Source organism: Silene latifolia, chromosome 2 (genome assembly GCF_048544455.1).
Source record: "Silene latifolia isolate original U9 population chromosome 2, ASM4854445v1, whole genome shotgun sequence".
Lineage (NCBI taxonomy): Eukaryota > Viridiplantae > Streptophyta > Magnoliopsida > Caryophyllales > Caryophyllaceae > Silene > Silene latifolia.
The window spans coordinates 148,716,959-148,788,680 of NC_133527.1; the positions used below are offsets into that span (position 1 = coordinate 148,716,959).

Sequence of the window (71,722 nt, forward strand, 5' to 3'; positions counted from 1 at the left end):
CCAGTTTCGCAGTACTTATCATTCTAGAAATATTTTTAATCCTCATAACAAGGGTTTGGGATTTATTCACGAATGACGAATGCACATTGATTGGCAATTTTTTTTTTTTTTTACAACTTATTGGTCGAGTCAAACAAGCGAGTAAACAGCGATATTGGAAAGTTAACATACAAGACTATCGTACATAAAATTTCGTTCTTGGTATTAAATATATTTAAACTGCACCCAACACCATGACATAAAAGATTAAATGTATTTAACTACACCAATTTTACAAATATCCCTTACATATCATGCTAATATCAACATACCGTGTTAACACATAACTCACTTAAATCACCACATTACATTTCCCGTTTTGTCATTCGTAACTAACCACAACCCACCAATTCGCTACATGAACGAACAACATGACTAAATTAACCCACTACTTGTGACTCCGTTCTAGTTTCATTCCTCCAGACTAGCAAATATCATGGGACCATACTACCAGACATTGGATGGAAATCTCATTCCGAATTTATACTCACACGACAAAATTTAACTTCATTTTCAAAACTTTTACTTTCATACCGGACGGTGATTAACCTTCCTAACATAAATCTTATAACAGAGCCGTCCATAGAATCCATTTACAGCTTACTACGAAACTCCAAATCAGATAAACTTAATTCAATTCCTTCAAACAAAACGAGCTTAGGTGTCGACTCATATATTATAATTTACAGGTTCATCTTATTCATTTCAGTCCTATCTTTACTAATGAACGACTATCATTGGAACCAATGCATATCATGTGAATCATCAAAGGGTTATCCCATTATAATTGTCAACATAGTTATCATAAACAATCTTTATTATAATATAATTGATAGTAACGACTCGCGGATATAGATATGCCAAATGTCGTGTTATATCAAACAGTTTCCTTTATATCACGCCCATACAATTGCAAGAATCCCTTTAGCATTTAATGATAATATAATAACGAACATATCCAATAAGAAACAACAACACTGTTTATTATCATGTTATAGGTTTAGGTCCAACTGAAATAATTTAATGAAATGAAAGTTATAAGTATAACTATAGGCACACCGACTCGCATAAAAGACATTAGAACTCAGATGACATTCTACATGTGTGAACATTTAGACATAATTATTATAATTATTCATGCGAGTATATTAGAACAATTAAATTAACATTTAACGCCATCAACTTTACCAAGATATGACAATATAGTTTTATATTTATATATATCCGACCACTATGCAAATATGATGAACACATCAGAGATATTACAACATGCCAAACATACATAAAATATGCAACAACTGGACTCGTATAAAATATTTCACCCTTGATCAAGAATCAATTTAAGCTATTCAATTTTACTCATACTATCATGCCAACAATGTTATCAACTAAACTTTAATTTTATCACCGGTTAAAATACATAACTACTGAACATGCCTGCTACTATCATCATATAAGGACATTATAAATTCACATTACTAAAGCTCATGAATTAATCAACAACTGTATGAAAACTCAACCTAGAACACACATTTTACAAGTCATGATTCACGTTGTAACTTTCAAAGATCACGAATAAATAACCGTTCGATTAAAACTTGATTCATATTATTTTTATAAAACACGGAGAGTTAAAAACACAGGGGAAAAAGAATTAGGTCTAAAGCATAAGAATTCCATTTTTAAAGAATTTTACAACTCAGTTGGTCCAAACAAACATGTGACAGCAATTGGTCCAAAACTTGGGTCAGTTTGCAAAACCTACCGTTTAATATAGAGACATCAAGAATTTTCGTGGCTTATCAATTTGAAAACATATGCAAATCTTATGATCGATGGAGTTACAATTATGCAAAAATTATTAATACAATTTAAATGAGGATTTTCACAAAATCGTTGGTCAAAAAATCACTGTATAGGAACTTCCTAACCACAGCTCACTAAAATATTTATTACTCCTAATCCGTATATCATATAATCATGAAACCAACGCCAAATGAACACTAACTCACGAGGCTATCTCTCATAAAATTTTTATTCATAGGCAATAAACAGAACGAAATGGCAGTAAGATCAATTAAAGAGTAAAATCAAACAAAACGAGTTTCAGCACTAAGTCGTTCATTTTCTATGTCCAAACTCTTACATCCATACTATCGATACTAACTCATCCTAACTTAAATCTCACACTGTGTATTTCGCAACATCTACCCCATAGAATCCTTTCGCATCTCGATCTATTCCTTATATCTAAATCACGATTGCTATGACTAAAAACATGCAATTCAATAGTGTTTCTTATTACTATCACAAGACTATACTAGCATGGCTTCGGGATCACATAACCGCATATTACTAGACATAGTAGTACTATCAACACATCATTCAACATCCACCCAGATGTATATCGTCAATTCGCAATTATTTTCACGCTCACGACTACCACAACACTTCATTGATTATTAACCTGAACTCGAAAATTTATTTCCCATCTCCACAACATCATATGATCACGTCATCATTCATACAAAATACTTACCGTATCGTTGTCCTGCAGAATGGTTAGAATATATGGGTCTCAAGGTATACATCAACTTGATTATGCAATAATCAATGTATCAATCAGTTAACACTTAGGCAACGATATATGAATTTCATGTTCAACCTCAAGCAACTTTTCTACCCTTTCTCTCATATACACTCAGGGTTTCCGGGTCTAACTGAGAGGGCCACTGGTTCGGTGTGAGGGGGCCCCTAACTCATCCCTTACCTTAGTGGGCTCCTAACAGTTCTATCCCAGGGTTCATTTTATTTAGACTCTTCCTATGTTCATTGGATTCATTGGTTTAGGCCTGAGGATCGTTCGCTCTGATACCACTTTGTAACGCCCCGGCTTATGAAGGAGCCTTTAGCAAGACATTCCCTAATAAACCGGACTGTTACCATCTCGGTTTCCCGAGGTAGTGAATAACAAATTAAACTCCAAGGCAAAATTATATAATTACTTTAACTTAATTATTACAAAACCTCTTTTACGTCAAATTACAAAGAACTAACATAAATAAAAGTGAAAGTCTTCTAGATGATGATCTAGCTACTAAGTCTTCTGATCCAATGTCTCACGCCCACCAAGCTCCCGTTCTATCTCTTAAACCTGTCAAGTCTGCTCGCCAATATTTGGGTCATCACAGGTGTTCACGAATACACAGGGTCAACCACGAGGTTGAGTAGGGAAAACAATGAAACAACAAAAATATGATATGCATGCTCCTCCGTCACCTCCATCTCCATCTCAACTAATATCTCATATCTCATTTCTCATAACTCATAACCCGGAACGCCCAGCCATACCGATCCCCGGTAGACTATAGATATCGACCGTAGCCGATCCGCCACTCGCTTGTTGAGGACACCAGGGCAAGTCCTGCAGAACCCGCCTGGGCCTTATCACAACATCGTCATCACCACACCACACCACCACAACATCCTCCATCCAATGCATATGAATGCTCAAAAGAAATTAATGCAACACAATCAATATATATAAATCACTGAACTGATAAATCATAAAATCATGCCGGTTACCCGATGTTGTGATATCATACTCAATACGATCAATTCAGTCAAACACCTTCTCGTATATGAATCATAACGTAAATCAACAACCATGAATCAAGTCAACACAATTCAACAACAACGATAATAGGTCAAGTGTATTTCCCTACCTCGATCCTATGATCGAATAGTCGGGTGTCCGTAATATTTCATGACAATTCGCCCCTACGAAAGATAATTAAATGATAAACAATTACTTAACTATTCCCGTTCCCAAAATAGAAGTTACTAAAAATAGAACTTCCTAAAACGGACTTTCCCGATATAGTAGCTTTTCCATTTTTAACAAACCCGACTCAAAACCCGACATGAGTTATTTAACTGACTCGGGAATTAAATTGAATAACTAATATGATAAATAAAAGATTAAACGAATTATACGATTAAGAAAACCCGAATCAAACATTTGAACAACTCAACAACCCGACTTAAACCCGTCTTTAATTATTTAAATAACTCGGAAATAAATTAATTAATTAAGAATACGATAACTTAAATAATAAAGAAACGAATCAACCTACTAAATACACGCCCCAACCACGGTTTCCAACCCGTTTCCCGACTCCATGCGCCACCTAACCACCGTGACAACGACCGAACTTGCTCCCCACTTCGACCCCACCACCAACAACCAACACCAGCCTGGTCGACTGCCGCCGGCGAGTCGAACCAGGGCTGCCAATTGGCCTGGTTCACCACCACGCCTCACCAAGCGCCCCATTTTCTCAACCTACAACCACCGCAACTCTCACCTATCCCCTGCCAAACCACCACCGTCATGCTCGCCGCCAAACCACGCACCCAGACACAGTGGCACCACCGTTTCGACCTCCCCCAAGTCCACGGTGGCGCCACCCCAAACCTACCCGTCTAAACCCGTCTGAAAACCCGCATTATAACCCGTTTGCCACCCCCATGTTGCTGCCGCCTTTTACCGTCACTATCACCACCCAAAACCACCATAACCACCACCACTACACTCGTCACTAACCACCCTACCCATATACCCCGTCAACAACCACCAGAAACGCCTCAACAAGACACGCACAACCCCCAAAACCCGACAGAAATGAAGAAAACAGAGGAGAAGGGTTGCTCTTACCTTTTTCTGCCGCCACCAGGGCCACCCACGGTTGTCAACAAAAGTCCCTAGCTCATCCCTGCTGCGCCGTCAACAACCACACACTCTCTCTCTCTCTCTCTCTCGAATTGCGTGAAAGGTTGTCATTTGGTGTTGATGAAGAAGGGAGGCGGGTTGAGGGAGTAAGAAATGAGGGAGGCGGGTTGGGTAGGGTACTATTAGGGTTAGGGTATACTATTAGGGTTAGAGTTTATTTGGGCTGAACAGTTATTGGGCCAACTCAATTGGGTTAGCTCACAATTCGAATTCCATATAAACCCGTCTCATTTAACTTAGATCGATACAACGCGAGTCAAGTAAAATAATTTAACGTACTTATCGACTCAACAATTAACCCGGCTTAATTAGTAATATAAAATGTATAATAATTAATATATAATAATATCCGTTTAATTGATTATATAAAATACGGGGTATTACAGTCTTCCCCCCTTAAAATGAACTTCGTCCCGAAGTTCGCTCCCGTACTCAAACCTCAGAAGGGTATTGTATATCGTACATATGGACGTCACGCATTTCTAACACTGTTAACACACACTTTTGACACATCAGTTAAACATAACAGACACGAAGTGTTACAGGTATAAAGAACGATGGAATCCGACCTCTCGAGCCCCGGGATTTGTCAACAACACGGATGAATGCGAAGAACGTAACTTGAATCTCCCTTTTAATGTTATTAGGTTTGTAAAGGTGTATTATGAAAGTGACGGAAAGATTTATATATTAATCCGTGTTATTAACAAAACCCGTCGAATTATCACCCGCTAACCGAGCAACTCGATCGGGTAGCTGAGGTACTCGATCGAGTGCCCCCTTACTCGATAGAGTATCAAGGTTACTCGATCGAGTACCCAACAGGTCAGAAACTAATTTAAAACGCAACACACCCTTACTCGACAGAGTAAGGCCTACTCGATAGAGTACCCAGAGACTCATAAAACCGTAGTATTACAGATGGGCTCCGTGTTATTTGGGTCTTGATATAAATACTCCATTTTCAGCTTTCTTCTTCATTTTACAACCCTAAACACCTACCAACTCCTTCTCCACCACAAAACCTCTCTAAAATATCCTTCAAATCTTATCCATTTGAGATTTCGCCTTATCTTGAAGATTTGTGCTCAAGATCCACCCTTTCTCATTTCCTTGTAATTGTAAGTTGTTATTTATCATTTTTCCTCATTTTTAAGTCTTAGTAGTAACCGTAAAAATTGAGGGTTGTGTCTTATGGGGATTTAATTAGGATTTTGGGTAATTATATGGTTTAGTTAAGGGATTACTAATATTATTATTGTTGTAGGACATGTTTGTGATAAGTATCATTTGATTAATTCTAGGGTGAAAGGAGGTTCTTGTGCTTGCTTGTGATATTTAGAGGATTGCTAAAAAAGTAGGATTTTCCTACTCATATGTTGGCATATGTCATCCTTGTTGTTGTTAGTCTTACATGATTGTTGTTGGCTTCATATTTTTATTGTGATTTTATCTTAGCATGATAATGGGTAATTAGTATAGTCTCATATTATCATTGGATTTGAATTATAACATGAAAGAGGGAAATTGTTGTTAGTCGTCTCATATTGTTGGTGAGATTGTATTATAACACGAGGATGGGTAATTAATTTTTTTTTTATGACGAGGGGGTTGAATCCCCCCCAAACCCATGCATTTCCACACCACATGGACCATGTAAGCCACCCCCTTCGGGGGCTGCAGTGGCCAAGTGATCATCGTCCCAACTGGTAGTCGAACCCAGGACCTCTCAACTCTTTTATTTCTACAAGTTTCAAGGTTTAACCCGGCTACCACTAGACTAACACCACTTGGTTGATGGATAATTGTTGGTACATGTGTCCTTGGCATGTTTGAGATATGTGATGGTTGCATTTTTGGTGTATTGTATTGCATATTGTGATATATGTGCTGATTGGTGGATGTGGAGGATGTTGGTGGTGATTGGTGGAGTTGGTGTGGTGTATATCGTTGTTGAGGAGACATAAGACGGCTCGGAAGACCATTTTATGCTTGGGCCGCCTTTTGGGATTTCCCATCCCAAGAGGGACGTTAGTATGAAGGGACTCGTGTGGTGTCACGACGTCTTTCAAGGTTTCGGTTAGCGCCTAGGCTCGGTACCACGACGTGTTCCGAGTACCTGTTTTACGGGCTGCGGTTCGGCTGTTTTGTGGCAGTGTTGTGATGCCGTCACCGGGTTGTTTGGTACCATGGACATGTCCCTGGTACCGGTGAGGAGGATTTGGAGGCCGTGTGATTCACTGTTGCGTTGTATTCATTTACATGTTATCTCGTGAGTATTTGTATTATTGAAACTAACATGTGTTGGTTGTGTACTTGTGTGTAATTGTCGCCTGCTTTAATTGGGGTGGCATGTGATGAACCATGTGATATTTCCAGTCATATGGGGAGCAGTTTGAATACAAGTTTGGTTTTGGTATCGAGCGTGTCACGGGCCGAGCTACGGAATTTGGAGTGAAGGGTTGCCTCTTTTTCTTGATAAATAGATTCATTGCCCAATGAAATGGAGTCTATGGAGATGAAGGGTTCGTCCCAAATGCAAGGGCTTAGCAAATTGAATGTTGATAAGGAACTTTTCACATTTTCTTCATTGAAAATATTGTTGACCGCATCATTTTTCACCTTCTTGGCATTGATTTATTTCCTCCTCCAAATTGTTGTCACCTACACACGAATCAAGCACATCCTTCATGTGTTTCATAGGGCAAGAGTGAGGTACAAGGTCCTCCTCACCATAGCTAGGCACGTTCAAGTTAATGGATGAATATTAGATAACATGGATGCATTAACTGATTTATAATCTTTCATCTACTTATCATCGTCATCACTATCATCATTTATAACACCATCCTCCCAAGGGAGGCAAATTTCGTCACATAATAGGTAGACTCAATGGTATAGTACGGTGTCTCATCCTCACAAATCTCATTTTCATCATAGATAGATTTCATCAATGAACTTTTGAAATGTGGTTTTTATCCTTTCCAACATATCTTCCTTAGCACTTTCAATTATGTCATGTATGCCTTTTATCAAACACTCGGCGGCCATGAATTCAACAAACACCCAAAACTCCTCACAACTCACTTCACATAACCTTCTACTACTTATATAGAATGCTAAGTTGCGGGTTTCAAGGTTCATGCCATTGTACACAACACAATGTGCCTCCCAAGTAGAAAGATCCACTACTACAGATACAGGCTATAACAACGGTTAAAAACCGTTGTTATATAAAAAAGCGGACGTTGTTAAAGCGTCCTTTGTAAAAGGTTTTAACAACGGTTGGTTTTATTAAGGAACCTGTTGTTAAAACTATTAACAACGGTTTTAAGTATAAAAACCCGTTGTGGAAAGTGTGACTCAATTTTGGGGGGAAAGTTATAACAACGGGTTGTAATATACAAAACCGTTGTTATAACTAAAGACAACGGGTTGTTTCTCAATAACCGTTGTTGTTTGTTTTTTAAAAAAAAAAAAATTAAATATTACTAGATGCATGCATAATTACAGCCCGTTATAATTCCGATGCATGCATTATTACTGCCATCCCTGTGCATATGAATGGACAATATGGAATGAGAAGGGTTATAATAAGATTTGAAGCAACAGAAAGGGATATGATGATGATTATGGCACAACTTCCTAACATATATTAATTAAAAAACAACTCAAACCACACATTACTTAGTATAAATACATGCATTATCTCAACTACCATTTCATTATCTCACTATCTCCAAACCCTAACTGTTAAAACAAACTCCAAACCCTAATTAATCTTTCAAACAAACTCCAAACTTCATCATGCATTCCTCTCTATCATCTTGCTTCTTCTTTGTTTTATTTTATTTAATTTGTTTTACTAGCTAATTAAGCGAATAATACTTAGAGAAATAACATAATGATCGATAAAAACACATACATGCAAATGAAATAATTAGAAAAAGAAAATAATGACGATGAAACCAACAGTGACGGCGAGATTTACCTGATAATTAGAGAAAGTAAGAGACGATGAAATCAACAGTGACGGCGAGATGATAAAGCGACGATGAGAAAGAGACGATGAGAAAGTGTGTGTTTTGTGTTTGTGTTTGTGTTTGTCTGTGTTTGTGTTAAGGTTTGTGTTTTGTGGCTGTAGCTGATCTGTGTTTGTGTGGTTTATAGTATGGAAAGTATTGAAAACGGTTGTTAAACAAAAACCATTGTTAAAACGTTTTAACAACGGTTGTAAAACAACAACCGTTGTTAAATAAGTTTTAACAACGGGTTTCAAAAATAACCGTTGTGATTACTTTTCACTAACTTTGCGCCAATTTTGCGCCAAATTATTAACAACGGTTGTGCAAGTTTGACCCGTTGTTAAAACTTATAACAACGGTTATATAGCCATACCCGTTGTAATTAATTTTAGTAAAATTCGCGCCATACATTCTACAACGTCTATTGTGATTTTCGTGAATAAGCGTTGTTAAAGGGGCGTTGTAGTTGCATGGATTTGTAGTAGTGAGAGTATAACCATGATGTCAAGCATAAGTCATGTAATCGTTAAAACTTGCAAGATACTTATCAAATGACCCATCTTCATTGGCAAAAAGCGATTGTATACATTTTGAGCATAAGAAACAAAGCAAGTTCAAAAACTGAAATTCTCAAGGAACCAAAGTCCCTCAAGAAGAAGCACAACTAAAAATAGACATAAGAACATTTCAAATATACAACACCGTCCCCGACAACGACGCCATTTTGATAACCCCCGTTTTTTGGGTTCGACTCCGACTTACTTGCTATACTAAGTTGGATATAAATGTGTTCGAGAGTTAACAACGACTCGCTTATCACCAAAGTCCTTCACTCTTGGGATTAAACCAACTTAGTCGATGACCTTTATGGAATGTCCCAAAACCTAAGTAATGGCTTAATTTGGCATTTAACAAGCCACACTAACAACTATGCATTATCAAAACCGTTAAACACCATGCATTCATCACTTAACAAAATCAAAGTCCCTGTGTTAATCGATGTCATACTTTTCTTCTCTTTTTTTCTTTTTCTATCCTAGCATGTAAGCGGGGGGAATATCTAGCCTTTGGGATATATTGGCTATAGCCCTATAAGAATTTGGGGATAAATAAAATTTGCTTTCAGTTTGTGCATGACATTAAGGTAGCATAGGTGGTTGGAGACTTCCTATAAGAACATCTCAATAGGTAAATAGAGGGGGTTATAACTTCTAACCTCCTTCACATCGACTTTTTTTTTTCAAGAGTTCCATAGTAAAGTTAATGATACTCCTTTAGTTTTTGGTTTTTCAACTTATTAGTAGGTAAATTATAAAATTAAACTACTCTCTCCCCGTTGTTTCATAATATGAAGTTTTCATTTTACATAGGTAAATCTTTGACTTTTATTTATATAAAAATATACTCTGTAATATATTAGTCGATAATTTATAAAACTAAATTACTAAATTCGTTAAAAAAAATCTATATGTGTGTGTTTCTTCTTAAAAATTACCCCATCTTATTCTTGTGTTCTCTGGGAGAACCGTTCTCCTTACACCCAAGTCTTTATAATATTCCATTGGTGGATTGCCTAAACGCGGAAATCTTTCTTCAGCAGGAGGAAACCTCCTGGGAACAGACGCAGCAGGCGCTGCGCCTCTTCCAAGAGACGCAGTGGCTGCTGCGCCTCTTCCCAGGCCCTTTTCTGCATGTTTTACGTATCTTTTTCATATCTTTCCGAGATTCACTTCCAAAGAGTCTCCGAAACCCTAGTTCCTTCACGTGATTAGTATAAATAGGAGCCTTCGTTCCTCATATTTCTCACGCGAGTGTCCGCCCTTCTCTTCTCCCTTTGCATTCTAGACTTTGTTCTTACTTATTGGCGCCTACGTGCTTGAAATTTCGACCACGTAAGCTCGGATCTTTCCGGGTACCAGCCTCTCCGTTGCATGACCGACCAATTTGACCAACGACACTCAATCAACTTAATTAATCAATCGTTTTCCTCTTATGAGGGCACTTTCTTTGCATTCGCGTCGAGCATTCACTAATCGATATCTTAGTCCTTCTCATTTCGTCAACATGTAAGTCTGAGGGTGTATAATCCTTATTTATTTATTGTATTTTACCTTTTCGTATCACCAATTGTAAGGTTTACGTCGAAAATACCGTTAAAATCGATTTCTAAAACCCTTAGTTAAAATCTGTTTTTGCGGATTTCCGTAAATAACAAGTCGAGAAAGGACGCAAAGAATCGCCGCGCCTCTTCGAAGGAGAGCGAGCCTCGCTGCGCCTCTTCGTGAGGGCCGCAGATTCTCGCTTCCTTTCTTCTTCGTTTGTCCTCTGTAATTCGTGTTCAAATTCTTTCTTTTGCTTGTTTTTCTCATTAATTCTTCGTCGTAATAGTATATAATCCACATGTATTGTAATCATTCATCATTAGTATGTTTTAATTCATCATAAATCCGACTTAAATCCTAAATAATCCGATATTTACGGGTTTTCGTCATTAAATTCAAACCCGGATTTTAGAGATTCAATTTGTTCATATTGAGTTTCTGGAATTCGTCATTGATATAGTTTAATCTGTTTATTCGCATGTTCGTCGCATATTCGTTGTATATCCGTCGTATTTAGTCTAATTGACTTATTTCAATAGAGGACTCATTAATGTTCTTCGCTTTCATCATAATTTCATGTAAATAATCCGTTTCCGGTTCGTCCTATCCATGTTAATCGCTTTTATGACCATCATTCACATGTAATTAACCTGTTAATCACTTTCATCCGAGTAAATATTTTAATCCATCATTAAATTCATCAATTCAAATTAGCGATTTGCGATTCGCCTTACGGCCGAGAACTCACCCTTGGAACAGAGCGACGCAAGAATCGCCTGCGCCTCTTCCAGAGGGCGATCTGCTGCGCGCTGTTCGAGATGATTTCGTCCCCGAACTCCGTTTCGCTTGACGTAGTTTAATTAGTTTACGTATTAATCTACTACTAATCATATTATCACTTCTGTTCTGTTTGTAATTCCTTCTTTTATTCTTTTTTTCTCAAATCATCCGTTTTAAAGGTATTTTCGACATAAATCACCTATCCAATGTAATTATTGTAATTTTCATTATTGTAATTTATAATCACTGTATTTCTTTCTTTGTTTGTATGTTTTCACATGTAAATCAACATTAAATCCTACTTTGACCCAATTGTATGCTAAATTAATTGTCCACCGACTTAGTCTAATCTTCACATGCTAGGATCAAAACAATGGATGTTGCATTGCATGCATATAGCCGACGATATATCAAGTACGAATAACTTCCCTAATCATTAGTAGAGGCCGCTATCGAGGCGGGCGGGATTAGGTGTTCGATCAAAAGAGCTTCCTAATACGTACCCTCACCCCTTACTCCAGATCTCCGTGAGCACCCGTGTTCATTGGCATCCAGAGAGTCATTCTAGACATAGAATGCTAAGGGTAACGATTGCTTAGTGTTCATGTCACTACTTTGTGTCCTGACATGACACGAGGTATTCGAACGGTTCCAATTTCCCATAAAAATTGGTGGCGACTCCATACAAAATGCAAACGCTTGTTTTCGACCTTCACCAAGCGCCCCCGTGGGCGGCCCGCTGTCCACACTAACAACTAAACACGTGACAAAAATTGGCAGCTCTTGGCAGCAAAGTACACGCCCCTTTTCAGCAGTTTGGAGTGTTCTTGGGAAGCTTGTATAGTTGTCATTGCTTAATAATTGTTTTGCCATCTTTGCTTGTACAAAAGGGGGACCATTTGTAGGCATTTTCTCTTAAAAATCATGCAATTATACTCACCGAAATGCCTTGCAATTTCCTGTCCAGATTCGAACAAAAACGGACAGCCCTTGGACCATTTTGGTTCACGTCCCTGCATGTAAGTCACTAATTTTACTTTGGCCTTCAAGTTTTTGAGGGCCAGTCAATTCATGTGAAATCAAACAAGGTACTTTAATACTTATGCATCTCCATTTATAACAGTTGAGCCACTCCACGAACAATTAGGTTGCGACGGGTCGGATGGTACCGTTTAAATGGTAAATGGATAGATAAATGGTACTGTGCAAGCAGAGTACTTACTGACTGAGGAGACTTGGGAGTAAAAAAATATTAGGGTGAGTAGACATTTGGCTAATAAAAAAACATTTTCTTACTTTTCCAATGCATCGTCTTTACCATACAATTGAAAAGTCAAAAATAAACCTAATCTAAACTATTTCTAAGTCGATTGGTGAAAATGGTTACATTAGTTTTGCAATATCAATAAGCTATTTTATAATGGTTACATCTTTATGACTTAAGTAGCGACGCAATATATCAAATGTTACATTTTTTAAAATGGTTACATCTTTTCAAATCCATGGTAACATAGTGAGAGTCTATACAAGTGTGTGATTGACCTACACAATTCAAATGGTAACATTTAGTCTCATACAATGGCAACATATCTACGCAATAAAGGTGACATATTTTTTGTTACCCTTTTAACCCAATTTGGCACCATTTGTAACTATTTCTAAGTCGATTGGTGAAAATGGTTACATTAGTTTTGCAATATCAATAAGCTATTTTATAATGGTTACATCTTTATAACTTAAGTAGCGACGCAATATATCAAATGTTACATTTTTTAAAATGGTTACATCTTTTCAAATCCATGGTAACATATTGAGAGTCTATACAAGTGTGTGATTGACCTACACAATTCAAATGGTAACATTTAGTCCATACAATGGCAACATATCTACGCAATAAAGGTGGCATATTTTTTGTTACCCTTTTAACCCAATTTGGCACCATTTGTAACAACCCGGATTATAAGATAAAGAAAACAACGGATAAATAAAAAATCATCAGAGTATAACGATGATAAAAGGGTCAAGATGGTATATAACAAACGGAAACTACATTGTTCAATACAAACAACTACCATCCCATTTCCCCACCCAGACTTCTTAAGCGCTTCTTGGCATTCAGCCATTCACCATCTCCCTTTGTGCCCAGCACCATCGCATGCGACACCCTTTCTCACTGTAGCTCGAGTATAACGTTAGATGAACTTGTTTTTTCTTTTAAAGTTGTTGCCTCTTCTTCAACGTCCGTCGACTGCAAACAAGCACCCAGATCAATATGTCAACTTATTTGTTTAAGATGAACCATTTCAGAATATATGTCACCACGTTAGTTACATATTTTACACAACAACACATTGAATAACATGCAAATATGTAAACAACTCGGATTAATATGTCACCACATCAGTTTAATATTTTACTTTACCATTATCCTTTAATTCAGTAGTTTCTATATAAATGGTAACAAACACCTTATCTTTAGTAACATCATACATGACACAAGAACTTCACTATTCTCATCACTAGGTTCATAATTTGACTCAATAACAAATGGTAACAAAGAACACAAGTTTATATAAACATAATAAAATGTACTAATTGTAACTTAGTATGTAACCATTAACATATGTTATCATGGATTATTAGTAATTTGGCATTCCGAAAAAAATGTGTACAAATAACTTTAAAATAGTGACAAACAAAACATCAACTTAATTTATGCTCTATTAACACTTAAGTAGACTAAGTAACCAAATCATGTTTGGCAAAAACAGTAACAACTCACAAAAAACTTATATTTGGTTACATTTTATACTATTATTCAATTCAATAAACTCATCAACATGTCAACACTTTAATTAAATATGATACCATCCTCAATAATATGTTAACTGAGTTAGTAACATTTTATACACAGACATCCACGTTATCATTTTTATCTGACATGTTACCATCTTAATCAAATCAAATAAAAACATATCGTAAAATGGTTACATATTCTGATTAATATGGTTACATTTTAACTATATGGAGATGAAGATCAATAAACAAACAATAGAATAAAAAAAAACATATAGAACAAACTCCAAATCCAAGAGGATGAACAAAAAATTGAAATCATGAAAAAAATCCAAAAATAACCATAAAATCCAAACAATATAAGTGCTTCGTAAATAGGAAACTTAAAATTAAACCCAAACAATATAAGTTTTTCGTAAAATTTAGAGAAAATTGTTGATTACAGCCTTTTAAAAATCACTTTTTGAAAATTACAGCCTTATAATTTTTTTTTTGAAAATTACATCCAAAATATTACTTTTCTTCTAAAATTGCACCAACTTGAGGTTTTTGGTGAATTTTGATGATGTTTTTATGATGTACCCTTTATTATTTGAGAGCCTACTTACCCATATCTCTTACCTCTCCTTAACACAAACCAATTAATCACCCCAAACATCATAAAAACATCATCAAAATTCACCGGAAACCTCAAGTTGGTGCAATTTTAGAAGAAAAGTAATATTTTGGATGTAATTTTCAAAAAAAAAATTATAAGGCTGTAATTTTCAAAAAGTGATTTTTAAAAGGCTGTAATCAACAATTTTCTCTAAAATTTAAAGAAGATGAAGAAACCAAAATTAAACACAACAACCAAAAGATAACAAAAAAAACCCCCTAAAATAGACTTTAAACATTTTCAAACTAAAATTTAAACAATCAAAATCAAAAATCATCAACAAAGCCTAAAATGGTCACAAAGTAAATACACAAAATCTAATCAAAAATAGAATATCAAATTTAAAAGATATTTGCTGCCGACTTCAATATTTACATGTGGTTGTTCTAGCATTCTTCTTAGGTGGTGTCCTCTTTGCTTCAACATTACCATGTTACCATTTTTTATGTTAATGTTTGGATTTGTGGTTAATTTGTATGAAGTTGAAAAAGATGATAAAGAGTTCTGGGATCTGGAAATTTGAAAATAGGGAGAGAACAAAAATTAAAAAGAGTGAAAATGAATTTTAGACGTGAAATGAGGTTTAGATTAGGTTTATTTTTGACTTTTCAATTGTATGGTAAAGACGATGCATTGGAAAAGTAAGAAAATGTTTTTTTATTAGCCAAATGTCTACTCACCCTAATATCGACTTAGAAATAGTTTGCAAATGGTAGTGTACTGTGTTTTACAACATGTTTACAAAATTGTCCAATATGTTATCAATTCAAATATGGTAACATATTGATAAAAAATATGAACATTATTATTTACGTGACCAAGTTATTAGTCTATGCCGGTAAAATAAGGCACCATATCATTATATTAACATAAAATGTCACACCATTTGTGGTTACAAGTTTCAACCCATTTGGTAACATGATGATATTAGGTGTAGAATGTCTCTCCTAACATGAAACTACACTCCAACAATTCTTCATCTTTGAGTATCGTCCTTGGTGGATAAATCTGAAAACAATAGAAGATGTCACCATGTAATTAAGATTTAATATATTAATATAGAATGTAACTTGACAAAAATAAAAGTCTTTATATTTGCAACAAATGTAACCACATAAATATCATATTAATGTTTATAACAACTACAAATGTTAACATATTGCATAAATAAGTTAACATATTGTACTCATATCTTAGTGTTGTTTTTGTGGATAATTTATAATGATTTTACCATAATTTTGTTATCAATTTTATCCTTCAAGAAAATATCTTAACAAGATGGATAGAAATCTTGTTTTCCACATGCATCATCAAAGTTAAGTAAATTAACTAATCTAGGTGTATATAAAAACAAAATGTATTTAACATTATTTCAACTCAAAAGAAAAAAGAATATTTGCAAAACAAATAAAAAAAACATATTTGATGAAACAAATAAAAAACCCAATGTTTACCTTAATCTCGTCCTTTTTCTCAGATCTTGCTTTCTTCTTCTATAATGATGATATGTTTATAGTTTTTTGTTAGGTTTGAATGTAGTAATTTTTTTTTTTTTAAATGAAGATTATCATGGAAACTACTGAACGTTTATTTCAACCCAAAAGAAAAAAGAATACTTGCAAAACAAATAACAAAAACAGATTTTGATGAAACAAATAAAAAACCCAATGTTTACCTTAATCTCGTCCCTTTTCTCAGATCTTGCTTCCTTCTTTTATAATGGTGATATGTTTATAGTTTTTTGTTAGGTTTGAATGTAGTATTTTTTTTTCTGTTTTTTTTAAATGAAGATTATCCTGGAAAGTTTTTTTTGGGATGAAGATGAAAGAGTGTGTGAATGTGTGAATTTTTTGAGAAATTTTGGGATGAAGAAAAGACGGATGAGAAATAGATTAATGGATGCAAAATAATGGAGGAAAGTTTTGCAGAAGCATTTAAATGCTTGGGTGTAAATCCCAATAATTGAGTATTAAAATATCAAATATTGTCACCCACTCGCATTAGGTATCCGACCCATTTCCAAGTTATATGATATGTATTCGACCCGTCGCAAGCTTGCGACGGGTAAGGCCGTCACAAATAAGAATTTGTGCTCCACGAATTAGATGTAGATACTCACGAGTAGTGGACTCACATACCAACACGAGTCATTTCAAGTGCATTTTAGCCTTAAGTCCTTCTCTATAGATCACCTATCCCAAGACTACTTTAAATTACAACGCTTTCTCGAGAGTGAATCAACTACCTTAGTCGAAACAAGAAATGATCATAATTTGATTAAATTCATCACAAACTCCAGTTATGATTCCTACATTACCCTGACAAAATCATCAAATCAACGATCGCAAACAAAACTCAACAACAAAAAACTTACTTGTACTGGGTGGGGATGAAGGGTGATCGGAAGGTGGAGGGTGGTGGATTGGTGGTAAAGGGTGTTTAGGAACAACCAGTGTATAGTAGTGAGAAAAATATATTATGCGAAGCGTCTTTAAAAAAATAACCGGTGCACACGGGCCTAAAAGTAGTGGTTTAAAAAGTACAAATTGCCTAGACGTCCCACATTCCCACGAATACATCCATACCCGAATGAGCATGCCGGAGTCACCCGTCTGGCTGGTCTTTTCCGAAGCATTGCGATCTTCCCTCTCTCAACTTCTCCCTTTTTCTTCTTCCCAGATCACTCCCTCAACTATCTCAATCTCCGCCTGGAAAATTCCCAAATATTCACAACCCTAATTTAACAAAATCCTCCCACACAATCGAGAGAAAATGTTCACGCAATTCGGCGCAACGGCGGATTCGCTGAGCAAAGCGTCAACAATGGTGTTCAGAATCGGCACAGACGCCCACCTTTATGACGATCCTGACGACGTCAGTATCGTACCGCTACTCGATAGCAAATTCGACACCGAGAAATGCGAAGCTCTCAAGCGTTTGCTCGCTCTCATTGCTCAAGGCATTGATGTGTCCAATTACTTCCCTCAGGTATCAATTTACAACACTAATTACTCAATTTTAGGTTATAACAATGTTTCTGTTGTTTTTGAAGCTGATTTTGTGTATTTAAGTTTAGTTTGTAGCTAAATTTGAGATTATTAATATTATGATGCTAGTCTGAGCTACAGAATTATGGTCCTGTAGGATCGAGGTTAGTTTTTTAAGTACTGATGGGTTTTGTTGGTTATTGGGGGTAAGCAACAATGTGGAAACCAGTAGTGAAACAACAAATAGAAATCGGAAATATACAACTCTTGGATATGTTGTAGAATCATGCACAAAACACTTTCCTTCAAGAATTAATCAACCCTACTACATGCCCCGGGTTTTACAATTACTCTTGTGGGATAAGACTACAACAACCCGCACTTTTGGCTCTAAAGGAAGAGACTACTAATGGAGTATTAGTAAACAATGACACACAAAGATGATGAAATTCATTCATGGACGTTTCAATAGAATTTCTAGTAAAATGATCAACTTCGTTTTTTTGTATATAAAAATAAACATAAACTTTTTCCTCTTTTCCTACCCTACTGTTGTTGGTGAGCACCTCCCCACCCCGACGCACCATTGGCGTGTTACTGGTGAGGGGATTGGAGGGGATGCGCCAGGATGGTGGCGTTATAACGTGGTGGTGGTTATGTCGTGGGGGTGGTGGTTATGGTGTCGGATACTCGGAATGACGGTGATTGCTTAGATCAAGGTTTTGTTGGAGTGATGGTTGAGGTAAATTAGGTAAATCAAAGTTTCATCTGAGTCATATGTGTAGCGTTGTTGTTAGTTTGTTAGTTTGCTATAACGTTGTTACCACATTTAGGCGGTAGCAGTGTTCAGCTATGTAATTGAACTCTGATTGTCTATGTTGTCTTTGTTTCCTTTGGTTCCTGAACTTGTTTATCAATAGATTTGAGCTTACTGGTAAGAGTTGATTGCGTGATTTGGCTAATTGGACCGTGGGTGTTGTTATAGTGATGGATGAAGTGAACAGTAGAAGAATATTTCTTACTAGCCAATTGCTGTTAAATTACTCCTCTATTTAGTGAACAATAAAGCCTTTGGAGACTTGCTAATTATTTAGTATGAGCTACTGATTACTTATTTTAGCGACGGAACTCAGTTAGGTGTTGTTTTATTTTCTTTGGTTTTATTGCAAAATTGTGTGACTCTGTTGGGTTATACCTATTAAGACGTGTTTGTATTTGTTTACGAGTGTAGGTTGTGAAAAATGTGGCATCACAGTCTTTGGAAGTGAAGAAGCTAGTATATGTGTACTTGCTCCATTACGCTGAAAAGTATGCTTCCTTACACAACAGTCGGTTTATCTTTCTATGAGTTACCACATAGCTAATCATTTCATTCAGTGTATTTCTTCATGAAGAGTTCCGTGGAATATGATTATGTCATTGTCTAGTGGAAGTTTAGACTCATTGTGGTTCTAGACTTCTAGTTCCAGAGAAGATATACTAATACTGTGTGTCTCTTCGCATTGGGGGTGGCACTTAATGGCATATATTAGGTGGATTTTTATTTTTCAATGCGTGAACAAGCATTTTGTGTTGGGAATATTTTTCTTTGGCTAGCAGATGTATCATGTTGGCAGTTACCTTACTAGCAAGTGCTGAACTGCTGATGTAGCTTCTTTTCTAAACTACTATTCTAGTGATGAAAGTATTATCCATCTGGCACAACCTTGCAGGCGTCCAAATGAAGCATTGTTATCCATTAATTACTTCCAGAAGGATTTGGGAGACACTAATCCTTTGGTGCGTGCATGGGCTCTTCGAACTATGGCTGGTATCCGTCTACATGTCATTGCACCTCTTGTTATTGCTGCTGTAAACAAATGTGCCAGAGATCCTTCTGTCTACGTCAGAAAGTGTGCAGCCAATGCTCTTCCAAAGTTAAATGACTTGCGGCAAGAAGAAAATGCTTCTGCAGTTGAAGAGGTAATTTATATGAAAGATTTTACATGGCATGTTTTTAACAATACTTCCTTATCATTTGGATTCCCCTGGGCCTTTGTCTGATCTGCCACATTTCTTGTTTCTACTCTTTTCTTCGCAATTATCTCCGGATATTGAAAAAATGATCCTTTGTGGATTGCTTGATTTTAAATGTCATGATCCTTTGTGGTTTCTTTGATGAATGGTTTATTTCATTTGTATTTTTCAGTTCTGACTAAATTACTTATTACTTTTTTACATTCTAGCTTTCGTTGTACTCCCATGCAGTTCTTGTATTTACATATCTTTATTCATTGGAAAAAAATGTGAAGAGAGTTTCTTCTGCAGATTATCGGAATACTACTTAATGACCATTCACCTGGCGTAATTGGAGCTGCTGCAGCTGCATTTAGTTCAATATGTCCAAATAACTTGCGGTTGATTGCAAAAAGCTATCGAAAGCTTTGTGAAACTCTCCCTGATGTTGAAGAATGGGGTCAGATTATCTTGATTGGGATTCTGTTGCGCTTTGTGATCGCAAGTCATGGTCTTGCCAAAGAATCTGTGCTATTTGCACCCTCTAATAGGTTTGAAATGGGTGATTCAAATGGAGATTTGGTTGAGGCTAGTGAGTTGATCCATGGGCACTCCAAGTCTGAATTAGCAGATTTGGTTGCCAGGTCATATACTGAAGGTCCAGATGAATATTTAACAAGATCAAGCACCGGGAAAGGGATGATCCGGGACTTTGATGATGCGTCTTTCACACAAGGTGAGGCGAATGATGATGTGAAGATCCTTTTAAAGAGTACATCACCTCTGCTATGGAGCCAGAACAGCGCTGTGGTACTTGCAGCTGCTGGAGTGCACTGGATAATGGCGCCCAAGGATGCATTGAACAAAATTGTGAAACCTTTGTTGTTCTTGTTAAGATCATCAAATGCCTCAAAGTATGTGGTAGGTTTTCCCGTCCCCCATTTTGGTTTATATCTTAAACCATCTCCTTAGGGTGTGTTTGGTTACAAAAAGAGGAGGGAGGGGAAAGGAAGATAAATGGAGCGGGAATAGATGGAGTGAGTTTGATGTCCAAATCTTCCCTTTTGTTGGAACGATTTTAATTTGCTCTGTAGGAAGGAGATAGAAGTATCCAATTCCCTCCCCTTCAGTTCTCTCCACGTTAGTTTTGCTAACCAAACAAAGGAAATTAAATCTCTCCCTTTCCGTTCCCTCCTTTTCCCTCTAAATCCACATATCCGAACATAACCTTAAATTTCACTCAACAATTTATTTCCTATGCTACAGCACAATTATCAATGATTCATGTTTCCCGATTGGACATGAGCACTCTTGTAGGTCTATATTCACATTTCAGCCTTTTCTATGTTTTGAAGTTTAATACCTTTTCTACTTTTTATTTAGCATTTTTTTGTTTTGTTTTATCCTTGGTACAATGGGTAAGAACGGAAACCTCAGCCCACCCATCTCTGACCCAGGACTTGCCTCCCAACCCCTAAAAGGACAAAAAGAAAAGAACCAGTGGGTTTACCCCGCTCCCATCTTACAATTTTTAATTGGGGCAGTCATGATTAGGATCCGATCCCCTGCATATTAGGAAGGAGTTGGGTGTAAACAGAATGATATTAATTGACAATATGCTGTCTTTGATACTGATTAGTAAATTATTCTTCTAGACGTTGTCACTGATTTTGTCCTTTGCTTATTCAGGTTCTTTGCAATATTCAAATTTTTGCTAAAGTCATGCCCTCTCTCTTTTCCGACTACTACGAAGATTTTTTTATATCGACTTCCGAGACTTACCCAATAAAAGCTTTGAAGCTTGAAGTTCTCTCTTTGATTGCAACAGAATTGTCAATTCCTTGCATTTTCCAGGAATTTCAGGTATCCTATCTTTTCCTTACCTTCAATACCTACGGGGACACTTCATCGTATTTTCTCATTTGCCTTTAGTAATTTTGCTTTGTCACTGTGGTATACCCATATTCTAAGTACTAGTTTCCTGTTGGCAGGATTATATAAAAGATCCAGACAGAAGATTTGCGTCTGATACTGTTGCTGCGATTGGGTTATGTGCGCAGCGTCTTGCTAAATTTGCTGACCTATGCTTGGAAAGTCTTTTGTCACTTGTGAAAATGGGTCTGTCACGACCTGCTCTTTCTACTTGGAAACTTTAGTGGCTCCTTTCTTTTGTATCTATCTGGTATTACATTAAAGTACTTACTATAAAAACACCAACTGCAGAATCTATAACTGGTGAAACAAATGTTGTGGATGAAGAAGCTGGAGTTCTGATCCAGGCAGTGATGTCCATTAAAGCCATCATAAATCAAGATCCATTAACTCATGAGAAGGTGGGCTAGCCATGTATCATGTTACATATGACGTACAGCTGTAATTCATTTCTCTCTATTAGAGTGAGACTCCCTCCGTCCAAGTCAATTCTGTATGTTTGCTTTTGGCACAAAGGCCAAGGAATTAAGAGAAATGCTTTCAGAAAAATACAAAAAGTGAAAAAGTAACATGCACATGAGATGAAAAAGCAACTTTTGCATACTTAAAATGGAAACGTAAAGAAATAATTGAAACAACCCAAATAAGAAAATGTAAAGAAATGATCGGATAGAGGGAGTAAACAAAAAATAGAAGATTTATTGTGACTTGAACTAGCAAATGGGCATTTTTCATCTTTGTATGTGTTATACTGGCTGAGAGGTTGTTTAAACTAGCTGTTGCCATATGACTCGTGAAAGCAAAATGGAAAGGTTTGGCCTTTGGGTAATATGCTGCTGATAATTGTTTTAAAATCTCAAGCACTTGATTCTAAGAGCATTTATTTTATGGAGTCAGTTGACTGACATTCTGACTTGTGTTGTTTTGATGTTCTTGACCACTCAAATTTGAAGGTAATTATTCAACTCGCTCGAAGTTTAGATGCAGTCAAGGTACCTGCCGCACGAGCAATAATTATATGGATGGTTGGAGAATACAATTCTATAGGAGAAAGAATTCCATTGATGCTAACCGTGATACTGAAGTATCTTGCTTATTGCTTCAGTTCAGAGTCACCTGAAACAAAGCTCCAGATTCTTAATACCTCTGTCAAGGTTAGTCAAAATCAACTGTCCCTTGTACACACTACTGTACCATACTGCTATCTTTTCTTTCTTTTGAATTTCTTTTACTGTTTATAGAAAGCTTTTTATATAAGGTTGCATTTCTTGGGCTGTCTCGGGAACTAGTGGGTATAAGTGTACAAGTGTATAGCAATCCAAAGTTTCTGAGTAGAAGGGATTTTGAACCTGAAGGATAAGGCTGAATTGAAATGTGCTCCAGCACTTGAACTCTGGATTGATATACACTTATACACTTATACCCAGTTTAATGTCTTATGGTCTCTCAATTATTTCTGTGTAACCTATGCGGTGATTGTTGGGTTTTTAATATGTTAATGCCTTCTGTTCTTTACATTTCCTCTTGCTCAAGCACTTCTGATATCAGAATGTAATTCTTGTGAAATGTAGTATTATCGACTTTATCGTATGCTCACTTTTGCTGTTCCACCGAACACTGGGGGAACTCATGTCCAATTTTCCTGTTGTTTACATAAGTATTATCTTTTCATGCCTGAAACCTCACTTGATTTAATCCAGATATCCTTTTCTGCTAAAGGAGATGATCGAACGACAGTAAAAAGAATTGTAAGTTTCATTTTTGAGCTAGCAAAATGTGACATGAACTATGATGTACGTGATCGAGCCCGAGCTTTATCAAAGATTTTGCCAGGCTTTCTGGATACTGATATTCATGGGGTAATCTCTGATTCCGTAAAGGAGGAAGCAACTAAGCTTATTGCAAGAAAATTATTTGTCCCCCCAAAGGGCTCACCATCTTCCCCTCCCTTAAGTTCAAGATTCTATCTTCCTGGATCTCTTTCACAAGTAGTTCTACATGCCGCACCAGGTTATGAACCTCTCCCAAAACCTTGCAGTTTGCCTTTAGCTGATGGGGGTCAAGACTCGTTCCTAGGAACTGAAAATTCAAGTGGCTCTGAGATAACTGATGATTCTGAGACATTATCGGGTTCCGAGGAAGGTGAATCTGATTATAGTTCTGATCGTGACTCAAATGCTAGCTATGACAGCAAACAGAATGAATCTGTAAGTGAAGCTGATGATAGTGCTGGTCCATTGATCCAGATTGGAGATGCTGAAAATGCATTAGAAAGGCAGGATGGTGCTGCTGATAATAGTAATATCCATTATGGATCTGGTGGAATGGAGGATGTGATGTCTAAGAGTGCTCTGGAGTCATGGTTGGTTGAGCAGCCCATTGGCTTAAACCGAGACCTCAAAACATCTACAGGCGATAACGTTCAGAGATCTGCCAGAATCTCTGTTGGTGATCTTGGTAGCCAAGCTAAGCCTAAAACGTATGTTCTTCTTGATTCTGCCAGTGGCCAGGGCCTGAAGGTGGAATATACATTTTCTTCTCAGATATCAAACATCTCACCACTCCTAATTTGTGTGGAGGTTTCTTTCCATAATTCCTCTAATCAACCTTTATCAAAGGTATCTTTGGTGGACGAGGGATCCAGTAGAGGTGCAAATTTGTCGGACCAAGCATCGGCGACAACAGAGAGGTATGATTATCACGATTCACGACATTGTTTTTGTTGATGGCATCATAAGACATTTTTTTATTACAGCTTTTAGAAGTATGAGCTATGATTAGCAACTGAGAGACCTTAAATCGTAGAAGTGGTAAATCCCGCAAGGTCGATCCTCTAGGCAGGTATGATACCAATGAACCTGTGGTAAGAACTGAAAGAGTAGTTTTACAGTAAGACACAGCTAACTGTGGATGTATTGGTGAAGCAATATCAAGATTTCGAAATCGGGTCAGAGGCGGAAGGAAGTTATAGCTCTACATGGAAACATGAAGTGCATCAATGGCTTTTTAATCTTCACTTTCATCCGTTTGCAAACATTTTAGATGGATCTGATTTGGAGAAGAGAGTGCACTCATACCCTTGGCTCACTGACCTTTAGGAACTATAGTCTGGAGCATGTTCTTCGAGTCTTTTCTTTTTAAAAGCATTATGGTAAAATGTTTCCATTCTGATGGATCAGATTTGAAGAGTGTTGACTGAGACTGGTTATGTAATAGTCCCTCCAATTCTCTCTGGTCATCTGGTGTTTTTCCTTTTTCCCATTATGGCCATTTCAGTGGAACTGCTACTTCTTAAATTTGATGAAGTTTTAACCTGAAATGTCTGTTTCACCATTATAATTTGAAACATATATTGATGATTTTATATATACTTGTTAGCCGCCATCGTTCCTCTTTGACCCCGACAATCTGCGCTTCTTGCTCTCTTAAATCTTTTTTGCCGAGATCAAATGGAGTGATCCCAAAGAATAAGAGGGTGTATTTGTATGTACTTATGTATGACTATCCATGTTTGATTTCTCTAAGCATCCTTCTAACTACTTGGTTTTTTCACAAAGATTTACTGGGTAACTGATGTATTAGGTCACCTCCGTCTGAGGATGATGTTCCAACACTGGTTCCGATGGAAGAAATTGATACTCTTGGACCTGGCTACATGGAGAGAAGAATCCTTCATGTCCGATTTCATCATCATCTACTGCCCTTGAAATTGTCATTATGGTGCAATGGCAAGAAGTATTCTGTCAAGTTGCGGCCCGACATTGGATATTTCATTAAGCCCCTTGAGATGGATGTCTTAGCTTTCAGGAATAAGGAATCTCAACTTCCAGGGATGTTTGAATATGTGAGAAGGTATTGCACTTGAGAGGACTGTTTGTTTCTTCTTTGTTTATTTATCTAGTTGGCTGTTTTGACTGAGTGCCTAACTTGTTTTGCTCCGCTTGTCCCCTTACAACTGTAAATTATACCAATAAAAAAAAAAGAGTAAAATGTACTATAGATGTTTCCAGGTTACATGATTTGTATTTTTCATTATGGCATTGTCGGATATTTTTTCTTAAACTAAAAGTTTATGAGGAATTCCAAGACAACATTGAAATTTGAAAGATCCACAGAAGTCTGTTTTGTGGAAGTAGTCTATATATCTTTTGATAACTGAAGAATTGCTAGTTTTGTTTTGTGGAAGTAGCCTAAATACCTTTGGAAAACTGAAGAATTGCTAGTTGTTACAGGCATTATCTGCGTCTAATTTAGTGGTCAGCTACTCTGTATATTGTATGGGTCCACTTTTCACTCCTTTGCATGTAAGTGAAGTCCTTTGTAATCGGTATGCAGTTTGTCAACTTTGTAACTCGCAGTAATCCCGGTGATGCCTGAGAATCTGTTAAAATGACTTTTATCTGCAACATGTTTTGTGCCTTTTTAGTCAAATGTGAATTTCGAATGGGCAAGCACTGGTTATACGATTCATTATGTTCCTGTTGTACTTCTGCTCTATTGTATGTGTTGTATCACAACGCACTTGACAAGCATCTTTCTTAGCAGTGGTGGCCAAGTTATGAGTTAAGTGTTAATTTATCTTGCCTTTAATGCCAGGTGCACCTATGCTGACCACATTGCGGAGCTCAATAAGGATGCAAGTGACCATACCCAGACAAAAGATTCAATTCTTCTAATCTGTGAGAGCATAGCCCTAAAGATGCTTAGCAATGCAAAACTTTTTCTTGTATCTGCAGATTTTCCACTGTCGTCAAAGCTTGACGATGCATCAGGTCTGTGTTTACGGTTCAGTTCTGAGATACTGAGCACTTCTACCCCTTGCTTGATTAGCATTACCGTTGAAGGTAATTGCTCAGAACCACTGAGTGTGTGTGTGAAAGTCAACTGCGAAGAGACTGTATTTGGCCTGAACTTGTTAAACAGGATTGTAAATTTTCTAGTTGAATAGACCGTCGGATGCTTCGCATAGAGTTTGATTTGTTGACAAGACAAGAACGTTTTCCTGATCTATTTTTCCCCGATTTGCTTCTTTTCTGTCCTGCTCTTTTTGTAATTGAGCCTTGCACATACATTTACATGAGTTGAAATATTTTAAACTCTTCATTAGTACCATCACATTAAGTTTTTGCTTCTCCAACTTTAGGGCCTTTTCTACTTTTATGATTAATTATCATTGCAAGAAGTTTTGTGCACATTGATCGCTCTAGATGTCAGTAACCTCAAGGTCTGGTCTTATTTTGCCGGCTTCTGCTAGCTGTTTTTCTATCAAGGTGAAAAGGGCAGCACTTGTTGGAGTTTCTTGCCAGAGCAAAGTCTAGGAATCAGAAGGGCTACCAATTGTTTCCAACCTTAAACCTTCTTTTCAACTGGGTGTCTCACATTTTATGCACATGAAGTCATGACTTCATGGCAAGTTGATGAAACCTTTCTATTGTTTGTAGCTCTAGCAGTTTAGCCATCTATACGGGTGCTTAAGAAGTTAACTGCAGGGGTTTACATTAACTCTAACCTGCTATTTTAGTATTGTAGACTTGTAGTTACTTCCTGTATATGTAGCACAGTCCTTGCAGATAATAAATTTCGTAATTTTACTCATTGATGGGACTTCAGCTAATTATTTTAACTACAAATTATTTTTCGGTTAAGGCATTGTTGCTGTCTTTGGCATCACTTGTAAATTCGTGAGCTGCTTGGTTTTCTCTTTTCTTATGCTTGGTAGTAGTAAACTATGGAAATAACAGAAGAAACTGTATAATGCATTGTGCATGGCGATTCTTTTAGGAGGAACAATAGAGTGCATGAATCATCATCTTACAGAAAGTCATTCCCAAGAAAAGAGGGAACAAATGTCAATTATGATGTTGGTTAGCTGTACTTTGCATTTACAACAGCTTCTGTAATGGTCTAATATAAGATAGCCATAGTAAGGTCTTCTATGTAGTTTCAGACATAGATTGGCTCTCTTGTGATCTATAAATACCCAACAACGTGAAATCAGTATAATGTCATTGTTGCTCCTGTTGCAGTTGAATCGTTTGGGTGCCTGTTACGTGTTGACCGTTCTGTCAATTACTTCTTTTTAGTTCCTTTTTCGTCTAGTGTGGTAGCAAGTACCGAAACTCATATTCATATGGTATAATTTCAATCATTTTTCCTGCTGAATGTTTTGTTTCCTCTTCGAGGCAATTCAATATTTCTTTCTTTAGTAACCCTTTTGGTGGCAGTTGACTGTAAAGCCATTCTATTAGTGATTCCATGTCATCTGCAAAATCTTGCATGTGCCACTGAAGGAGTTTGGGTACCATGATCTTCTTCTTACTCGTCACTTTCACAAAGGCTTCCAAGTATTCAACTTTTGCCTGACTCAATTGGTTAACCACTTCATCTGGAGTGTACACCGACAGCTGGAAATGGGAATTGCAATTACTTGTTACTTGCCTGAATCATGTTTAGTGATAAAGTCAGGTGAATTATTAGACAAGTGTATGATTTAGCTCACCGCTGGGGAAGACCAGTTGCCGCGACATAATGCAAAGGTTATGTTAGGTTCTGGATACTGTAGTCCATAGACACGCCGCAATAGCATTTCCTTCTCATCTGTCAGATCCTGAAGCATTAAATTGGATGTCAGGTAATTGTTTGTAAATTCTCGGCCAGAAACTCTTCTTTGTTTGCTGGAAACTTTGTTAGTAATTTAATACAGTATCTGATTTCGGAGATGGTGGTTGTTTTCTCATCTGAGGTAGTACCTCATACCTGGTAGTTTTCGAGCATATACACATTTTTTCTGAGCATATTACCATTTATTAATATAGTTTTTGAGCACTATTATATTTTTTTGGTGTAATGTTTTAGTAAATGTGCTCAAAAACTTTATACTAAAGTAGAACTCAAAAACTTTACAATAAAACTCAGAAAATAAACAATAAGAGGTACTACCTCAGATGTATAGTCTATGAACTGATGCTATGAGTCCTATAATGAACGATTCCTCCGAGTTATTGCCATCTATTGTTTATCTATTTTTGGGCGAGATTAATTCATTGTATATATTTATGAGAAAGGTCAGAAGGTATGTTCATCAACTTTAAAATTAATTATTTCCAAGGGTTACTTTTGGTCAAAGTATTTGTATCAGAAGCTTGACGACTGACCACTTACATGTCTTGAGTCAACAGGATGACGGAGAAGGTAATGCTCAATAGCCAGAGCATTCAGCACTATGCCACCAACATTTAGCGCAGCCTGATTCAAAAATATACATTTAGTCATTGCTTTCTGTTATCATTCTTGAATTGTGCTCATACTATAGTGTTCGCCATACATTTACGTAACTGTTAGGCTTAGTAAAAAGATGGACGGACTAGTGGGCAACCAACCTTGTTCAAGAGTGTCAACATTCTTTCCTGTGTGGATGGTAGACCATGTTGTAAGTAAGCCTGTATTTCACCGAATAAGAAAAAAAAGTTTCAGTGCCTTAGTTTTGTTCATTATTTTGACTTGTTATGGGAGAAGATATCTTACAGTACATGCATTACACAGGCATTATAGATGTTAATCCAGAAAGCTAACTTTTGCTTGTGGCTCAAGAATGTCAAATCCACATAGCATAGTTTTTGTAGCAAAGCCCTGTTAAAAATCCCAATATTATCATCTCATTATTGTAATCATTCAATTGATTAAGGGATTGGAAGATACCTCAGTTTTCTGGTGGCCGGGTAAGAATCTGAAATCTTCGATGTTGTCAACGAACTTCGAGTGATCTGGAGAAGGTTCTTGTATGCCCTAACAGTCATCGCTTTGCTAGCAGAATCTGGTAATTCATATGAGTCGAAAGTTGGGTTACCTATGGTGGAATGTGATCTTGCTTTGCAGCTAAATGTTGTTTTCGATGAAATTCCTCTGGAGTTTATACAGTTTGGAGTATGCTTGGAATCAGAAGTTGTTCTCTCGCCTTCTGATGGCATTTGTTTCATCTTCAGAAAAATCTTTATCAAACACTGGAGCAGCTCTTCAGAGATTTTGTTTGGCTCCTCCCTTCCGGCTTCAGCAGGTATGACATTCTGCTTTGTTCCAATAATTCTCAGGGATCCATTCTCAGTTTTTTCTGGTTTCAAAACCAAGGTGCAAATGAGAACGTAGATTGAGAACCCCCTGCTATCTCTTTAATGTGTCCTTTTTTATAGTCAATTGTTACTCTCTCAATTACCTGGATTCACTAAATTTACTATTTAACCAAAGTTTTTGTTTGGAGATGGAAAGTATGTTAGGAAAGAGTGCAGCCACTTTCACATGGGATATTTTGTATTACTTTTGACCCGAAAGGAAATGTACTGTATTGAATTGACTGTCCTAAAAAGGACAACGGAGGAAATCCAATGACTGGAAGGGGCAGTATAGAATGGCATTTTACATCCGATAAAAATGACTAGAGATATGCTAGGGTGTGGTTCTCGCTGACCTTTGAACCTTGCAGAAGAGCAGGTTGGCATGTCGGAGATAGAGTTTAGTGATAGCCTGCCTTCCTCTAGAGTTTTTCGTCTGTGGTGATGACTTAGTCTAGGCTGCATTACCTCCGCCTCTAAGTTGAGCTTCTTCTCTCTGTATAAGCTTATTTTCAATTTTCCAAGCCTAGTTTCGAGGCAACCAATTTCCTTCTCTACAATTTCGAGTTCTGTCAGAAGCATCCGTACCTACACCAAGTTCAGGTAACCCTAACATCAACACTATATATAGTAGCTGGTGTAGTTACTTTTTTTTTTCAGCAAGTGGTTCAAGCTAGTTTTGCGAAAATGTCACCAATTCCCGAGCAAGGGAAACAGTATCAATAGGACGTAAATGCCAAATTGGCAGTGGGTATGAAGATAGCTTGCACAAGCGAATTGGCTTAGTTGAGCTGATCTTTCAGTCGAAAAATTAACGGGGAAGTTACTTGGGTTAAACCTACTTACTCCCAAGCTAATAAATATGTCAGCCACTGAAGTAGCTTTTAGGGATGCTAGTATTTTGAGTTTGACTGTAAAATCAGCACTGTGGTGTGCAGTTGTGGCACGGGTTATTATCTTTTTCAAAAGATTGCAGTGAATTTATCTTGAAGTGCTTAGCACTAGTAGATGATTACCTTCATGGGAAGAAAAGCTGAAAAGGAAGGGCAAGAAAGGAGAGGCCCTTTTAATGCATATCTTAGTACACTGTTTAACTTCAGCTCCCCATCTAGCCTCCCTTGCAGCTCTTCAACCTGCCGAAGACATAATCAGATAATTGAAGTATCCAAAATATAGCTGTAAGCAACCCGATGCAAAGATAATTCATGAAACCACTCAATAATTGAGTCAGGTTTTGGATTCGTGTTTTGGCTACCATTCAAAGACTTTACTGACATGTAAGCTGTAAATTGCAAGTTGTAAGCTATGTGGGCTAAGATGTTACCTCTTCCTGGAGCGCAATTCTTCGGCTCTGCTGTTCAGTCGACTGCATCAGAAAATCTTCGAATTTCATCATGAAATGTGAGGCAAATGAGCGAAGGGCTGCTGGTGACCCTTTTCGTTTAAGTTTCGCCACGTTATAAAGAGTAGAAGGTTTTGTTGACAAGTCACAAGTGGGAGGAACAAACTGGGAGGAGAAAGTGAAGTTGGCGGTGATGAGAGGTTATCAAATTGAAAGTGAAAAAAAGTGTAAATGTTCAAATTGGGCAATGGGAACATAGGATAAGAGTTCATCACATGAACTCATCAGTCTTTGATTCATTTATGTTTGTGGAGGTGATGGACGTGAAGCGCATGACTATTGTTTCTCATGTCCACCTCCATTCCCCTTTACAGTCATTCAAATAAATAAATAATATTTTTTTTTTTTTTTTTTTTTTTGAGTTCTGTGTAAACCTAGTTAATTTATAATTCTCGGTTATTGAATAAATAACTTCTCCCATTGATAAAAGTATGAAAGAAAAAGATTATATTGGAGTATGCAATCTTCTTTCAGCACATAATAAGTTGTCGCAATAATTTACAGTCGTGTAGTACCTTGCTCTTAGCCAGAATAAAATTAATTATAAAAATGAATTTGACTTTTTCTCAAGTCTACTTACTAATTTTAATTTTATTTCTTCCTATTGTCAGTCAACTAAAGAGCAGAGAAAACAAACCAAAAAATAAAAAACTCGCCGTCTGTGGGGATCGAACCCACGACCACGTGGTTAAAAGCCACGCGCTCTACCACTGAGCTAAGACGGCTTATTGATTATAGTGGTGCACAATACTATAAAATCGGTTCAAGGTATTCCGTATAGTTATTGTGTAATTGGATCATCGGTTTGTTTAAAGCGTGCTTTTATAAGCTACTTAAGTTGTATAGTAGCCCACATTAACTTATTAACGTACTCCCTCTATTATAGAATATATGTCGTTTAAGAACTTATTTTTTACTTTTATTTGACATTTTGCCATTTTTAAGATTGTAGCTTTTCAATTTAGAGTTTCCAAGTCTTGTCAGTTTCAAAGCAATTAATATGATAGTTGTATTTGTACCTTGTATTCGCTTATATCTTCTTTCTCCAATAGAGGAGTAAAACGTACTCTAATTTATATTTCCAAAGCTCTGAATTATTGCCTATTTAATACTATAAACATGAGTAAAGATTTTTCTTAATAACTGAGTTTTTGTATAAAACGATATATATTCTAATGGAGGGAGTATGTCCTTAAGTACACGTTAGAAAAACCGTGATATTATTATGATATCAAACAAATATCCATATTTATATCTAAACTCGAGACTTTAAAATTTGTCTTTACCTCTTATTACCCCATATATATAACGATTAATATTAATAGCGATTGTTATTCAATCTATTAATGGCTCAAAAGTTGGTAAATAAGACGAGGATCTACGGAGTGGTATTGAGTTTGAGGTACCATTCCCAAATTCCCTCACACTATTATGATAGTTCCACCATTTAGTCGTTCTTACATACTGCGTCTGAGAGGGTAATACCGAGTCTTGGTATCGTTTATAATGACTTGTATATTATTGTCCAAGAATAGATATCATCATAGCATCTTGAATAACATTTTTTAGCGTTTTGCATAAAAATGCTCGAACAAACACGGTTAGATTAGAAATTTAGAATGCTAAAGATGCAATAGTCATAATAGTGATTGATGGTTGCAAACATATACAAGTTTTCATCAATCTAAATCACAATTCTTGAGTTCATGTCACTGATAATAAGGATTAACAAAATAGAAAAAAAAAAATGAGCAAAGCCTTGAAAACAAATACTAGTTAGGTACAATCATGATACAAATGAACAATTGGGCAGTAACAAAACCCCATGAATGTCATCAACATACATTCCCACGAACACAATAGTTGGTCTTTACTCGTAATCGCTATTTTTCCATCCTCCTATTTCCTCATCATCATCATCATTCCCTTCAATCTTCTGTCAATTCCATTAAACAAACTTAAATTATTCTCCTAAACTAAATAATAAAAGTAATTAAGTACTCCCTCCTATTCACTATGATATTTCACATTGTTTTTGGGTAGTTTTTAAGAAGAATGAAATTTGTGGTAGTAAAATCATCATATTGATCTAAAAAAATGAATTTCCTATATCTCGTGATTACACAGCATTATTAAAACTTAAAAAGGAGTACTTTACCGCATTTATAATAATTACTCCCTCCATAGCACACCAATGGTACCCACTTTTCTCCTCATAAAAAGTGGGTTCATGTTACCATTAATGTGGTATGGAGGGAGTAATTTATAAGGGCCTTATTTTCAGAAAAAAAAGATAGGGAAAAATAGAAACCTTGGAAGAGAATTTGACACCAATTTTGATATCACCACAGTAAGTACCATTGGTATCTTCCAATCTGTACTTAGTAGGACGCATTTCATATGAACCCTTCTCTACTCCAATTGCCAGTAAATCATCAACGTGTATTCTACGAGTATAATAATTACATTATCATATAAAAGGGTTATTCTACATGGTAACCTTGTGTTTTTTCAAATTCTACATGGTAACCCTACTTTTCAGAGAGCACACATGGTAACCCTCAACTCTGCTAATACGCATTGCCGTGACCCTTAACTTTTTTTCCGTCAATTTTGTCCGTTAAGTATGTGACGTGGCCAATTGAATTTTGAGATTTTCTACATGGTAACCTTCTATTTTTTTAAATCCTACAAAATAACCATATTCATTTTTTTTACAAGAGAAACACTCTTAAAAATACTCCCTTAGTTTTACTTCAAAAAAAAAAAAAAAAAAAAATACTCCCTTAGTTCATGAATTTATCATCCTTAGTACATTTTTCACTCGATTACTCCAAAAAACGTCAAACTCTTAATATCATCATCTCTTTAAGGTATCATTACCATAAATTTCCAAAAATCGGGTTCAATAATTAACAAAAAAATCCACTATTAAGTCCAATGTTTCCAAATGAGTCTCCACTCCCTAATTTTACCCAACTTTATTGTGTCAATTTGTCAATTGAAGTAAGTTATTATTGTGTTTACAACATTTTCAATTTTGTCGTTTTTGATGAGGTTTTGAAAGCAAAAGTTTATTAATTAGATTACCCCATGAATTAAATTTGGAATTGATTATTATAATGTTCGGAATAGAGTACTTTTACTTGTATTTAGAATATCTTATTAGGAATTTTTTGATATCGAACAAAGTTCTTATAGAATTTTCTTTAAAAACTCGGTTAATTAAAGGGTAGTGAGGGTGGATATGACAATTTGGGAGTAATCGAGTAAAATTGTGAAAAAAAGATTGATTTGTAAAAAAAAAGTAAGGTTAACTTGTAGAATTTTTAAAAATATAGGGTTACCTTGTAGAAAATCACAAAATTCAATTGGCCACGTCAGATACTTAACGGACAAAACTGACGGAAAAAAAGTTAAGGGTCACGGCAATGCGTATTAACAAAGTTGAGGGTTACCATGTGTGTTCTCTGAAAAGTAGGATTACCATGTAGAATTTGAAAAAACACAGGGTTACCATGTAGAAAAACCCATAATAATAATAATAATAATAATAATAATGTTAAGATTAAAACTTACAAGGTTTGGCCAAGAAAATCATCAGCAGAGAAGGTGTCATGATCCATGACTTTGAACAGTAACTTATAATCATTTCCTGACCCTGGATATTCTGCACTTAATCTTAATTGTGCGTTCCATTTTGGATTTTTACCTTCCCCTGCCATATTTTCAACATTTTTTAAATTATTTAAATCTTGTATCCTCACATAATAAAAGGAAAATTTGAATAACATATGTGAGAGGACGGTATCGAAACACTATACCAGACCCTATATCTTGGCTTTTAAGAAAGGATAACTAACTAACCTCTTGCAATTTTGGTTTTTCGCTCTTGCCCTTTGTAATAAACCAAAACATAGGGATCTATTTTATCTGCCAAGACAACAAATAGATTTGTAAAATTGGAAGTCCCAAGACATTAATCATTCCAAAAAAAAAAAAACACAAAGAGTCTAAGACATTAGTTGTATTAATTAGATAAACAAAAATTCAAGAACAATACATTTCCTCTGATGTAATAGGTTTAAGACATTACTTGTTTAAATTTGTAAAACAAAGAGCAAGACATATAAGTGGAGTTAAATTCCATATTTCTCATTTCTTAGAAACTTTGAGACGGATATATCTGTCTTAATATTAAAACAGGTCACACAGAATGTCCGGAATTCTAATGATGGAATGAAATACTACTTGCCACTCGATACAAATCATAATATACGGACCTACGCGTAATCAAAATAAAATAGAGCAGGTTTCGATCTACTTCAAAATCCGGAAACTATGCTCATGATTGATTTTTTATATTTCCTAATTTCTTTTTGTGAGGATCATTATTATAACGAGGAGTCAATAATCATTATGAAAGTATGAAACTTAAGTTCCCTCAACTATTTTGGACTAGATTTGGTTTCTCTATGTTCATGGTACTTTAGACAGCCGTTGACTTTGCTTGAACTAATGAAGTTCTAAATACTATAGACGATAATTCAATTTGATTATCAAATGAGATATGAAATGGAAGCAGTACGTGATAATTTGCAACCCAAAAAAAAAACAAATTAAGAAACATTAAAGAACGGTTTTTCTAACGTATGCACATGTTAGGAAAACCGAAATACAATATGTGGTAAAAAGAATGAGAAAAGAAAAGAAAAAGATACCAATAAAATCACCGTCAGGAAGGCCATGAGCTTCAATGACCAATACCTCGAGCAAACCCAGAGTCATGTCTCTAATGATTTTGCTAATCTGCTTCTGACTAATTTTCTTCTTTATTATGTTAGTTGCCCTAAATATAAATATATATGTTAATAATAATTCAGGTCTTTATTTTTTATTGGTACGAGCAAGTCTTTATTTATAAATATCTATAATGAATCTGAATAGTTTATTTAAGTTGAATTGTATGAATATGAATAGCTTATACAAAGAAGTGGTCAATGATAGCCAATAAACTCAATTTGAGAAGATTACAACAACCAACTGCTCCAATTTGATGTGACATTCTAAATACTTTTAAGCCCAAATTATCATTTGTGACGGATATATCCGTCGTAAGCTTGCGACGGGTCAAATATTATCCATGTGGGGTAGATAAGACAAAAACAGAATGCCTAGAGAGTAGCAATATGTTTTGTCTTATCTACCAAAATGGGTAGTATTTAACCCGTGCAAGCTTATGACGGATATCCCGTCACAAAGGAGACTTGCTGTTCTTTAAGAGACCTTCTTCGTCTTTGTAATTTTCTATCCTGCCTTGTTGCCCAGTGCTTTAGGAAATGAGGAAATAGATTGTCCAAAATTGACCCGGATTTTGGTAGTAATGTGGGAAATGGATCCTCTCCATTTCTTTTATCTCCATTTTCTCTCACAATCTCTTTAAATAATAATTTCCTCTTTTATCCCCATTTTCCTTTATTTTTATGCGTAAATTTAGAACCGTTAGATATTGTTAATATGCGATCCGGGCCATTAATAAGTACTTGCGTCTCCATTTCTTTTGAGGAAATGGAGAGAAAATAGACTCGTAACTAATGACCACAAATTTGACATAAAGTTAGCGTATATGGGTCAACCTTTAACCTCAATAATAATAGGGTTATTACTTATTTCATATGATTAATTAAAACTATTAACCATCTTCTCCTAATAATTCGCACTTCATTTTAATTGTTGTAGCATCTACAAAAAAGGGAGGAATCTGGGGAATGAAGAAGTAAAAATGTACCTAGGATTGGAGGATTGGAACTCATTGGGAATTTAAATTAGATGTAAACCATAATTTAGGATTCAATTTGGGGAAGAAATTTAAAAGATTGAGATGACAAAATCCCCAATTTAATTGGAAGTAGTTTTAGGTTGAGGTTGGATGATGAGTGAAGTGAATTAATTAGGTTAAAAGGGAATATGTTTGGGTAAGTGGATGATATGACTGAGGGGAGTGTAAAATAGGAGTATTCTTGTTTACTAATGCGCAAATAGGAGGTTCGTGGACCCGTGGTCATGTGGTAGTTAGTTTTAATCCGAACCAACAATATTTGGTAGCAATTTCTAAAGCAGTATTGTTTTGATAACAGTTGGTAAAATCTGAATTATGAGCGGTGAAATAATAAGGAGCCGAAGTAGAATAGCCATCAACAAAAATTCAGTGAAAAAAGGGTACCATCAGATTTGAAATGTCGAAAAAAGCTTTTGATCCGTTCTCGCCTTTTATTCCTAGTCCAAGCGCTTCGATAGAGGAGCGATATATTCGCTGGCACACACCTCCAAATGGTTGGGTCATGATACGAATGGAGCTTCAAAAGGAAACTCGGGTTTGGCCGGCTCTAGCAGTCCATTACGAGATGATACGTGTAATTTCATCACTGGCTTTCTATTTTCTTGCGGTATTTGCACATCTAAAATGAGGGTCGTTGTATCGGGGTTGGAGCGTGCTACAGCTATAGGTTTTACAAAGGTTTTAGTGCATATGGACAATAAAACACGTGTCGGGTTCATACGGGAAGATCAACTTTTGAGTAATAATCTTCGGCCTTTGGCCATTCGATGCAAAGAGCTCATTAGTACGGACGGTACGAATCGAGTACGTGTTTAGAGAAGCTAACCGAGCAGCGGATTGGTTAACTAATGATGGAGTGCACTCTTCTACGATGTAAAGTAATGATAATCGATAGTAATACTATAGAGATAATTAGTGACGAGTTATAAGTATACCTTAGACTCCGAACGATTTGTTGTTTTGTAGGAACGACCAAACAATTCGTAATCTTTCGTTGAGTATTTTGACTTACTTGACCGAGTACGAGGGTGTACTCGACCGAGTAGGCCTTACTCGGCCGAGTAGGTGGATCACTCGATCGAGTTTGCTAGAAAACAGAATCAATGTTAATTCTGCCAACAACAAAACTCGACTGAGTAACCCCAACTCGACCTCAGATACTCGATCGAGTATCGCTGCTACAGTACACGGGCTCTTAAAACTTTTCGAGGCTTATAATCTCACTTCTTCTCAATTCTTGTTTATTATTTCTTATTTCTAAAACCTAAAACTCTTATAAATTTCTATCTACCAAAGTTTGGTATAATTGTGCTTGATTTTTTCAAAGTTCATCCATCTAATGGGTTATCGGAATGGGTAATCCGACAGGACTGTTCCTTCGGGATAGTCAGGTGATTGATGGGTTATCGGAATTGGAGATTGTTGTGTTGTATTGTATCTTGTGTTGTCTGTTGTTCTTATGTTACTGACCTTGTGTGGTATTGGTTGTCTTTCTTTCTTGTTATGTGTCTGCCGTGATCCATTATGGTGAGCAGCCAGTCTTAGCAGGTGTTGATATGGAACGTATCTGGGTGAGTCGGAGGACTGTCTTTCACGGAGTCTTAGCATGGAGTAGTATCACCATAGTTGATAGTTGTTGTTAATCAGTTGTGTCTTTTCTTTTGTTGAGTTAAACTTGTAATAAACTTTAAATAGTTTTTTATTAACGTTATGTTCCTCGGGCAACCGAGATGGTAATGCCTGTATCTGCTGGGGAAGGTCTTGTTAAGGCTCCTTGGTAGATGGGGATGTTACATAAATGGATCGGCAAATGGTTTGATCTATGTTGTCTTCTCTGAGCTGCAGTAAGAAACAACACACAAGGACGTACTTGCTCTTAAGACTATCAATAGGAACCTTCTCACCGCCCTTGGTCGTGACTAGAAAATCACGAGCTTTGCTGGACAACAAGGCTTTTAAATCGACATGTTGCCCTATCTCAAATTCAAGCACATCCTCCAACTTATCCACTTCCCTTTGCAATACACTCCTCTTTTTCCTTGAATTTTTAGGAATCGTATCACATTCCATTCCTTCAAGTGCATAGACTCGTCTGGCTCTATTCCTCCCTTCATACCAATCCAAAGATAACATTGACTTTTTTCACACTTGCCGAGACACATTTTGCAAAAAATTATAAAAAATTGATATTCTTGTAGCATTCATAACGATAAATCAAACAAAATCTCACATGACTATATTTTGTCTTATAGATTAAGAATAATATCGAAGATTCCCTACGAGCATAAATAGTGTCATTTTGGTCAATGTTACCTTTGGATTGGTACAAAGGGTGTATCTATTTCAATACACAAAACCCAAAATGTTTGATCGGCAAATAATTAAGAGACAGCATTATAATGCATACTACTACGCTCCGGAGATTACAGGTACATGTTGCAATTTAGTTAGTCTTGCTGAAGATGGGTCGGAGCAAGTAACGGGTAATGCTACTCACAAAACGGATAGGGGACAAGGTGGGGGCACCCCCATGTGCTTCCTTCTCTCATCTTTTGGGTCATTTGTGAGAGAAAATGGTATCCGTCACTCAGAAGTGACGGATATGTGCCGTCTTCAATGAGATTTTGTAGTTGCAATTAATCACGAATTCACGACTGAGATATTTACATTTCACAACTTGTATTGCCTAAAATTCCTAAATAACACAATTACAAACTGTAACTAGGAAAAGAAACTATAAACTAACTGAAATAAAGTGAAATTGAAGTTGAAGGGAGCTAATTAAAGTGAACAGCTTTTATAATTTTTTATTTATATTTTAAATTTTTATTGTCAAAAATTAAAATTTAATTGAGCTAATTTATATTATTTTTGAGTTTCATTAAAAAAAATTGAAGTTTAGTATTTTTATAATACTAACAAGTAGTGTTGTACACCCGGTCTTAATTTAGTTTATGTAAGCATCAGTGTAATTTAGTTTTTGCGCTGAAAATATCGGCTATTCACCAATCATAGATAGATTCATAGTTTAATATAAAATTCATTTCTTACCATAAGGGTGCGTTTTGAAGAACAAGTGTCTTAACATTCCAAAAGATTACGTAATAATTTTTTTTGAAGACTAGAGAGAGCTTTGAGAACAAATCACAAATGCTGCAAGAAGGTCAAGAACAGCAAACGAATTACCAAGTTTAAAGGTTGAAGATCATTACTAGAATCCCAGCATATAAAAACATAAGCAAGCACTACGTCTAACTCCGGAATAGTCCTTTAGGCAGTTGTTAACATCAAGACAGTACTTCGGAAAGGTTTCACAATTCACAGAATAGCAGACTATCTTGTCTAACATTCAAGCTAAAGAAACGAACAAGCATATTACCCATCAGGGGCACGTCTAAGCCGACTCAAACTTAAATGCTATCGACACCCACCATTCATCTGCTTACTCCAGGTGACACATCAGCAGACCGGGATCTTGAGCCAGATGGTGACCTTGACTGTCGTCTAGGAGAATCTCTGTGACCTCTTGCATCCTCAGCCTCATACTTGGATTTCCTGGTTTATCAATGCCCCGATCAATAGATAAACGAAAACAAAATTTCCTTAATGCAGTTGTACTGTTATAGTAAAGCATGTTCATCCTAAAACATCACTTGGATACTTCTGCTGCTAATTCTTATCAGCTGACTTTAACACACAACACTAATATAAAAAATTACTTAAAAGTGTTCTTTCACGTACTTGTCAAATCCATTGGCATGTTCATCCCGGTCCTCGTACTTCGGGGAGTATGATCTGCGTCCCTCATCTTCACGTGGAGACAACTTGGGCGATCTTGAGCGATCAGCAGGTCTTCGACTGGGAGAAGCAGAATACTCCTCCCGTCTCCTAGGAGAACCAGAGTAAGACCTGACAAAGGTAACAGGTTCATAATATAAGATACCTAAACGCACACTCTTACTTTAACTTCAGTACACATTTGCGTTGGTTTATATGAGAACATACCTAGAACGGCGACCACCTTTAGAACCGCCTCTAGAACCAGAACGGTAGCGGGGTGACCGCGAGCGGGAAACTGAACGGGAACGAGTGCGTCCTGAAAAATATATTGCATTAGAAAAGTGACCACGCTAAGTGGTTGGCTGCCAACAAAGAAGTTAGTATGTTGCTTGAACGTAAACTCTTACTGTACGGTGACCTCCTTCCACCACCATATCTTGGACCACCACTTCTGAGACGAAGAAAAGAGCAATATTAGAAACTTAGGGAATAGCCCTTAAACACCATAAATCTATGTATATGAGATAGTAAAACACAGAAAAGAAGGCTCAGAGAGAAAAGAGTACGCCCCACTACCTTTGCCTTGTTTTCCGGCGCATTTCATCTGGTTTTTTCCGGGACTCGGCAGCAAGAACCACAGTAATTTCCCTTCCAGCAAAAATCTGCCCGTTCATGTGATATTGGGCCTCTGAAGCTTCATGGGAGTCTACAAACTGCACAAAAGCAAAGCCTCGTGGCTCCCTGAAGACAGGCGAACAAAATTAGCAAAGTACAAAAATAATTTCAAACCACTGGAGATTCAGGATGCGTAAAGTAGTGACTCAAACCCATAATGTCATTGATTATACCTCTTTCTCAGCCTACTAAAGCACCTTCTTAGAATGAAGAAGCCCAGACCAGCTTTAGACAAAAACAATACAAAGTCCATAACTTTGGGAACTGACATTTCCATTCGCATTCAAAGTGAAAATAGCAACTCGAAAAGGACCAGACTTGAAAATCTTCATATGCGCGTATATAAATGAAGCACTTGTAATCGACCATGTATGTAACTAAATATCTTGCTATCTTGTCTTCTTTTCATCAAAAATCAACCTTGATCGTCAAGCTTCTATTGACAGTGTTAACAAACATTCTCTTCATATACAGGAAGAACCTTCTCTATTACATTACCCCTAAAGCCTTGGGAGGCAATATTTTAAGCAATGATATACAGTAGGTCTTCATCAAAAGTGGGGCTTGGGCTTGTTAACTTCAAACCAATATACCCCCTGACAAACCAGTTCAAAAAACATCTCGTTGAGAATCAAAGAGAGAAGACTCGCAATTTTTAAGAATATCAGTCCATCTACTGGAACTAAGTAGTAGCTAAATATCTTCCTAGCAAGCAAACCCAATCAAGAAAGAATATTAAGACAAACTCTCTTCCTATGTAAAGTTAGGTTCTACCACCCAACAAATTAAAATGTAAATGATAACAAATCCTGAGCATCAGTCGAAGTCAGAAGCAAATAACCCTTGCAAACCATGGATGCTTAAGAAAATAGATTGAGCAGCGATAGGATTTAGCCAGGCATAAAAATGACAATTAAGGAGAACACGTTCACTGCCAAAAAGTTTCAATTATAATTTGCTTTATAAGTCAAAAGTAACACCTGCCAGGACCCTAGGTTCATCATTGTAAAAAAAATGACAAAGTGAAAACAAACGACAAAACCTCACCCTGTATAATAGTCCTTTGGTATGTAAACATCCCGAACAAGCCCAAACCTTTCAAACGGAATGCGGAGTTCTTCAGGCCTATAGAAATAAATACAAGTATTAGTCAACAGCAGCAATAAAAAAAGGAGATAAGCCCGCAAAGATATCAAGTAGTGATTTGACAGTAAAGGCATGAAAGAGTACAGGCATACAGACATGTAATCTTTAAACCAGAGAGTTTAGTCAAGCTGTTACCTGCAATCCATAGGAATATTACGGACTAACAAGCTTCCATGATTTGGCTCCTTTCGTCTGCCATATCCACCGCCACCGCCGCCGCCACCCCCGCCGCCTCCACCGCCATATCCTCTCCTGGGAGGACTATAACCCCTTCTCGGAGGGCTATATCCACCTCTAGGTGGGCTTCTTCCTCGACCTCCATATCCCCTTCGTGGAGGGCTGTAGTATCCAGGGCTGTATCTCCTCATTATGTCACCTGGAGCAGCTATTAGTTAAACTCACAATTCAAGTAATCCCATAGTAGTAAAGCATCAAAAGTTGATCCGACAAAGTAATTTTAACAAGTCTTTACAGTGATTTTCGAATAACCTAGACACCCGATGAAAAACAAAAGAGAAATTCATTAAGAAAAATCCCTAAAGCTCTATTAACAAGTAGAAAATATGAAAAAATAAAAACAAAAATTTATATATACCCTCAAACAGCTGAACACAACAAAAGTAAGCGCGAAATCAAACATATAGTTTGATGCTAGCATGATCGAACCAAACTACATATTCCCCAAAACAATTAAAAAAACTCGAATTCACAAAACACGCAAAAATTTCAACCTTTCCATCACATAGAAATTGGAAAACTGCATACAACCCAAAATAACAACGAAAGTTTAAGCCTTTTATACTCAAACAAGATTAACGGCCGTTAAAACTGTCAAAAAATTACCAACCCGGACATGTTAATTGACAACCATGAAGAACAAATCAAACTTTACATTTGAGTTTGAAAATCACCATAACCTTTACAATTAACATATGCAACCAACTTATCAGCCATCAAAAAATCTTTAGCTACAAATTATACTCTCTGATTATTTAAAATTCCCCCAATTTACAAAATTTGTTAGGGGATTTTGAACAAATGGGGTAAATTCAAAAGAATAGGAGGGAGTCGATAATAATTCAACCAATTTTTTGGAATCGCCCCATCAATTAGTGAGGGATTTTGAACAGAAGGGTCAATTTCAACGAATCGGAGGGAGAAATAAATTAATTCGACAAATTGAACCAAAAAGATGAAACTTTTTAGATCTGAAAACATAAGCATTCATCTACCCAATTAACCCAGACAGTAAACAATCAACGGTGATGATAAAAAAGAAAGAACCCTAAATTTCAAATCAAGATCATTAATGATACAAAAAACAGAGAAACTTTCATGACATGTAAACATTCATAGATTCTAGTATTCACATAAGATATTTAATTGAAGATCAGCAATTTGAAAAGGCACAAAAAACTTCAAATTAGGGTTTCTTTGCGTTACGAAATCAAAAAAAATTGATAAACTCACGAAAAAAAAACAGGATATAAGATGCAGGGGAAAACGAAAAGAAGAAGAAGAGAAATAAAAGATAGAGAAAGATTACCAGAAATTAGGTTGAAAGCTTGAAAATTTTGGGAGAAAAGAGAGAAATTTGTAGAGAGAGAATATGTGAAACAAAAGTTTGTGTTGCAAAAGAGGGATTATTGATTGATAAGTAATCTCGTCAAGTCCCAACCCTAACTTTTATTGTCGTCTATTTTTGTTTGTGGGCCGACCAGGGTAGAGGTGATCATGGGCCGGGCCAGTGCGGGCTTGGGCCGGGCCTTTCTAACAAAAATGGCCCATTTGTGTGGGTCGGGCTGGGCCGGGCCAAATGCGTGGGCTTATTTGGCAAGCCCAAACCCGGCCCTTATGGGCTAATTCGGGCTTTTGGGCCTAAATGGGCTTTCGGGCCCTAAAATTTACGACTTACATTAGAAAATAATTAACATAATACCTTCAATTACTACTTTAAAAACATACGTAGTTTATAAAATTATACAAAATATGATGAAATGCTTATGAATTGCTCTCTAAAATAAAATAAAGACAAACACCCCCACTTTAGAATGCTTAATCATGCATTCGTGATATAATTTATGTTATATACACATTGTTTTATAAATCTAAAAAAAATATACTTGAGTTTTTAAAAAGTTGTTTATAACTTTAACACTAGTTTAATAGGTTTTATAAAAAAAATATTCGTTTATTATTAAATATGGGCGGGCTGGGCCAAAATTTGGGCCGAATGCTTGGCCCAAACCCAGCCCAAAAATATGTCGGGCTTTTTTGGGCCAGCCCATGGGCTTTTTTGGGCCAAAACAAAAGGCCCAAGCCCTTCTAAAAAGCGGGCCGGGCTGGGTAGGGCCAATGGGCTTGGGCCATTTGATCAGCTCTAGACCAGGGCTGGTTTTGGTTCTCTAGGATGCTTCTAGGCTAGGTAGCACCAAAAAGGACACGGATACGGACACTGATACGACACGAACATGGACACAGCATCCCATAAAATTTATGACACGGGACGCGTCATTTAAATTTAATAAAATATATATTTTATAGTTATTTATGTGTGATTTTATTTTTGAAAAAGTATTGAATATTAAATTTAAATAAGTGAAGGTAAAACTTGACGTTAATTATAACTCATTATCATTTCCAAAACCAAAAACCAACTTCTAATCAATCTATTTCGACATCTCATTACTAGTTTAAAGAACATCATTTGTCCTCAATTCAACTTATTTCCCTACCAAATTCAACCATATAACAATTCACGTCATTTACCTTAAATTCAACTTGATTCCGTTTGAAGGTGTGTCTGAATACCATGGACACGGCTCAAAATACCATGGACACGTGCCCAAATAAAAGATGAAAGTTAGACACGACTTTACAAGTGTCCGACACGTTTTGACGTGTGTCCGATGAGTGTCGTGTCCGACACGGGAACGCCGATTAGGAGGAGTGTCCGTGCTACCTAGCTTGTAGGTATGTTTGACCCGACCCGAACTCTAGTAAATTCGATTCGGCAGAAACGAAATAGTGCAAATTGAAATTGACCCGACCTGGCTCGATTACGACCTGTAACCCAAAAAGATTCAATAATTAGTGATCCGAATAAGAATCTGAACCCGACCCGACTAGATAGTATACCGTATGCGATGCAATATATGGTTTCCATCAAAGCAGTATCGAATACTTATCGACAAAATTTAAAATTTATATGATTTTTGAAAATGGTATTGATGAAAATTGGACTATATTAGTTTAGTCCTTATGTGAGTGAATTTTCGGTTCATATTTTAAAGTTGGCTTCTTTTATATTTGATGGGGCATATTCTACACCCGCTGACCGAGTCAACATATTGAGCAAGGTCAAAGATATCCACAGCAAGTCAACGTCTTAGAAAAGACCCTAACGACGCACTCGGCTGTCGGCTGTCACTGGGTCTCGGCCAGCAACTAACCAGCCGGGATACACATCCGCGTACTCACATCCAAGACCCCTCGGCATGGAGTCAACAGGGCCCGCCGGCCTGCCATGGGTCCCTCGGCCGAGGGTAGAACAGTCTTTCCACCTGCTCTGCCACTTGGCCACTTGGCCACTACGTGACAAAAGGTGAAAGTCAATAAATACTCCTCAAACCTCATTGAGGCGAGGATCCGAAAATAAGTTAATAATCCACAATTAATCTGGTATAAACTCCATTATCTCTCTACAATATACTTTGCCAAGTAACACACAACTTAATCCCTTTAAGTTTACTGACTTGAGCGTCGGAGTGAGTTCGCTCGGTACCAAGCCGAGCCCTCAGTTTTTTCATTGTTTCAGGAGAGGCCGAAAGGAAGAGTCAAGCAAAGTCATCATTCTACAAGCTTACGTGGTAACAAATCTGCTCTGGAACTACACCCGGAACAATATTCTTATTAACTTTGTGGTCTTTTGTTTGTATATAGTTAGTTACATTTTGGAGGCACAACAAAAGTTGTACTCCCTCCTATTTTCCATTTTGTTCCCCTTTGTTGTGGGCACAATGTTTTAGGAGGGGAATAAAATATGAATTGTGAGTTGGGTGGGGTTTGGTGATAGGGGAGAAGAATGAATAATTAGGAATTAAATAAGGAATTGTAAGTTATGTGGGGTTTGGTGATAGGAGAGAGGACAGAGGAATAAATAGGAATTAAATAAGGAATTGTGAGTTGGGTGGGGTTTGGTGATATGAGAGAGGAATGAATAAAATAAGAGTAAAAGTTTCCAAAAAAAGAAAGGGGAAGAAAACTTGAATAATCCGTTTACGGAAATAGGGAAGAAAATGGTGAATAGGAGGGAGTATAAAGTTTCACGTGTATCCTTTAGATCTCAAGTAGTCAACTCTGCATATATGGATACGGAGTATATTATAAATCTACCGCTTATTATTTTTGAGGTGAAAGAAATGTACTAATGTTAAATTGCTAAGTAGTTTGACCAAAATGTTGGTAGAAATACAAAACTTGATGGTGGAACTGATTCCGACTCCTTTCTTATAGCGAAATCCAAACTATAAACAAGAGAGAAGTTGAAAACCGTAATATCGTACATTCGTATATACGATTACCGTATACGGAACATGGAAAAATTGAATATACAAGAAAAACGTATCAGATACAATTAAAAAGGTGAGATTTTTAAATCGGATATCCAATACAATTTTTAAGACTGTATTGGATATCCGATTTTGCTCATCCCTAGATACTAGTTAGTACAATGGTTTAAAATTATTGCACCTATTGCACCTTTCATTCAACAATGTGTAAGACCATTTCCAAGCAGAGGTCGCGCTAAATAGGTCGCAACCCGTTTTTACTCTTAATCCCACTTTATTTATCTTGGCCCACTTTTAGCCTCCCAAGCAGAAGGTCACGACCTAGGTCACCAACCCAATTATTTTCCATTTTTCAATCATTTCTTCCCACATCCTCTACCCCACCAAAACTTTTCTCTTACTTTATTTATTACAATAAGTCTTCCTTGTGACATAGAGTATCCATCACAAGGGAGAGACAAGTCGATTTGATACCGTTGTATGGTATATGGATAAAACAGATGGATTATATTTAAAAATTGATTTGACCCCACTATATTAAACAAGTAATAAAAAAAGGAGGGAAGGGGAGCTTCCCCATACGTCGAGAAAAACGAAGCTTGTAAAACTGTGCAAGCAATAATACAACACACTCTCTCATCAAATCCTCACATAAATCCTCTCTCTGTCATCAACAAAATCCTCATCTTCATCATTTTTCTCTTAACAAAACGAAATTTATCAGACTCCATCTTCATCTCCGGGCAAATCTCTATCTCGCGGAGCTTGAGTTAGTGTGGTAACATTTGATTAAGATCCTGAAGACGATAGGGAAGAAACAAATGGCTAGGAGGACACCCCCCGAAGAAAAATATGGAAGGTATTCTTCAAGATGTTTTTTGTTTATTAAAAAAATGTATACATTATTGTAATTACAATGGTTGTAATGTCAAGTCAGATTCGGTTAAAAAGATATTGTTTATTATGTTAAAATGGTTGCATGCATGAATAAATGTAATAAATGGAGTTGTTGAACATGTTTATTTTTGTTTAGTAAAGAAAGGTGACATTATTGCCATTAAAATGGTGGTAGAAACGGTTAGATTAGGTTTATAAATGTTGTTTATTGGTGCATGTTGTATATTAAGTATGTTTGCATGAAGTAATATTTGTGTGTTGAAACAAAACGGTCAGATTAGGTGAACAATGTCAGGTCAGATTAGGTTGCGATGTCAGGTCTGGTGAGATTAGGATAAATAATTTTTCTTTGTTGATAAAATTAATTAATTACACTTTTCATTGATGACTAGATGAGAAGAAAGCAAAAGGTAAGCAACCGATGCAGAAGGGTAAAGAGAAGGTGAAATCTCGGGTTTCATTTATAGAGCCGGTGGAAACGGATGAAATGGAAGAAAGTGATGGGTCAGAGGACATTTCATAGGAGACAGAAGGCGGTGGTGAGGAGGAAGGCAGTGGTGAGGAGGAGAAGCAAGTGTCGGAATCAGAAGATGGTGGTTTGGCAGAGGTGCTGAATAAAGTCGTGAAAATGGCAGCAGCTCTTGGTGCAAAGAAGATGAGCAAGGAAGAGACAAGCACGGTAGACGGTAAGCTGTTTATATGACCATTTTATCGCAAAATGTGACCAATTTATCTGAGAAATGTGACCCTGGCAGGGATAGATTTCCATATATCTTAACATAGTGACATATATTACTTAACACTGTGACATATGTTTTGTTGTTTAAATAGTGACCACCATAGTTTAGAAATGTACATATGTTTGAGTTTATTGAAAATTGTAATTGTATCATTAGTGTAGCTTAATCTGATGACATCTATGAACAATATGGTGACATATTTATTAGTAGTGAAAATGTGATCATCTTATTGAGCTGATGTACTTATTTTTGGTTGTGGTTGATTATATGTGAGAGCATCTAAAATTCTTAAAAAGGTAAACATAATAAGTAAGTATGGTGACATATACTTTAGTGTTAACATGCGACCATCTTGCATTATAGTAGTCGTTCTAAAATGGTTACAATGTTAGTCTAAGAAGGTTACATATGTTTAGGGTTTATCTGGTGACCATCTTACATGTGATTTGTCTGCTTGTTTTAGTGATATTAACATTCTGAAATGGTAACTGATGGGGCATATTCTGCACCCGCTGACCGAGTCAACATATTGAGCAAGGTCAAAGATATCCACAGCAAGTCAACGATTTAGACAAACACCCTAACCGACGCGCTTTGACTGTCGGCTTTGTCTCTTGTGCCTCGGCTAGGACAACTAGCCAGCCGGGGCACATATCCGCGTACTCATATCCAAGACCCCTCGGCATGGAGTCAACAGGGCCCGCCGGCCTGCCATGGGTCCCTCGGCCGAGGGTACATCAGTCTTTCCACCTGCTAGCCACTTGGACACTACGTGACAAAAGGTGAAAGTCTATAAATACTCCTCAACCCTCATTGAGGAAAGGATCCACGATCTAACCTAAAACACCTCATAATCTGGTAATATCTTCCTTATCTCTCTACAATATATACTTCGCCAAGTAACACACAACTTATCTCTTTAAGTTCACTGACTTGAGCGTCGGAGTGAGTACGCTCGGCCAAAACCGAGCCCTCAGTTCGTTCATTGTTTCAGGAGAGGCCGAAAGAAGGATTCAACCAAAGACGTTATTCTACAAGCCACGAGTGGTGACAAATAACTGCTTCGGAATTACACCCGGAACAATTGGCGCTGTCTGTGGGAAAACAGATACTAGAAGCTAGTCAAATCCCTTACAAAAAAAAAAAACACAAAACCCATCCAACGAGCTAAGAAGATGTCGAAACAACCAGAAACGGTGCTTGTGGAAACTGAATTCTACCAAGATGACACATTCCAAAACTCTGAAATCGGGCAGTCCCCCACCGGCCGTATCACTGATACGACGAACGGGATGCCGAAGGAATAAGATACACCGCTGCCCGCCGACCAAGTCACTGTCATGGGACACGTGGTTGATGCAGCTAAACTGAAGCTACTCCTGGAACTAATGGGTAGCACGCCGACTCACACTGTCACAACGACAAGAGCGGCGGCACCCCCACCACAGGAGATCAGGGTCCAAAAAGTGACTCCGAGAAACTTAAACGAAGCATTGGAGGAAGCTAACCATGTCAAGACGCCGGGGGAGCCCAGAGTGCAAGAGGTAGACCTGAGCCCTTCCCGCACTCGCGGGAGGACAGTGTCGCCGCAGCACCGACGAGGCCTTCCCCAGAGGAGTGAAAGAAGTCCGACTCACCAGAGTCGGAGAAGAAGCCCGACCCGCCACGGGGAGAGGAGCCGGACTAAGGATGCGAGGAGCCGATCGCCGCGTGTCATTCGACACGTGGTCAGACAGCCCCTCGATGCCTATGTCCTAGAGGTCCCCGGTGCCGACTAAGCTAAAGTTGCCACCCATATCATACAAAGGAGAAGGCGACCCAACCGACCACGCCGAGGCTTTCGAGTCTTACATGTCGGTATGGGAGCAACCTGATGAGGTTTGGTGCCGAGTCTTCCCAACGACTCTGCATGGGATGGCACAAAGTTGGTACAAGGGGCTACCCGATGGGTCGGATATCTTGTTATGGCGACCTAAGGGACACATTTTTGGCCCGATATTCTTGCAATAAGAGGAGGGTCGTCGAGACATCGGATCTCCCGACTATCGACGAGGAGGGAGGCGAATCTCTCCGGTTATGTGAAGAGGTTCGACGCCAAGGTTCAGCAGATTCGTGAGTGAGCAAATGAACCGGCGGCCTTCGATCGATGAAAGGCCTCCCGAGAGGAGACTTAAAAACGAGCTCTTCAAGTGCGGAGGCTCGAACCTAGACTCCGCCTTGGGGAAGATGGCCGACCAAGCCATAAAGGTGGAGGACTACCACAAAACCTGGGTAGGCACCAGCGAGGCCGGCACTCGAGAGAGAAAGAGCCGCCGGGAGGACAACCCGGATGAAGGACGCCGTGACAATAATAGGTCACGGTCGGACAAGTCCGCCAGAAATGTAACTCGGCGGGCGCCGGGGAGTTCAGACCGTACTACCAAAAGCGGTTCAATGGTCACACCCCCCCGGTCGTATCTCGCGCCGAGGTCTTTGCCCCGAGCAAGAACGAGGGTCAAAAGTGGGAAAGGCCTCCCAAGGCGAGGGGGGACGGTGACACGAGCCGATCGTGAGTACCACGGCCACACCGGCCACTTAACCGACAATCGCCGGCATCTCGAAGAATGCCATTGAAGAGCGATCGGAAGGGGAGCCTCAAGAAATATGTTGCCGGAGGCCAAAAGACTAATACCGGCGGCTCAAATAAAAAATCCGTCTTTGAACGGATAGGAGTAATTCATGTTGTCATCGGGGGCAACGAGAACGGTGGATCCGCTCATGGGCACAAACGGCACCTGAACGAGCTATATCAGGCCATCAATTTTGTGCCCAAAACAGCGATCCCCGCTTCCAACATCCCCGATATGACTATTGGGAAGAAGGACTACGAGGGAGTCATCGCCCGCACACGCCGACCCACTTGTAGTCCACTTGGACATAGCCAACCACCTGGTCAAGAGGTGCCCGATTGACACAGCGCCCACACGAACATCATGTTCGTGGAGTGCTTTCTCAACCTCGGTCTGAAGGTTGAGGACTTGAGCCCCTGCACCAACCGTTGTACAGTTTTTCCGGGGCCGGCTTGGTACCCCTGGGGTCAATCAGGCTGCCGGTGATGTTCGGCGAGAGGAATGCGGCTAAAAACGTCCTGTCTGAGTTCGTGGTCATTGACGGCTCGTCCACCTACAACGTTCTCATAGGCCGAGTCACTCAGAGCGAGGCCGATGCAGTAATGTCCATCCGGGCCCTGACACTGATGTATGTCTCGGACCGGGGGGAAGCGCATAAGCTCATCTCAAAGGACGAAAAAGACGAAGTAGTCAACGTCCAGATATCTGCCAGAGGGTGCAACATGCAATCCCTCAAAGTGGCGAAGAAGTCAGAGAAGGGGAAGAGTCCATCCCTACAACAGAAGGGCGATCTCATGGATGCAACCGTCGGCATGGTCGAAGGAGCCGAGACCGAAGAAGTGGAAATTGACCCAGGGCGCACCGTAACTGTCGGTGTCAACCTGGAGCCAAAATTCAGGGCCGCTCTCCTAGACCTGCTGAGGAAGAACAAAGACGTCTTCGCTTACTCAGCAGCCGAGATGCCAGGCGTGAGTCGGGAGGTAATTGTTCACAAGTGAACGTACTCTCCACCGCCGCCCGTCAAGCGAGAAGATGAGGAACTCCTCGGCCGAGAAAGATGAGGCCATCAAAGCCGAGGTAGATAAATTACTAGCGGCGGGCTTTATCATGCCTTGTACTTATCCCGAGTGGTTAGCTAATGTTGTAATGGTGAAGAAATCATCGGGGCGTGGAGGATGTGTGTAGATTTTACCAATCTTAATAAAGCGTGCCCCAAAGATTGCTATCCCTTGCCTCGAATAGATAGTTTAATCGACGCCACGGCAGCTACACTATCCGAGCCTGCTGGACGCCTTCTCGGGTATCATCGGTATTCATGGCCGAAGAAGACATGCCTAAATGCGCATTCATCACCGGTAACGGCACATACATGTATAAAATGATGCCGTTCGGTTTGAAGAACGCCAACAAGAACTTACACAAGACTGGTGGACAAAGTGTTCCAAAATAAAAAAGGGCGAAACATTGAGGCTTACGTCGACGATGCTATTGTAAAAAGCAAATCGACAAAGCGAGCACTTAGCCGATTTACACGAGACATTTTGTTTCGAGGAAATACAAGATGAAACTTAACCCAATGAAATGCAACTTCGGTGTCCGGTCAGGTAAGTTCCTCGGCGTGCTTGTCAGCGCCAGGGGAATTGATGCCAATCCAGAGAAAGTTCAAGCAATCCTTGACCTGCCGGAGCCGAGGAATCGAAAAGAGGTTATGATGTTGACCGGGAGGATGGCGGCTCTAGCCCGTTTTATCTCTCGGTCAGCCGACAAGAGCACCCCATTCTTCAAAGTGTTGAAGGGAAATAAGGACTTCAGCTGGGGGAGGAACAGAGCACAGCTTTCAAGCAACTGAAAGCTCATCTTCAAACTCTCCTAACCCTGTCCAGGCCGATGCTGGGGGAGACGCTATATCTATACATAGCAGTTACCTCGGACACGGTCGATCTGCCGTGATCATCGAGAAGAAGACAAACAAAGAACACCCAATCTACTTTGTCACCATACATTGTTGCCCGCCGAAAGAAATTACCCACCGATTGAAAAAGCGCCTTTCTTTGTCGTCGTTGCCGCAAGGAAATCGAAGCCTTACTTCGACGCACATCCCGTGACGGTCTTAACCGACCAACCATTGGAGAAAGCATTGGAAAAATTTGAGCAATCCGGCAGGCTCATCAAATGGGCAGTAGAGCTATCCGGCTTCGGCATTCAATACAAGCCGAGGCCCTCGATAAAGGGGACAGCACTTGCAGACTTCCTGGCCGAGTGCACATATCAAGAAGAGCCAAACCCTGGAGTATGGGAAGTATACACCGACGGGTCCTCCACGGCGAACACTCAGAGCCGGCATACTTATCATCACCCAAACGGGACGAGTTTGAGTACGCCTTGAAATTTACCTTCTCGGCCTCAAACAACGAATCCGAATACGAGGCGGTGATAACCGGGGTCGAGCTAGCTAGAGCTGCCGGGGCGGAACACATCATTTTGAAAACAGATTCACTTTTAGTGGCTAATCAAATCAGAGGAGAGTACGAGACTCGAGACGACGGGATGGTAAGATACCTGGAAAGGGTAAAAGCCGACACTTCAAAATTGAAATCTTTCCAGATACAATGCATTCCCAGGTCTGAGAACAACCGAGTCGACGCTCTCTCAAAGCTTGCCAGTTCAACCATCAAGAATGTCAGTCGAACCGTGTTAGTGGACATCAGGAATGCCAAAAGCATCACTGAGACCGTCGGCATGGTGGGCGACATAGAGACCGAGACGACATGGATGACTTCGATAATGAAGTACAAACTGATGAATGAATTACCGGAGGACCGCAGTCTCTCACAGAAGATAAAGAGGATCGCAGCAAGGTACTTGGTGTTTGAAGGAGAATTATACAGGAGGTCCGTGATAAGGCCACTCTTGAAATGTGTCGCCCACCCGACGCGGAGCTAATATCTTGAGAAATTCACGAAGGCATCTGTGGTCATCACATGGGGGCAAGAACACTAGCCCACAAAGCTCTCCGAGCCGGCTACTTCTGGCCCACCATGCTTGAGGATTCCAGAGCCAAAACCAAAAAGTGCAACAACTGTCAAATGCATGCTCCGGTGATACATGCACCTTCCCGAGACCTGCAGCCGGTACTTAGTCCCCTTCCTTTTGCACAGTGGGGGATGGATCTACTAGGGCCATTTCCAACGGCATCCGGAGGAAGAAAGTACTTGATTGTCGTCGTTGACTACTTCACCAAATGGGTTGAAGTCGCGCATGCCGCCCAAGACGACGGCGGCCGTAAGAAAGGTAAACTGGGAAAATGTCATAACTCGTTTTGGGTTACCCCAAGTCATGGTATTTGACCACGGCCGAGAGTTTTGGAGTGACACAATAATGAACTGGTTGGAAGAACTTGGTATCAAATTTGCATACTCCTCCGTCTGCCACCCACAGAGCAACGGACAAAGTGAGGCGACTAATAAAACAATCCTCAACGGTTTGAAGAAGACAAGTTGAAGACCTAAAGGGAAGATGGGCCGATGAACTACCCGGCGTCCCGTGGTCCCTTCGAACCACGGAGAAAGAAGCAACGGGGTACAGTCCATTCCACTTAGTCTACGGGTCCGAAGCGATCCCCGCTAATTGAAGCAACGGTGCCGACATTCAGAACGGCCACCTTTAACCCGGTTGAAAATGAGGAAGGTCTTAGAACCTCCCTAGACCTGGTCGAAGAAATCCGAGATACAGCACGCCTCAACTTGGCAGTATACCAAAACCGAATGAGAAGAGCCTACAACCGAAGAGTCCACAAAAGGGACTTAAAAGTAGGAGATCTAGTCCTAAGAAAGTCGGCCGCCACCAACAAAGGGAACATTCATGGTAAATTGACGGCTAACTGGGAGGGTCCCTACAAAGTGGTTGAAGAAATGAGGCCGGGTACATACCGGCTGACAGACATGGAGGGTGTGCCTTTGATGAGCCATTGGAACACTGACAATCTCAAGAAATACTTTGTATAGCGGCGGAGGTGTCCAAGACAATTGTTGGCACCCCGACGCGTGTTTATATCTAATAAAGAATCATCCAAGTTTTCCATCAAAGTGTTTATCCCCTCCGTAGTCATATCGAGGTAGACGCCACGGCCCAAGCCGGGCAGTCACCCCAAGAAGTAGAGACGCCACACGGCAGTCACTACCAGCGCGATTGATACTCGCAAAAGCGACCAACATGCCTTAGGAACGTATAAGTGCGTTGAGACGCAATTTAGCCGCCTCGGCCAACCGAAGGCCCGGGCAGAGGAAGCGATCAATATGTCTACAGATACGAACGCTGTCGAGCCGTAACCTCTAGCCGCCTCGGCCAACCGAAGGCCTGGCAGGGGACACAACGGTCGATACGCTAACACGTTCACAGCGGCGGTTAGAAAACGCAAATCGGACGCCTCGGCCAGACCGAGAGTGAAAGAGGAAGCGACCAACATGCCAACATGTTTAAAAAACGTTAAACACAGTTGAGATACGCATTCTAACTGCCTCGGCCAGGCCGAGGGTAAAAACAAAAAAGTGCTCAATTAATAACGTAAGAAGACAAGTGAAGGATTGTAATCAAACTTTACTGAAAATGATTACAAGGAGAATACAAACGACGGCCGTCCCCATGGGGATAAGCCAAAACACAACCTACCAAAGTTTTACAAAATACAAGGAAAAGAAGAACAAAAGGTTACAGACATATCATTTGAAGCGCCAAAAGATGGCAGGGAGGAAAGGCTTAATAGTTGGCCCCCGAACAGCTGAAACTATCCGAGATGCCGGGTGAACCTGGTGACGACCGCCCGTGTCCCTATGCCTATTGCTGCTTGCCATCAGCGACGTTAGCAACATCGTCTTTGGTAGGCGACCCAGAAGCTGTCTTGGCAGCTTCAGCCTCAGCAGCCTCAGCTGATCTCATTCTCTCAGCTTCCTCCTTGGCCGCCTTAGCCTTCTCAGCAAGGACCGCCTTCTCCGCGGCCTCCTCTTCCTCCTTCTTCACCCTCGCCTCCTCAGCGGCCTTCGCCTCTGCGGCCTTCTCCTTAGCTTCGAGCTTGTCATCAAGCAGCTCGTCAAATTTTTGCCACGGAAAGGAGCCATCAAGAGGAAAGAGCTCCCCAATCACTTCCCTGGCGGCTTCTTCGGCCAAGTCCCGGTATTGGGCGCACATGTTAGGGAGGATAACGGTTTGGAGCGTCTCAATGTCCTCCTCCCTCTGGGCGATGATAACATCCTTATTCCGAACCACCTTCCCCTGGGCCTGAAACATGGGCTTCCATTCGTCCCTCTTCTTAGCATTAAAGTCGGCGACTTTCTGAAGGTGGTCACGACCCTCCAGCAGCTTAGCGGCATCAGCCTCCGCAGCCTCAGCCTTGGCTCTCTTAGCGAGGATCGCTTTTCGGCGTCCTCCCTAAGTTTTCTCTCAAGACGGACCGCCTCTTGACCTCGGCCTTGGCCCTCTCGCCTTCCTTCTCCGCAGCGGCCGAGTTCAAGCTCGAGCCGCTCGAGCGTGGAGCGCTTCACCATGGCCTTTTCTTGCTCCACAATAAGAGCACCGGCCACATCAGCCCACTTCGACAAAGATCCCGGCCAAACTCGGGCCCTCCGACCTAATCCGGACGGGGGTAGGCTTCGGGAAGGAGGAGACGACGGTGGCATCTTGACCACTTGCTGCGCGCATTTGCTTCTCAAAGACGCCGTTCAACAAAGTGTGTCCGGTAGATGGCGGCGGTGGATCTACAAAAATTCAACCAAAGCATCCATGTCAACATTCATGGACATACCGTAGAGCTGTCATCGTGAACGCCTAATGAACCGGCTAAGTCTGAGCCACAGGATAGATCTGTACCAGGCTTGGCCTTCTTGGCCGGAGGACGCATTTCTTTGCCAGCCTCGGCAGCAGTAGCAGCAGTAGAAGCAGAAGCATCAGCGGCAGTATTAGGCTCTTTCCTCTTGCGGAAGAGAGGAGATTCCACTGCCAAGGTGACCACCTCCTCGGCGGTAATATCAACGACCTCCACCATCTCTTTCTGGACTGAAGGGATGGGAGGTGGAACTGATGTCGACGCCGTCGCCGCCGAAGACTTTGTTTTCCGCGTTCGGTGCGGCATGTTACCAGCAACCTTCGCCTGGGCCGCCTTCACATCTAGGGCCTTCAGCTGCTGATCCATGAGATCATTTGGCGGCGGTCTGCGATCACGGGTCTGGGCCTTAGGATGAAAATTAACAACTGTCTTGTCCTTGGCAAGTCCCATTCTCCTAAGGATATCTTCAGACAGATCCGGGCCGAAACGGTCTGCAAAGGAAACGAAGCAAGGGTTAAGTAGAAGAAATAAATCAAAGTTCAAATAACAGAAACATTAAAAGCAGAGATGGGCCTCACACCGACCCCACTCACCCCGTTCGAGGGCCGGTATGAGGCCGACGTGGCAGAGAGCGACTCATCCCGAAGAATGATCGCGTCTGGGGCATCCATCCCTTCGGCATCCCATTCTTCTCAACCTCAAACAGCCTCATCGCCCGCTTCTCATCCGCATTAAGAGAGACTTTGGCGTCCATCTTAAGCTTACTCCGGGAGACCCATTTGTCATGCTCCACCTTACTCTTGCACCGCAAATTGACTTGGTGCTGGAAGGACCGGGGCAGTGGATAATCCTCCGGAACCTCAACGTACACCCACCGCGCCTTCCAGTCCTTGCAGGAAGAAAGCTTATCAACGGAGACGTAACCCGGCTCCGTCTCGCACGCCGTACCACCCAACGCGACTGTGGGCCGACGGCCGAAGGTGATGAAGCCGGCGGAATAAGTTAACCGTTGGGACCTCCCCCTTGAAAAGGCAGAGCCACACAAAGCCGACTATAGTCCTAATGGCCAACGGGTGCAGTTGGGCCACGGCGACGTTCATGGCTTTAATTATGGCCATAACGTGTTCATTCAGAGGAAACCGGAGCCCATACTCCAGGTGTCTGATGTACACGCCGATACAGCCCGGAGGAGGGCAACAGACCACCTGACCTTCCCCAGGAATAACAATACTATACTCCCTGCCGAAGGAGAAGTGACGTTCGAAAAAGTCAGGACCAGAACAACTGGCAAACTTGTGGGTCTAAGCACGGTCAGGGCAGACCTTACAGGTGTCGCCGTGATCCATGATGTATGGCCTCTCCTCATTAGGACGAGTCCTTTCAACATCATCACCGTCATCATCAACATCATCATCATCATCCTCCCAATCCTCCAGAGCTTTTGGATCAACTTCAGGAGAAGGAGACCTAGGGCCCCCAGACCTTATCGGGATGGCGGCCAGTGCCTCTTCCTCATCAAGGCGCGACGGGGAACCCCCCGGCGAAAGGTTACTAGGTCCGGCATCAGCAGAAGACATGTTCACAACAAAAACTTAACAATTAAAAGTTGGAAAATTTGTTTGTTTACCTTGAAGAAAAAGTGCTACGCCGAATTAACGATTCTGAAGATTAGAAGAGAAAGAAACCCTTGAAAATCTAAGAAAGAAATTTTTTTGAGAAGTTGAACTTTGTACGAAAATTAAGGGGCATACTGCTCTATTTATAGAGCAAAGCCCACGAAGAAAGACCAATCAGGGCAAAGCCCATGAAGCGTCAACCAATCAACAACGAGACACATGTCAAGCATGCAGCCATGGAATGTCAATCGACAAACAGTTACAAAACTTCTTCAACACGCTCCTTGACAGAATGCCAATCGACGTATCTTCTTCAACACGCCCCTTGGTATCTGCTTGCCAAACGGCCCGCTGATTCGACCAAGCTTGGCAGCACCGGTTGGGGGAAATCAAAAGCACACGGCACTCACAACCTCGGTCTCGGCCAGCGCCACTTTCTTTTCCACATCTGATGTCCATTACACATCCATGTGGAGGGGGGATATGATACGGCCTAAGCAGAACCAAGCCGAGGTAGAAGAAGCGGGGCGAGTAAAATTTCAACTTGCGCAGAATACGCTCAACACTCATCGAAGGTCCATACCACGGCATAGACTACGCTGGGGGCAAATTGATGGGGCATATTCTGCACCCGCTGACCGAGTCAACATATTGAGCAAGGTCAAAGATATCCACAGCAAGTCAACGACTTAGACAACTTTAACGACGCGGCTGTCTCTTGTGCCTCGGCTAGGACAACTAGCCAGCCGGGGCACATATCCGCGTACTCATATCCAAGACCCCTCGGCATGGAGTCAACAGGGCCCGCCGGCCTGCCATGGGTCCCTCGGTCGAGGGTACATCAGTCTTTCCACCTGTTAGCCACTTGGCCACTTGGCCACTACGTGATAAAAGGTGAAAGTCTATAAATACTCCTCAACCCTCATTGAGGAAAGGATCCACGATCTAACCTAAAACACCTCATAATCTGGTAATATCTTCCTTATCTCTCTACAATATATACTTCGCCAAGTAACACACAACTTATCTCTTTAAGTTTACTGACTTGAGCGTCGGAGTGAGTACGCTCGGCCAAAGCCGAGCCCTCAGTTCGTTCATTGTTTCAGGAGAGGCCGAAAGAAGGATTCAACCAAAGACGTCATTCTACAAGCCACGAGTGGTGACAAATAACTGCTTCGGAATTACACCCGGAACAGTAACATCTGTGACAATCTTTAATTCTAACATGGTGACATACTGACATCTGTGATGGTAAGTTGGACATTCTTTGACCATCTTAGCTTTTCATGTGCAAGCAGAGGCTCTAAAGTGGCAGCTGTTGGCCAAAGCTCGAAGGAGGTGGAGGTTGGCCAAAGCTCAAAGTGAAAGTTACCCGAGGGGGCAGTGGATGGGAAAAAAACGACAGAGAAAGGAAGGAACGTATGTTTACCATCCTTTTAAACTATGTGACCATTTTATTGAGACTGATGAATTGTTCCTCTTTATGTAACCATGTTAACGACTAATTAATCGTAACCATGTTAACGATTAATTAATTGTGTCCGGATATAGGAAATCGAAGGGGGTCGAGGGACATGGGTCACCAGCTTCCCCACACTATGTCATCAAGCACTTATCAACAGCTCGGAGGAAAGACGTTGTAGATATTGGGTTCGGAGGGCTTCTGGAACTGAAGGCATCTAAGTTTATTCATACCATGGTTGATTGGTTGTTGGAGCGTTATGATACGCATACAATCAAGGTTGTTGTTGTTTAATAGGTTTGTCCATTTTGCAATAAGTAAACATGATGTTTATGATGTGTTCATGTTACAGTGTAGGGGGGATGTGCCGCTGGTTACAGACGATAAAGAGCTAGTGCACTCTTAGAGAGAGAGGTTCAGTGCTTTGCCGAAGAAAGATATCCAATTGGACAAGGTTAGAGGTGAGATGCTGCAATTGGTAGAAGGTGGATCAGATTTTAATAAAATATTTGTGTTGTTTGCAATGGGGTCGTTCTTGGCCCCAACAGTTCACAATCATGTTGACACGAGGTAGGTTGGGGCCGTGGAGGATGTAGCTTCCATTCCGAAAATGGACTGGTGCTCTTACGTTCTGGATCGTTTTGACCATTCTGTGAAATCATGGAACGACAACGACGCAAAAAGCATTGGGGGCTGCCTAATGTTCTTCCAGTTACTCTACTTTCACCGACTGATTTGGAGGGGTGAGCCTGTAGAGTGTACACGACCCTTGATAAGACATTGGACATATGACGCACTGAAGAAGCGAGTTAAAGAGGAACGCAAAGCTTACACTGTCCATAGGGGCTTTGGTATAGGGGTGTGGGATCTGAAGATGTATCCGGTGTGACACCCCTCGTTAAGGCATCAGAAATAAATAGTAAAATGCAGCGGATAACACAGGATTTTTAAAACTTTTTTAGGCTTCTATTGAAGTCCAACGCGAGGTATCAATAAAAATGATAATTAAGCATAGTTGGTTAAATTTAGGGTTACAAAATAAGTCTATTTATTGGGGAAAATATATCCCACGAATGAACACAAGTCTAAAGATAGGTGAGTCTAGCAAAACGATAGATAGGGTCCAAGGGTCAAAGATATCGCTAGCCCACATGTCTTCCCCATACAATCTGCATCACGAACCTATCATTCATGTAAACATGAACGCCACAGTCAGTGGGGAGTAACTCAAGGTTCTCCCAGCTACAATATGTCAAAACACAGATAAGCAGGAACATATTAGAGCATAATAAATAACATTCAAGACATGTGTAGACAACCATAGATAAGGCATATGATACATACATATGAGACAATCCGACCAAACCGTCATAAATGATAATACAAATATAAACATGCATGGCCATATGAATGGTATGATACAAGAAGACTAAAGTGAATAATAATTAGACTTATATGACTGATGTGACCATTATTTGAGCATATTTAGTCCCCGAATTAGCCTCGTTCCTATGCTTTTTAGTGCATATTTGGGTCATTTACTATCTTTAGTCCTTTGTTTTGCATATTCTTTAAGGTTTTGTTTCCTTGGTATGAGAGGAGTGCAAACCTTGAATTTTCATGGCAAAATAGAGCTAAATTGATCGAATCTAATGACCAAGCATCAAAGAGAAGACAAGACTATAAGGCCTTTGTACATATTATAGTAGATGGGCAATGATGAAGAAATCCTTACATCCCCGACTAAATCCCGGAGGATTATTGGAAGAAGAGAGGAAGAAAAGAAGAAAAGAAAGGCTGTGACGAGATCCGCTCATCCAGCGTAGCAAGACGCCCGTCCAAGACTGCAAAGATCCGAACGTCTTTGCCATAGGGACGCCCGTCCAACCACGCCCCAATCCGCTCGTCCAAGCATCAATCCGCCCGTCCAGCCACCCCAGAATCCGCTCGTCCCGACCCTTGGACGCCCGGATTCTCTTACAGGCCCATACGTCCTCTTCTCCCCTCTATTAAAGATGCGCATATTTTCGGAAGACTAGCAAAAAGGAGACTCGCATCTTTTCTGAGAGGGGCGATTCCTCAAGGACTTAATCGTCATTTAAGCCCTTAGTAAACCCTAATTTGTATACCTAATCCCCACTATAAATACCCCATTAGTCTAATTAGATTAATCATGTTCTTCTTATCAATCCTTAGTGTAGTTTATATCATTCTAATCTCTTCTTAATCTTGTAATCAACTTCTAATTAAATATTAATACAAATCTCATTTCCTTAATTTCTCTTTTGTTCATCTTTTATTTTAGGTAATTGAAGATTATTTGGGTTATTATTGGGAGATTGACAACCTTCCAATCATTCATCAAGTACTTCTATTATTCTTTGCTTTATTTTGGAATCATTAGTAGGTATAATTCTCTTAATCCCTTTTTAATTATTGTTAATCATCTTCATTTATTCATCATGTTTTGCTTTGTTAATATGATTGACAACCTTGTTAACATGTTAAACTTGATAATGAGTGAGTAGTTTCATTAACTAGGGTTAATGGGTAATTAGGGGAAACCAACACGGGGGATGATTCATGCTTAATTTAATATGTTTTCATAATTTATTTGCTTGCTTGTTGTGATCTCAACTTATGCACATGTTATGTTTGATGAAATGCGAGCCTATGAATCCTTGCATTTTTTACCCATCACTTACCTTTTCAATGAGACTTGTAAGACATAAACCAACTCGAGTCTCATTAGACCATGCATATAGTTGAGTAGGGAGGATTAAGTCGACTTGTAGGTGTTGTACAATCTCATCGATTCGGCTCCGGAACCCAAACCTTCCTAGGATTGTAAGATATAAACCAACTTAATCCATCACAACAATAATTGCTTGCTTATAATTTGAGAATATGTTTGTATGATCAATTCCCATGAATCCCCTATGACCCCATGACACCCTAGTACTTTTAGTCAATTGTTTACATCTCATTTTAATCATCTTGCTTGTTTACCTTTATTGCTATTTAGCTTAGTGATCTTCTTATCTCAACCCAAACCGTGACACCCCTAGACACCGCTACTTGCAATCGAAAATCCTACATCAATACCCGTCCCTTGGGATCCGGCCTTTACTTGTCTCTTTACTAATAGTAGAGTTGTTTGTGAAGTTATAAATATTGTTTTGGTCTAGGTGCTCCTAACGACAAGTAACTGAAAATTAAGCTCCAAGTGAGTCGACCAAAAAGGGCGCCGTTGCCGGGGACGGTGTCAACTTGATTTGATTTTCTTAAATTGTTATTAGTTGTGTATTTCTTTTCCTTGGGGAAGTAAAACTCCTCAAGGTTTATTCTAATTATTTTCAAGTTGTTTGATATTTTGCATGTCTATAAGATCACAAGGTAACTTGTTACCCATTGATCACGAGATTGAAAGGACTTTGACAACCAATAGAAGGCTTGCTAGAAACACTTTGAGAGGTATTGGAGAGGTTATAGATATTCAACCAAATACTATTGAGTTCATCAACCCTTTTGCAAGAGAAAGTGAGGAGAACCCAACACCAAATCAATCACAAAATCAACCCACAATGTCTAAATTTTCATCACATTCCGTACCAACCGAGGAGAACCTACCCAATGGTACTCCCACACCACAACACTTAACCAGAAATTTCATTGCCAAATCCGCATTTATCCAATTAGTCGAAAGAAGCCAATTTGGGGGAATGCCTAGTGAAGACCCTCACTCTCACATGGAAACTTTTTGTGACTATTTTGATGCGATTTCACAAACCGGTGTGACTCAAGACCAAATTCGATGGGTCTTATTTCCTTTTTCTCTAATTGGCACCGCAAAACAATGGTTGAAAAGCCTTGATAAGGCTACTCTTGGAATTGACTCTTGGAAGAAGTTAGCTCTAGATTTCTATAAAAAATTCTACCCTCCGGAAAAGACTAACATGCTAAGAGCTCAAATTACGGGTTTTAAGCGAAGGGATGAAGAATCTTTGTATGAAGCTTGTGAGCGGTTCAAAGGAATTTGTCGCTCATGTCCTCATCATGGACTTAGCGAGTGGTTCTTGGTACAACAATTTTAGAATGGTCTTTATGAAGACTAAAGAAACATTCTCAACATGGGATCAAATGGTATGTTCACCGAAGTTGACGATAATCAAACTTGGAACAAGATTGAGGAAATGGCGGTCCATAATTCACAATATAGTAGACCTCGTAAGGCTACTAGAGGAGGAAAGCATGAAGTGGACTCTATTACTCAATTGGGTGCTCAACTTACTGCTCATATTGATACCATCAACCTAAAGTTTGAGAAGGCTATGGCTAACCTTGAAGAAACCTCAAAATCACCAAAGCATCATGTTAATGCCATGGTAGCATCTTCATCAATCCCAAGTGGGATATGTGAGAATTGTGGAACTTTGGGACATGACCAAAGTGAATGTAGGGGAACAAATGAACAAGTGAATGCTTTTCAAGCATACAAGAGTGGTACCCCTTTATTCCAATTATTACAATAAAAACACCAAATTTCACCCAAATCTCTCATACAAAAACCAAAATGTTCAAAACCCTCAACAAACATACACCCCACCTCCCATGAGAAACCAAAATCAAAGACCCTTTTTCAACCAAAATCAAGGTTATCAAAATCAAACTACATACAATCAACAAAATGACCAAGGTTTTGATGTTCAAAAAGCGGTCCTCCAAATGCAAAAGAATCAACAAGAATTTTTCACTCAAATGCAAAAAGATAGCCAAGCAAAGGACATCACCATCAACAACATCCTAGCCCACACAAAAATGTTGGAAACTCAATTGACCCAACTAGCATCCTCAAACTCTCAAAGATAAAATGGGCAATTACCACCTCAAGGTAATCCCCCAAGACATGAAATGGTTAGTGCCATTCACTTGAGGAGTGGTACGAGATATGAAGGACCAAAGAAACAAGTTGAGGATGAAGTTGTGGAAGCTAGTGACAAAGAAGAAGTTGTGCGAAACGCTAAGGAAGATGAACCAACAAAAGATGAAGTTTCAAAGAAAAGTCAAGAAAAGGCCAAGGAGAAAGAGCCCATCATGATTAGACTTCCATTCCCAAGTCGTCAAGCTAAGCTTAAGTTTGATGACCAACTTGGAAAATTCATGGAAATTGTGAAGAATTTGGAAGTCTCGATTCCTTTTACGGAATTAATCAATCACGTGCCGGCCTATGCAAAGTACATGAAGGACATCCTTACGAAAAAGAAGTCGATCCGGAAGCTTGAAACTATCGCCTTCACTAAGGTGAGTAGTGCAATCCTTCAAGGGAGTTCACCTCTGAAACTTAAAGACCCGGGAAGCTTCTCAATACCGTGTACCATTGGCGACACTACGATAAACAAGGCTTTGTGTGATCTAGGAGCAAGCGTGAGTGTTATGCCGTATTCGGTTAGTAAAAGGCTAAGGATGGGAGAGCTTAAATATACCAACATCACACTCCAAATGGCCGATAGATCGACGAAGACACCGTTAGGGATATGAGAAGATGTTCCCATGAGAATCGGCAAATTCTTCATCCCGGTGGACTTTGTCATTGTTGACATGGAAGAAGACTCCAATATTCCGATCATCCTAGGTAGACCTTTCTTGCACACCGCGGGTGCGGTGATAGATGTGAAGCACGAAGAGTTTACTCTAGAAGTGGGAGACGAGACCATAACTTTCAATCTTGACAAGACCATGAGAGCTCCCCGATTGCATGAACCATGCTTTATGGTTGATCACTATAGCCGGAAGGATGATAGAAAGAAGTCGGAATTCCAATGGAAAAAGAAAGTTGATGATGCCCCATCAAAAGAGCAAGGGAATAGCAACAAAGAGAGCTTGAAAAGCTCACCCATGACAAGTGAAGAGGATGGCCTCATTGGCCAAAACAAGAAAGAAGGAGAGTTGTCTCTATCAACTCAAGAAATTTTTTATGATTAAGTAGACGAAGTTTGCGGTCTTTGGGATGATGAGTTCGAAGGGATATTTAATCCCTACATTGGTAATGCTATGAACCAAGACCATCACGGAGAACAAGTGCAAAGATCTATTGAGGACCTCTATCATGACAATGAACAAGCTTTCGACTACTTCTTCAAGGTGTTGAGTAACATCAACAACACCTTGAATATGCCCCCTTGACATCTCACATTGGATGAGAGTTTGGTGGAGTCCTCCCTAAACCACCATTTGTAAATATTCTAACTCCCTAACTTGCATTTCAATTTTTACATTGCATTTTTGTCATTTTTTGGACTTATATTTTTGTGTCTAGATCAAGATATTCATCATTTTGAGAGAAGTGAGGGAGGGACTTATGATATCATTAATGTGTAGTGCTTTGGCTTAGTGTGGGGATAACAATTGTCTGGCTATTCATGCCTTTATAGTGCCCCTACAATGAAGAACACGAGAATTAAAGAATGAAAAATGTTACGGGTTATACAATACCCACGGATGGACCTGAATCCGTGTGGACAAGGAAGAATCCAAGCGGCCAAAAAGGGAATCCGCTCGTCGTCAAGGAATCTGACACGTCTGTCGCGTACCTGTCAAAAATAAAACCTAACGGTCTCAACTAAAATGTAGTAGAGGCAGTCGAGTATCGAATCCACAGGGAGGTAATGCAACTACAGCTATCTATTTCTAATCCTACGGTAACAATTGGTGTTGATTAAATTTTTGGTTCTAAACTACGGAGTTGAAAGGAAAGAGAAATAAGCAAAGAGCAGTAAAGCAGGAAGTGAATTAAAACTATCAATAAGAGGGGGACATGTCGGGAATTCGGTTCACTACGGTAGTTCAACAACTTAGCAAAGAATTGACTCAGCATTTAACTAATGCGAGACGGATATTAGAAGGTCCTTTCGGTCCACTTCCCACCCTAAAATACCACTAACTTAACTTTCGTCCTCATTAGGGTAGTCTACTGTTTATAGCAGGCCTATTTAGTCCAATCTTTCGATCCAGGATTAATTGTAGCCAGATTAATGGGTGACATAGAAGCGTGCACTCAACTAGGTCGAGAATTACAGTTAAATTGCTATAGTGACAGAGTCTCTTTAATCAATTCGTCCGGTTCATTCACTACGTCGTCATTTTCCTACCGCAGATCCCCTAATCCCAACATGAAAGGGTTTAGCTACTCATATTCCTAATGAAACTAACAGCAAACAATTTCCCAGCAGATATCATAATGGAATAATAATAAATTCAATAACAGGAATTAGGGCAATAAGGAACGATAACATAAACAAGAATTAAAAGCAACAAGAAGGTTAATTATTATTAAGGAAGAGAGAAGATTACAATCCAAGCAAATTCCGGCGTAAAGAACACGAAATCCAATGAAGAAATTCCGGAAACAAGAGTAGCAGTCGAAGGTTTAAGCAACGTAACAAAGTTCTACTGTGAAGGATGGTAAAAAGATAGATAAAAAGATGACTAATAACCTAGTCAAACATAGGTTATATAGCCAAACAACTTAAGAGTTTATGCGGAAAAGTAAAACACGGACTGATTAAAGCCCATAATGTCGAAAACCTCTCGATCGAGTGGATTAAACCACTCGATCGACCAATATCTCAGCAGAAGTCCCTCGATCGACCAGCAGGGTACTCGATCGAGGACTTGGTCGTGTGCATCTTACTCGATCGAGTAAAGAATAGCTCGATCGAGCCTTGGGGAGCTTAGGGACCACTCGATCGACCACCAAACAGCTCGATAGACCACTTGGGTCTTCAATTCAGCTCACGTCTTCACCCAAATGCCTCGTAAAGCGTGCAACGACACTTCCAAGTGCAGTATCTCACTCTGGGACAATCCCGTCTCCTCTAAATGCATGCAAAAAGGACGAAAAGGAGTATGGTTATGCTACTTCCGCGATCATTCCTACAAAAAGGACAAAATACACCAAAGTAGCCAATTCGGGGCAAAATACTATAAAAACAGTATAGAAATGCATAGAAATACGTGCTGAAATAGGCCAAAAAGGCTATACATTAGGCACGTATCAAATCTCCCCAAACCAAACCTTTACTCGCCCTCGAGTAAACTCAAAACTAAACTAATGGAACGGAAATGATAACTCAGAGCTAGCTTAACTTGTCTACTTGAACCGCTTTAATGCAACAGAAATCAACAGTTAAAGCTAGACAGTCAATACGCAAACGAATTATAAGCTGTTCAGAAATAAAGCTGACCTATCGACCTTGCAAGACCAACAAAACCGGACTCTCACGTGGTCACTCTTCTCTCATGAAGCAAAGGGCAAATGTTATATGTAAAAGAGAGAAGAAAAGACAGTCACTCGCCTAACTGCGACCTACATAGCATGCATGCAACAAAAATGAAAGACAATTCAAGTACTAATGCACACACTCCAACCAATAATGTCCGTCACAGCCGAGGATTGCAAATAGTATGGGAATAGTGAGGTTCAGGTGAGAAAAGGCAAAACAAGTTATGGAAATGTGGAGGTAAAAGCGTCAAGCTAGTTCCTAACAGGACCATGATAAACCATCCGGATCTCAACTGTCTGAAAGACTAAACACAGGTGCCCTTCACTTGGCACAAAACTCACTAGACTGAAGGCACAATCTCCTCAAAAATATAGAATAAGAGTGGAGGAGCTAGACGGTCACAAAGCTCCCTTTTTTAAACACCGTCTGAGGATACTGACTGGAACAAACAACTTTTTTTCAATTGTACATCCTTAAACATCTTCTCAACTCTGACAAGAGGGTACAACTTTTTCACAATTTTTTTCTTTCTTTTTGTACGTGAATCTCATCATTTTTTTTCTTTTCATTTCTTTTTTTTTTTCCCTTTTCTTTCTTTCACGTTTCTCTTTTTCTTTTTTCAATACTTTTTTTCTTCCTCCTTCCTTAATACAAACACCAACTCCAAACGGGAATTACGGACCAAACTGCAATGGAAAACATACCACAGAAGGACAGACTAACTAGCTTGACTAGGCAGGCTTAGTTTGGAATGTGGCTAATGGGTCAAAAAGGCAAGTTTTGGTCAATGTGGAGCTAAATGGGTGAAATATGTAAAGAAAGGGGAATTTGCAAGACCCTCCCTGCATGTGACACCAACCACAAACCCGAATATGTGCATTTGACGAGAAATTGAATGTCATAAATGTGCAAATGAGACGAACATGCTATGCAAGGAGTACTACTCTCAAAATTCCTAATGAACTGGTCATGAATGGCACCAGTTATGGCTCTAAAACTCAGAAATTTTAAGCAGTTTGCCAATTTATCAGGTCAAGTCTACACGGTCAGCTATTTTTGAACAAAAATTCGTAGACTATGCGTATGACAAAGCTAAAAACCATCAATAAAGTGCAAGGCTCAAGTGAATTGACAAGTTATAGTGCGATTTCATCACGGGAATCTACCGTTCCGACTCAACCTAAATGCAAAAATAAACGTGAAAAATTTTTGAATTTAAACATTTTCTAATTTTTTTGGATTTTTGATTTTTTTTGAAAATAAACAACAAATGCAAACTGAAAAATTAAACGTGAATGCAAAACAAATGCAGATGCAGACTCAAAAGGATGCAATACCCTCCCCAAACCAAAACGGACAACGCCCTCGTTGTCCTCCAACATACACCAGCAGAAAAATGGGGGATGGGAGTATACAACCAATAAAAATAAAATAAAGGAGACGAATACAAAGAGTAAGAGAACATACAAGACACGAACTTCCCCAAACCAAACGTAAAAACCGGGAAGTGAGTAGACCAAGAGCTACTCGTCGTCGGCACCGCCGTCTCTCGTGTACTCCGACTCAACAAAACGGTCTCCCAAACCAAAGAACAAACAAGGGGAGACTCGGTCGTCATCTCGCCGATCCTCCGGACCGGCACGAACGGAGGATCACTCTCCTCCTCTCTGGCGGCTCATTTGTGCCGCCCGCCGCCGCCAGAATCGCACCTCTCGTGCTACCGCTGTCTCCTCCGGCTCCTCCTCCGAGTCGAAGGTAGTGGAGGGTACCCGTCCGCCGGGTATCGGTAGAAGGAAGGATGCGGCCACCCCTCTGGAATCGGTCGCCGGCTCGGATATGGAACTCGTAGAGCGGAATACAGCCCAAAGCCATATCCCGTCTCATCTCGCAATGTACCCGCACATATCCGAAAGCACGGCATCACGACGCCCTTGGTCCATGACCTCGGGCGCCTCTAAGACAGGAGGGCAAACAAAATTGGCCGGGAAAACCGAACCAGAAGGAGGGTCAAGTGGAGGTGGAGTATGAGTCTGAGTGGGTGTAGGCTGAGGCGTGGGGGTCGGTTCGTTCACTGGGCTCGAGTCCGAGCCTCGAGAGCTAGAAGATGCTCCGGCCTCCCGCTTCCTCTTCTTAGAAGAAGAAGGAGGGGTGAAGGTAAGGTGGTAGGTAGGTGGAGGTGGCCTTGCTCCCCTCAAAGCACAGACGAGAGCGGTAAAAGTGGGGGAAGGGTAGAGCACGGCAAGGTAGCAGACGTGGAACCACAGATCTTCCACGTCCTCGCACTCCCCTTCGCCTTTGAGAACAGGCGAAGTCGGCCCATGGCATCCAGTCAAGGTGAGCCATCTCATCGGTGCGGTGAGTCCGGCTCGGTGGGGTAAAGGTGGCGGGCAATCCTAGTCACCAGCCCGCCGCAGACAACAGCGGTCTTGACCCGAGTCCCAATTCCGTTCCAATGCTGAGCTACTAGATAGGCAATGTTTAGAACAAACGGGGTACCGTAGTCAATGTTGAGGTACCCCGCGAGAATCGCTAGCTCAGTGTTGGTCACGTTATTGGGCTCAGGGCGCCCAAAAATGGTCTCTCCTAACAGACGCAAGTAGTAACGGGGCGCAGGTAAGTGAACATGAGCTCCCTTCCGTGCCGGGAAGGGGGTGTGAGTAAGTGCAGCCCAAAG

General features: G+C 39.6%; 4 protein-coding genes and 2 non-coding genes across 7 annotated transcripts; 1 reads left to right on the top strand and 5 right to left on the bottom strand.

Annotated features, from left to right (window-relative positions):
- The first annotated feature begins 17,755 nt into the window (after positions 1–17,755).
- On the top strand, positions 17,756–27,243 carry LOC141643111 (AP3-complex subunit beta-A). Its single transcript, XM_074452143.1, has 11 exons — positions 17,756–18,180; positions 19,411–19,487; positions 19,892–20,141; positions 20,487–21,095; positions 21,864–22,037; positions 22,166–22,292; positions 22,398–22,507; positions 23,060–23,260; positions 23,807–24,795; positions 25,689–25,958; positions 26,703–27,243. Exons 1-11 carry the CDS (start codon positions 17,965–17,967, stop codon positions 27,052–27,054), a joined length of 3,375 nt encoding a protein of 1,124 aa, XP_074308244.1. The 5' UTR covers positions 17,756–17,964; the 3' UTR covers positions 27,055–27,243.
- A 612-nt stretch (positions 27,244–27,855) lies between these two features.
- LOC141643112 (uncharacterized) lies at positions 27,856–31,826 on the bottom strand. 2 transcript variants are annotated; one of them, XM_074452144.1, is made up of 9 exons: positions 31,536–31,826; positions 31,228–31,344; positions 30,568–30,799; positions 29,805–30,213; positions 29,636–29,735; positions 29,486–29,545; positions 29,268–29,351; positions 28,606–28,713; positions 27,856–28,510 (listed from the first exon to the last, which is right to left on the bottom strand). In XM_074452144.1, the coding sequence occupies exons 1-9, from the start codon at positions 31,605–31,607 to the stop codon at positions 28,202–28,204; spliced, it is 1,491 nt and encodes a 496-aa protein (XP_074308245.1). In that variant the 5' UTR covers positions 31,608–31,826; the 3' UTR covers positions 27,856–28,201. The 2 variants fall into 2 exon arrangements, 1 of the variants encoding a protein (XP_074308245.1); XR_012543643.1 differs by having other exon boundaries at positions 28,385–28,510; positions 29,261–29,351; positions 31,536–31,742.
- Positions 31,827–32,266: 440 nt separating this feature from the next.
- On the bottom strand, positions 32,267–32,338 carry TRNAK-UUU (transfer RNA lysine (anticodon UUU)). The gene has a single exon. It is a non-coding gene; the product is annotated as a tRNA-Lys (tRNA).
- Positions 32,339–33,242: 904 nt separating this feature from the next.
- LOC141643113 (16 kDa phloem protein 1) lies at positions 33,243–36,503 on the bottom strand. Its single transcript, XM_074452145.1, has 5 exons — positions 36,335–36,503; positions 35,481–35,546; positions 35,193–35,331; positions 33,925–34,060; positions 33,243–33,549 (listed from the first exon to the last, which is right to left on the bottom strand). The coding sequence occupies exons 1-5, from the start codon at positions 36,399–36,401 to the stop codon at positions 33,484–33,486; spliced, it is 474 nt and encodes a 157-aa protein (XP_074308246.1). The 5' UTR covers positions 36,402–36,503; the 3' UTR covers positions 33,243–33,483.
- Positions 36,504–40,679: 4,176 nt separating this feature from the next.
- Positions 40,680–44,712, bottom strand: LOC141643114 (serine/arginine-rich SC35-like splicing factor SCL30A). Its single transcript, XM_074452146.1, has 8 exons — positions 44,600–44,712; positions 43,189–43,429; positions 42,955–43,032; positions 41,809–41,973; positions 41,640–41,683; positions 41,458–41,548; positions 41,194–41,361; positions 40,680–41,007 (listed from the first exon to the last, which is right to left on the bottom strand). Exons 2-8 carry the CDS (start codon positions 43,419–43,421, stop codon positions 40,887–40,889), a joined length of 900 nt encoding a protein of 299 aa, XP_074308247.1. The 5' UTR covers positions 43,422–43,429; positions 44,600–44,712; the 3' UTR covers positions 40,680–40,886.
- Positions 44,713–64,722: 20,010 nt separating this feature from the next.
- Positions 64,723–64,829, bottom strand: LOC141644630 (small nucleolar RNA R71). The gene has a single exon (XR_012544242.1). It is a non-coding gene; the product is annotated as a small nucleolar RNA R71 (small nucleolar RNA).
- Between the last annotated feature and the right edge of the window lie 6,893 nt (positions 64,830–71,722).

What these genes read in the sequence shown, in the direction of transcription:
- LOC141643112 (XM_074452144.1), bottom strand. Translation starts at nt 31,607, where the DNA reads ATGATGAAATTCGAAGATTTTCTGATGCAGTCGACTGAACAGCAGAGC. An exon ending in CAGCTTTTCTTCCCATGAAG is followed by an intron (nt 30,800 to 31,227) that starts GTAATCATCTAC and finishes AACTTGGTGTAG; the next exon opens with GTACGGATGCTTCTGACAGA. An exon ending in CCGGCCACCAGAAAACTGAG is followed by an intron (nt 29,736 to 29,804) that starts GTATCTTCCAAT and finishes GATTTTTAACAG; the next exon opens with GGCTTTGCTACAAAAACTAT.
- LOC141643114 (XM_074452146.1), bottom strand. Translation starts at nt 43,421, where the DNA reads ATGAGGAGATACAGCCCTGGATACTACAGCCCTCCACGAAGGGGATAT. An exon ending in CCAAAGGACTATTATACAGG is followed by an intron (nt 41,974 to 42,954) that starts GTGAGGTTTTGT and finishes GCCTGTCTTCAG; the next exon opens with GGAGCCACGAGGCTTTGCTT. An exon ending in CGCCGGAAAACAAGGCAAAG is followed by an intron (nt 41,684 to 41,808) that starts GTAGTGGGGCGT and finishes TCTTCGTCTCAG; the next exon opens with AAGTGGTGGTCCAAGATATG.
- LOC141643111 (XM_074452143.1), top strand. Translation starts at nt 17,965, where the DNA reads ATGTTCACGCAATTCGGCGCAACGGCGGATTCGCTGAGCAAAGCGTCA. An exon ending in ATGCTTCTGCAGTTGAAGAG is followed by an intron (nt 20,142 to 20,486) that starts GTAATTTATATG and finishes TTTCTTCTGCAG; the next exon opens with ATTATCGGAATACTACTTAA. An exon ending in ATCCATTAACTCATGAGAAG is followed by an intron (nt 22,508 to 23,059) that starts GTGGGCTAGCCA and finishes TCAAATTTGAAG; the next exon opens with GTAATTATTCAACTCGCTCG.
- LOC141643113 (XM_074452145.1), bottom strand. Translation starts at nt 36,401, where the DNA reads ATGACTCTGGGTTTGCTCGAGGTATTGGTCATTGAAGCTCATGGCCTT. An exon ending in AAAAACCAAAATTGCAAGAG is followed by an intron (nt 35,332 to 35,480) that starts GTTAGTTAGTTA and finishes AAAATATGGCAG; the next exon opens with GGGAAGGTAAAAATCCAAAA. An exon ending in GATTTTCTTGGCCAAACCTT is followed by an intron (nt 34,061 to 35,192) that starts GTAAGTTTTAAT and finishes TTATACTCGTAG; the next exon opens with AATACACGTTGATGATTTAC.